Raw genomic sequence first — 71,808 nt, forward strand, 5'->3', positions numbered from 1 at the left:
AGTGGATATAACAAAATGCACAAAGTGAGCAATGTGTGTATCTGAACAGGACAATTGAAGCATTGAAGGAACATCACAGAAGAAATGATTAATTGTATTTGAACTGCAAAAATTCAAAGTAAAAATAATTATGGTCTGCACTATTGAACTTGCAAAGCCACAAGTATAGGCACCTATGACTAAGAGGGTGCAAAGCTTCTTTGACATGATCACAAAATACAACAATGGGTTGCAGATTGCTGTGAAGCGATCATATGCCATCACAGCCAGAAGGCAACCTTCAGTGGTCACAAAGATGGCAAAAAAGAAGAATTGTGTAGTGCATCCTGTGAAGGAAATGGTCAAATGTTTTACCACAAATGTTGTCAACAATCGTGGGGCAATAGTAGTAGAAAGACTAATATCTATAATGGAGAGATTTCTAAGAAAAAAGTACATGGGGGTGTGAAGCCTAGCATCAAATTTTGTTACAATGATTATCCCAATGTTTCCCACAAGTGTGATGAGATAGATGAGCAGAAACAAGATGAAGAGGGGAATCTGAAGCTCTGGGTGATCCATGAATCCAACAAGGATGAACTCAGTCACTTTGGTTTGATTTGTCTGCATTGTTTATTCCCCTCTGATAGAATAAAAAGAGAGGGAAAGCCTTATAGCAATACAACTGTTGGATTGTTTGAGAATGCCCAAGGGAGAGACTTTGAAAACCCCAGGCTAAATGGAACAGTGTGCTTGATAGTTATGCTCTTTTTAAAGTACAATGTTGAATTGGAGATTGTACACACCAATACATAGCACTGCTGTGACAATTAGCAAAGTATGGATTCATACCTACCATCATCTCCTTGCATATTGGCTACTCTGTACAGATATATATTGAACACACATCTGAAATTAATTCTAATTTATGAACTATAATATTTACATTTGCAGTTGGTTTTTAGAGCATTTCAAAGTAGCTGATCAGAAGAGTTCCATTTAGTATTTCTTTTTCCAAGTAGAAGTACTCTTAAGTGGAATGCCAAACATATAACTAAATCTTCATTTTAGATAAACTGGCTTTATAAATTGCAAGACACTGATTAAATCATGCAATATAATATTCCACTGGCAAGAAAATTCATAGGCGAGGTTGTGCTGACTGGAATTGACCAATTGTGTATTTGTTGTCCTTCTGAAAATAAATATATTTGCTATATCATAAATAATATAAATTGAGTGAGGAAAGTAACCATTTCCATCAATGCACAAATAAGGAGATGTCCCACTATAGTCTCTACTAATAAGCTGGAAGAAAGAAGGCACCAACTGTTGACTCATGAACTTCATTCTGCATTTCTGCATCTCATGTGTTATAAAAGATTTAATTTTCACAAAGCATCATGAAGTAGCTTTTAGAGTTTGGGTAAAAGAAAATTCTAAGTAAAACAAAGATCAATATTTTATATCAGAACTTTTGAGTATTCCTACATCTGTCTGCAAAAATATAATAATGATGAGGAGTAGAAGATGGTGGTGTAGGAGAAAGAGGAAGAAGAATATAAGAACTTTTAACAATACATTTGTATAATTAAAAGTGTTAATTAAAGAACTTACCAGATTAGAAGTCAAGATTCATTGCCAAAGTTGAAAGATGAAACATTGGGATACAATTGCTCATTTTATACTTGGTTTACCATCAGTTCAAAACCAAGCCCATGAAACTCTCTGTTGAAGTAATTAACATATCATTAAAATATTCAATGCAATTCTTGGCAAAATACACCTGAGGTCCTACTGGGAATTCATATTATCCACTGTATAGTTGCTGTACATAATTAGTTCACACTTCCATCGCAACGCACTTAGAAACATCATTTTGTAGATTAATCAAATGTATTTATAAGATTAACTTGCCAAAAGAGGAATGTTCAGATTAAATCAATCATACTCTGAAAGCCAGAGCAGTAAAGCCTAACCAACAACACCAAGTAGTGACGATACCTGTTTTAAAATCAAGTAGAACTGACAGTTCCACATTTCATTTCAGACAAAGCATATCCAAACATGAATTGGCAACATGGTTTTTTTTTGTCTTTCTTCCAAATATTCCTACTAAGTGTTTTTTTATTCCAGCATATTTCCTTTGGCCCTCCTAGCAAAAGCTATGGATTCATAGTTGTGAATGAACATTGTTGTATTAGTTGGGCACAAAGTCAGTGCTGGGGCCTTTAGGAGTTTACTTCCTGCTTCCTTTTGAAACTTTCTTCTTGGATTAATGTTCATTTCCAGACCAGAAGCGGGAGATCAGCTAGCAGGACAATTCATCAACATTAGAGATGTGTATTATATTTTGACAGGTACTAGTCAATAAGATACTGAATTGCTGTGAAATCCTGTAGCCTAGGTATTGTAAATGTTTGTGTTGTGAGGGAAAGAGACGCAGGAGCCATGGAATCAGAGAGTAAGATGTTTATTAGTAGGTGACAAGCGATTCGAACTTTCCCTGAACGGTCAGGGTATTTATACTAGCACTCAGACCAACTGTCAAAATGACCAGCCAATCAGGTCGCAGCTGGTATTTGCATATTCAATATGCAACACTCCTTCCCCCCAGTTCTAAAGACCAAATGACCAGCCAATCAGGCCGCAGCTGGTATTTGCATATTCAAACTCTCTCCTTCCCCCCAGTTCTGCGCATGCGTCGTTGTTGCTGGATTGCTGCTGAGTCCTACGAAGCGAAAATTGGGAACCAGGATAGAAATCAGGTCCTTTGAGGTCTTTGCGGCGGGGGAAGCTCTTGTTGGGTTTTAGGGAGGCTCTCGTTGGGTTTTAGAGTCTCGGACGGCTCTCGCTGGGTCGAGAGGCAAGCGGTGGCCGCGTAGAGAGAGCTTCAGTTGTCCTGGGCTCCTCGAGTGCTCTTTTTGAATAAGCGGCGCGGAACTAGGCTTTTGAACAGGCTAGCGGCGGAGCTGTAGACGGAGGCAAAACGGAGGCAAGTGGATTGCCCAGGTGTAGGGCGTGCTCATGGTGTAGAGGCGTGCGAGCGGCTTTAAAGTTAAGGCGGCCGAATCCAGAGAATAACTCAGGTCTGATAGTGTAACGAGGAGTGGCCAGAGGAGTAGGACAGTCTGGTGTATGTAGTGAGTGTGCTAGTGTTGGAGAGGCTGTGCGGTTGTGAGCGGGGATCGGTCGAGCGGCTGCTACCAGAGGCAGACTTCAGAGGCGCTAAAAGCGGTTACTGGTGGAAACTTCGGTTACTGATGAAAGCTTCGGGCTGCTCTTCAAATTTATGCAGGCTGAGCCCCTTCAAATTTAGGCAGGCTGAGAGAGCGTAGCCAGTACATGCTAGGTGGCAGCTTGGAGAACGAGGTGGTTTGTTGAATGCGGCGGTGTATGCTAGGTGGCAGCTTGGAGAACGAGGCAGTTTGTTGAACGTGTCGGTTGCCATGTAATGCTGAGAGTGCCATAGGAACATCTGGAGGCAGGCAGGCAGCGGCCCCATGCGCGGTTTAGCCGTTGTGGTCCATAGCTCGTCCCTGAGTAGCAGCGGCGGCTCCAGTCGAGGTTAAGCGTAGGAAGTCCGTCCCTCGGACGGATGGAGGCCGCGCCTGATTGCTTACTCAGGTTGGCTAAAACCGGAGGCCCACGGCGGTGGTTACTGCTGCTGACGCTTGCTGGCCAAGGCGGCAGCTCTGACAGGCCCTCAATGGAGGAAAGAACAAGAATTTTTTTTTCCTGCGTTCACATTGGCTGATGTTGTTCCCTCGCTTCTGTCTTAGGCTCTGCGGGAATCGCATATCCCATCCTCATCGCCAGTATTGTAAATGTTTGTGTTGTGAGGGAAAGAGACGCAGGAGCCATGGAATTAGAGAGTAAGATGTTTATTAGTAGGTGACAAGCGATTCGAACTTTCCCTGAACGGTCAGGGTATTTATACTAGCACTCAGACCAACTGTCAAAATGACCAGCCAATCAGGTCGCAGCTGGTATTTGCATATTCAATATGCAACACTAGGTATTTCCTAACTATATTTGCTTTTTCCAATTCTTGATCCAAATTGCAATTTTTATTGGAGAAAATGCTAAATATCTGAACAATTAACCAGCGGGACAGCTTTCCTTCAGAAGTTGCAGAGGCTTCATCACTGGAGGTTTTTAAGAAAAGGCTGGACAGCCACCTATCTGAAATGGTATAGGATCTCCTGCTTGAGCAGAGGGTTGGTCTAGAAAACCTCCAAGGTACTTTCCAGCTCTATCCTGATTGATTGATTGAAATAAGCATGAGATTCCCTTTATCTGTAGTCTTCTGGTCCTTTATCTGCTTATGATGAGAGCAGATCCTCACTGTTTTAGGAGGTTGTGAATTGGAGCCTTAAACATCTACAGTCTCTGCATGCTTTCATATAGGCTTTCCACTTTTAAAGTGATGTCCTTCAATCATAGCTGAATCATAGCTATAGTGGATAAATCATTGAATCATAGCTGTAGTGGATAAATGAGAACATTCAGCACTCTCTGTAGAGCCAAATGGGTCATCAGATTTTTAACAGCCCAACAGCATGAGGAAAAGGAGAGGAAGAAGAATCAGATTAATTTTAACCTCTTCAGACCTGTTTTGATGAAGATTCAATTGATTAAAATAAATAACATCTTTGTATTAAATGACTCCATCAGAGTTTTGCAGCACCCTCTTAATATTGCAAGCGTTGCTCTGACGATGTACACTTTTTGATGTAGACTACAAAAAAATAAATTGGGATCCCAGCCCACAGCCCATTTATCTTTTGTTTTTTTTCTTTTGTTGCTTTTAAAATAAAGAATAAATATAAATAAATATCTTCTAAGATAAAAATGCATATAGAAAGTACGTACAGGTACAAATTTAAAAGAAAATTTAAAAAGGAGGTGGAAAAAGTACAGGAAAGGAAAACATAAAATGTATCCATTCTTGTTCTCCTTGACCTCTCAGTCACCTTTGATAGCATTGACCATGATATCCTTTGGGGCTGGCTGAGGGCTTTGAAGCTGAGTGGCACAGACTTGTGCTGGCTTGGCTCTTTTTCCAAGAATGACCCCAGTTGGCGTTGATAGGGAATGAGAAGTCTTGTCCACAGCTACTACTATGTGGTGTGTTGAATGGACAGATACTCTCTATACTCTTTTAAAACATCTATATGAAGCCACTGGGTGAAACCATCCACCAATATGGGTGAGGTAAGCTGATGATACTCAGGTTTATATCTCCATCCTTGGTGACCCAAGTAATCATTTCACAGCCTTCTGGCAGTGCCCAGAAGTTGTAAAGGTTTTGGGGGTGGGGGTGGGGATAGGAGACTTCAGTGTAAGCCTGCTAAGACTGAGTGGCTTTGGGTATAAGTAACTTCAGGATCTGGAACTTCAATATCTTTAATTCAGGATAGGGTTGCACCGTCCCAGACAGATCCAGTTTGTACACTTGGTACACTCCTGGACTCTAAATTTCTGCTTGAAGAGAAGGGGGTAGTCATGGCTAAGAGAACCTTTGCAGTGTTATATACCAGTTGCTCTCCTTTCCAAATTGGAAGTCCCTGTTTTCAGTCACTCAAGCCACATTCATTTTATGCTTTTATGACTATTGCAACAGGATTCATATTCAACAATCCCTTGAAGATAGTTTGGAAGCCATAACTGTTGCAGAAGTTAGCCCTGTGGACAGTTCTTGGAGCCTCTAGAGTGGTCCATGTTATATTGCTGATTCACCAGCTGCACTGGTTGCCAGGTTATACCCGGTCTACCAGTTGCACAATTTAACAATTCAAATGGTTGATTATTAACTTTGAAGCCCTTCATGGCTTAGGTCCAGGTTATCCAGGAACTGCCTTACCCAATGGGAGTAACTCTGCCAACTGGCCTGGGGCTCCAATGGGAGTGTGTCATTCTGGATATGGTCAATGGACTAAGCCCAGGATGGTGAACCTATGGCAGGTGTGCCACAGGTGGCACATGGAGCCATTTGCCAGGGCACGCAAGGTGTTGCCCTGTCAGCTGGCAAGCACGCATGCGCATGCTGGCCAGCTGAATTCAGCCTTTTTAAAAGCCATTTTCACCCTCCTCAGGCTCCAAAGGCTTTATAGGAGCCTGGGGAGGTTGAAAAGAGCCCCCCCCTTGAGGCCTCAGGAGGCTTCAGGAGCTTCCCTGAAGCCTCTGGGGCACAAAAAAACAGCCCTATGGGTGAATCAGAAGTTCAGGAATGGACTTCCAGTTTCCTTGTAGGGTCAGTTTAAGCCCTCCGGAGGCTTCAGGGAGCTTCAGGACATAACTTCTGGTTTGCTTGTAGGGTTCTTTTTAGTCCTCCGGAGGCTTCAGGGAAGCCTCCTTAAAGTCCCTGAAGCCTCCGGAGGACCTCCGGGGAGGGGCTGTTTTTGCCCTCCCCAGGCTCCTATAAAGCCTCTGGAACCTGAGGAGGGTGAAAAAAGCATGCAAAGATGGGGGTGGGAGCGCCTCTCATGCATGCATGTGCACTTGGGGGGTTTCACACATTGCATTATGGGTGTGGCACACCCGTGTATGACCCCCTCTGTGTCCCCCTTATGGCATGTGAGCCAAAAGGGGTTCGCCATTGCTGAACTAAGCTAAGATCCTATCTCTTCCCCATGTGCATCTTGTTTCCTTTTCCCGTCTTGTCAATGTTCATTCTTTTAAGGTTTTACCTTGTTTTTAATGATTTTAAGTTGCGTAGAGTCACCTTTAAGTGACACACACTTAAGCACATTAAGCAAAGTGCAGCATATGAGTTTAAATAAATAAATAAGTAAATAAAAGTAGAGGGCTATTTTCAAGCATGATAATATAATAGTATTTTTTGGATTATAAGACGCACCGGAGTATAAGACTGAAGGGGTAAATTTAAAAAAAGTTTTTGCACTCTGCAGGTCTCCCAAGGACTTTGCACGCCTCGTTTTTTGCAAAAAAGAAAAAAAAAGGGGGGGGAATGCAGAGCTTTCGGAGGCTCTTAGAGTGCTCCTGGTGGCTGGGGGAGCCATAAACAGCCCACGTTTTGCTCTTTTTTGCCCTCCCCAGCCCCCAGGAGCACTTTGCAAGCCTCCAAAACTCTCTGCACATCCATTTTTTCAAAGGGGGGGGGTTCAGTAGACCAAAAATGTTATATTCAGTGTATCAGACACACACAGATTTTCTCCCTCTTTTTTGAGGGAAAAAGGTACATCTTATACTCTGAAAAATATGGTAACTCCAGATATGGAAGCCTGATCATTATTAGTTGGTAATTGCATTTTATTAAAGATATTCTTAGAATCAAAGAAGCACATCTGGCAATCTATTGTGTTTTCAATCAACAACAGTTTTGTTTTCTCCATACAATTTTTTATTCAAAGACTCTTAAAATATTTTTCTGCTTTTAATTAATATTGTTTGGGAGCATTTCCTATTTTCATTATAAGGTATTTTGAAGAAATGTTTTAAAATTGACTGAAAAAGTCAAGTGGGAGTAATTAAACAAAAATGAAATATATGTTACACTCTATCAATTAATGGACATAGACATCAGTTTCATCCAGTTCACGGCCAATAAAATAATAAGAAATTTTACATCTGAATTACATGGAGCTGCAGATTCCATCTAAGCTTTGTTTTATGATCAATCATCGACTTTGGCAAACTCTTCTGTAGTTTAATGTTTCTGCCTATAATGTACATCCATTTACAGAGGAAGAAACATTCCAATATAATTTTGTTTTGATTAATAAAAACAATTATTCTTCTTATAGGTCAATTTAAAAATGCATTGTCCTTTCATTTATTCCTTTAATTTATTTAACATTGGGATAACCTATATGAAGTTTCAAGTCTTTTCTCACCTGCTCAAAATATTATCAACAGTATTTTTCTCAGAGAAATCCATACTTGGATTTCTTTTTATGACATGAAGTCACGTTTATACCATTTTTATTTCAACAATATTATCTTGTCTAGCATTCTGCTAAAAGCATCCTTTACTTCCTTGTTCCGCAGACTGTAGATGAGTGGATTAAGTGAGGAGATGACAAGAGTATAAAAGATGGATATGATTTTGTCTTTATCCAATAAGAAATTGGAGCCAGGTCGTATATACATGAAGATGATGGTTCCAAAGAAAATGGTCACAGTGGTGAGATGGGAGGCACAGATGGAGAAGGCTTTGTATCTTCCCTGGGCAGAGCTGATCTTCAGGATGGCAATAACAATGGCAATGTAGGAGATCAAAACAGCCAAAAAGGTTGTCAGTGCAATTGCAGTGGATAAAATAAAATGCACAATGCGAGTAATGTGTGTATCTGAACAGGACAACTGAAGCATGGGAGGAACATCACAGAAAAAATGATTAATTTTATTTGAGCTGCAGAAATTCAAGTTAAAAATAACTATAGTGTGCACCATTGAACTTGAAAAGCCACAAGTATAGGCACCTATGACTAAGAGGATGCAAAGCTTCTTTGACATGACAACAAAATACAGCAATGGGTTGCAGATTGCTATGAAGCGATCATATGCCATCACAGCCAGAAGGCAACCTTCAGTGGTCACAAAAATGACAAAAAAGAAGAATTGTGTGGTGCATCCTGTGAAGGAAATAGTCGAATGTTCTATTATAAATGTTGCTAACAATTTAGGGGCAATGGTAGTAGAAAGGCCAAGATCTATAACAGAGAGATTTCTAAGAAAAAAGTACATGGGTGTGTGAAGCCTAGCATCAATTTTTGTTACAATGATTATCCCAATGTTTCCCACCAGAGTGATGAGATAGATGAGCAGAAAGAAAACGAAGAGGGGGATCTGAAGCTCTGGGTGGTCCATGAATCCAACAAGGATGAACTCAGTCACAGTGGTTTGATTTGTCTGCATTGTTTATTTCCCTCTGATTGAATAAAAAAAGGCAAAACTTATGGCAGTATGACTGTTGGATTGTTTAGAATGCCCAAGGGAAAGAAAACCCAAAATTATAAAGGAAGAGTTTGCTTGGGATGCATGAGTGCTCACAGTTGTATTATTATGGGCTCTTGATAAATATGCCATTTTTAAAATACAATGTTGTATTGGAGACTGAACGCCATTATGTAGGACTGCAGTGTCATTTACCAAAGAATAGGTTCATACCTACCATCATCTCCTTGCATATTCCAAGTAGCAGGTCTCTCTGCAAAAGAATATAGAGTTCCTGCTAAAATGTGCTCTACATTACAATCTAGAAAGAGTTGCATTACACTACAATCTGCAAAGAAGCTCAGAGTGATCAATCAGTTGAACTGTATGGATGTGTAATTCTCACCCACAGTCCTCAGCAAGAAATTAAATCCATCTTGGCAGGAAATATTCTGTGGAACAATCATTGGTGTCTATTGCCTACTATGCATCAATATTTATTGAACTTGCATCTGAAATAAATTCATAATCTTTACATTTACAGTAGGTTTTGGAGCACTTCAAAGTGATTACCATATCTACAGCCCTGTCCTGCAGGAGTGATCTATGTACTATTTCTTTTTCCAAGTAGAAATACACTTAAGCTAAACATAGAAGAAGAAAAAGACAAATTATTTTAACATCACATTACTTGAGTATTATGCAAAAATATGATAGTGATGAGGAAAATGTAAGCATTTAGCAGTATATTTGCTTAATTGAAGAACTTACCAGCTTAGAATCAAGATTTCATTTTCAAAGATGAAAGATGAAACCTTGGGATAGAACGGCTCATTTTATATTGTGTTTACCATCAGTTAAAAACCAAACCCACGAAGCTTTAAGTTGGAGTAATTAACATATCATTAAAATGTTCAATATGATTCTTGGCACTGTGTAGCTGAGGACATGTTGGGAATTCATATTTCCACTGTATAGCTGCTGTGCATAATTAATTCACATTGCAAATTACAAAGAAACTTCATCATGGGGTTTGATCACTTTTATTTGAAACATTAACTGGCAAATTGAGGGATATGAAGATTAAAGGACCTCAATCATACTATGAAAGCACAAATAATGAAGCGAAACCAACAAGTAGTGACAATACCTGTTTTTAAATCATGAAGAATTGACAATCCAACTTCATATGTTAGGCATTGTCTATCCAAATGTGGATTGGCAACATGAGGCTTTTGTCTTCCTTCCAAATATTCCTAATCATTATTTTTCTTCTGGGCATATAGTTACATTTCCACATACAGTATAGTCATGCAGTACAATTATTATTCCAGCACATATATACGGTATGTCTAATACATTGATATAAGTATCATGTTTTCTTTCTTTCTTTTTTAACCTGCTGTATTTTGAATAAATGGATACAATATTGCATTACGTTTCTCCATACAAAGTCTATATCATAGGCAAACTGCCAATAGTTGGCCAGTGCAATCAGGTCATCCTCATACAATTAGTAAGGGCACAGAGAATCCATTTACATTGTTCAATTGTCAAATTTTCATGCATCAGACATGTAACTCACAATGATATTTTCTGAAAATGTTAACTTTTGTCACAGAATCACATTTATATAATCCACTACTTTCTCCTCAAACTTTGTAAGTATGTGGTGTGGCCTGCCAGGAGCCAGGAGACAGGAGCCAGGAGCCAGGAGCCAGGAGCCAGCAGCCAGCAGCCAGCAGCCAGCAGCCAGCAGCCAGCAGCCGATTCGGACAGTGAGGAGGTTGGGGAGGAACATGGGCCAGTCCTGGAGTCTGGGGAAAGGCTCTGACGAGTGCTCTGCATTGGAGGTAGAGATTGGGTCACGGCTGTTGACATTATCAGCTGCCTTCGGAGTTAGACATCAGTGAGGCAGATGAACAGCTGGAGCCTGTTCCCAGTGTGTGCATCCACAGAGTTGCCAGACGAAGGGAACAGCTAAGGAACAAGGGTCAACTTGGGAGTAAAGTCACAGGTAGACAGTGAATTGCCCCTCCCATAGGGAATAAAAGAGGAGCAAAAGGGGAGGAGTGTTTGAAGGAGACAAGTAGTTCATTCCTGCATTCTTGCCAAGTATTGCGGTGTTTGGAAGATATCGGCTGGCCACTCTCCAAGCCTGATAAATGTCGGTAATTGTGAACTATCTTGAAATACTGTGGGCTGGGTCTTTGCTGGAGAGGAATTCACTGTAAATTAAATAAAATGGATTTATTGGGATGAGGACTCGGCTTCAGGGAAGCCTAGGTCAGAACAGTATGGGACATTGTAGGAACATATGTTTTTAAATAGTAGCATCCTTATCATTACATCTCCAACATAATACTGTTTTTGGCAGTCCTTTTCTACATAAACACAATGGAGTCCAATAAATTCTAAATATTATTTTCTGTTGTATAAATCATAATTTATGCTCTGTTGACACTCTTGCTATAGAAGTCAAGACACTCTTTCATTGTCTGGAATCTAGACATTGTAGGAACCTCTAATTTCTTATTCCACCCATTTCTTAGCATCAGCATATCAAACTGATTTATTGATAACAAATAGCTACAGAAAAATCAGTAGTACATTTTTAGTACATTAAAGAAATTAAGCAATTCTAATGTCTCAGATGTCTTTGAAGCTGAAAATGCTGCTTATCAATGTTGTTAAGAAAAGTTGTAATTTTAAATATTCTCTTTAGGTTATATCCGATAGATGAATTTTACCTCTTAACCTAGAATATGTTAGAAAATCATCATTTATCAGTTGATCCAAAGCTATTTTCCTCCAAATTTTCCAAATCACCATTTTCTTGCATCTTTTAATTTGGCTTTCTCCATAAAATCAATTTGATATGGGAAAAGTGGTTTAATTTTTGTGTTAGACATTCTATTCCATAACTTTCTAACTGACATAATTGTTTCCAGAGCTATTCAGAAATTTAGTATGTTTATTTGCTAATCAAGGTTGTCCAAGTCAGAAAATTAACAACAGATATTGGCTTCCAATATTTAATGCTTCACCATAAATGTAGTCCTCAACTTATGATTGATCATTGAACAACCATATTCTATCATGACAGTCTTGGAACAGATGTTCTATAATCCATAAAGCACTTCTAGCTGTTGTAAATGTTGTGATACCCCGCCCCCACAATCAAATGACCACATTTTGTGTGCTTGACAAACTGGTTTCCAAGTACCCTGCAGTCATGTGATCACCATTTGCAATCTTCTCTGCCAGCTTCCCCAGAAAGTCAATGGGGAAGCTGACAGAGAGGATTTCAAGTGGAGGGGACATTGTTCTCCCCTCCATGCAGGGAAGAAAAATTCTGCCACGTGCTGGAACAATGAACTTCAAATTATGTGAAAATGCTAGCAAATGCCAGCATTCTGAACCTTTCCCTCAGGAAGAGAAATGCCATGGCATGCTGCGGAAGTCAACCTGAAATCTGGTGAAAACCTAATGAACATCATTGTTCTTGAGATTGTTCTTCCTGGTGGGTGGAGAGAAGGCCTGGGACTCCTGTCTGTAATGGGAGGGCTGGGCCCTCTCCATGGTGCTCTGATTAAAAATTGCAACAGAAGAGCTGGGATTGTAATCATTGAGTGAAGTGGTCAGATGGTATCTTGTTTAATGACTGCTTTGTTCAACAACCAAGAATCTGGGCTGAATTGTGGTTATAAGTGCAGGACTACCTTAGATAATCATGATGATATAGCTCCATATATAGTTACATATTACTGAGTCATATCCATGGAAATATACACACTAAATGGATTTGGTACAAACATGGAATTAATATTTTTAAATATAATCAAATTTCATCTCCAGGCATCAATTCCAGTTTGGACTAATTAATAGACTATTTTACTTAAGGCATCTATTATTTGCAACAATATTGAAATAGTAGTGTTAGTTTCAGAAATAAATAGAAGAACGTTAGCTACAAATACGGGAAACTGATTTGTGTTCAACTGAATTACAAACTATTCTGTAGGCCTCCCTATGGTTTGTAATAAAACAAAACAGGGTTTCCACATAGATATTAAAAAGCAAGGGCAAAAGTGCACACCATTATCTAATTCTTCCAAATAGTGGGAATATAGGAGAAAACACACCATAAATATCTTAATTCATTCTATGAATTCCAAAGGAAATCCAAATATTTTTAGTGCAGCAAACATGTATTTTTGTGAATTTTGTCAAAGGTTTTTTCAGCATCTCATAAGATTACAAGATCCTTATTTTTATGTTTATTCAAATCTATTAGACCTTAAACTAATTTGACTGCTGGTTGTCTAGTTTAAAAACCCTATTTGATTGTTCTTAATAACAAATGAAATGACTTGCTGTCATACTAATGCTGTTGTTAAAATCTTTGTATCAACATTAATCAATGAAATTTAATGATAATCAGCACACTGGATATGCTTTTATTTGCTTTTCATATAAATCTATTATAAGTGTGATTAAATGACACTCATAAAGTTGCCTTTTCAAATAAATATTCATAGAATCTTGACATATTTGGGGCATCAAAAGATCTATATATGTTTTATACCACTCAATAAGGAATCTGTTTAATCTTGGTATTTTACTACTTGCCATTTAAAAAGTTATTTGGATAGTGGAACAAATAAAAATGGACTTGTATTTCATCTAAATGTGGTATATTAATTTTATTTTAAAAGCCTCTGTATCATTCATTCAGTAATTCTCTGGTTTACTATATAATTCTGAATAAAATTGAAAAAAATGAGAGTTTATATCCAGTGAAATTTTATAGATTTAATTTCTTTCACTTGTAATAATTGGAATTATTTTCTTTGTGATTTTTAATCAAAACGATGTCAGATGTGTTATTGTGATCCACGCCCTGCTGGTTTTATAGGTGTCAATTACATACAAACACTGGGGTTTTGGACTTAGACTTAGATGGTCAGTTTACCATGTTGTAAAATTGACTGAAACAGTTTTGTTAGGTAAGCTCCCCGTTGGGAGAGTGAGTACGTTCAGCGAAGCGTTGTGAGAGTTGTGTTGGAGAACACACAAACCAGCATACAGAGACACTGCAGTTTAAATAGGCTTTTACTTTTGTGGAAATAGAGGTATCAGAGTCCATCAAACAGTCCAAGTCATACACGGATAAGACAGTCATCAATGTCTTTCAGTTAAGGGATAATCCAAATAACATAGTCCAGTATCATATAATCAGTCCAGTACACAAAGTTTGCTAGCAGTTGCAAAACTTACAATAGTTCACGGCACTTCCAGCTTCCAAAAACACTCAGATCAGATCAGCCCAGCATCTAACGAAACAAAGAGCTAACAGTCGTTCTGACTCCCTCTTATGTCCGATTGGGGAAAACAGCAGCCAATCACATTTTACAGTATGATTTAAAGAAACAGGTACAACATTGTTACATGTTTATATATTGCCAACCCAACTGTTAGATTATTCCTAACAAGTTTAACTGAGAGTAATTAAACAAAACCGAAGTACATGCTGCACTTTATCAATTAATTAGACATAGACGTTATATCAGTTTCATCCACCTCAGTGCCAATTAAACAAGGAATTTTACATTTGACTTACATGGAAATGCAGATTCCATTGAAACTTTGTCTTACAATTGGTTGACTTTGACACATTCTTCTGTCTATTCAAACCTTATTGTCAGAGTACAACATGTGTACAATGAGATTGGCTGAGCCTCCCTGTCTGTAGTATATTATACATTTACATCAGGGAAACATTTTCAGACATAATTTTATTTTTTTGATTAATAAAAAACAATTATTCTTCTTTTGGATCTGTGAAAAAACACATTGTCCTTAAAAAAAAATTGTTTTGGGTGCCTTAGCAATTTCCGCTCTTTTCTCACCTGCTCAAAATACTATCAAGCAGTCAATATCATTTTCCACAGAGAAATGCGAATATGGCTCTCTTTTTTAAATATGAAGGAAGCACTGTCTATTCTATTTTTATTTTAGCAATGTTATCTTGTCTAGTATTCTGCTAAATGCATGTTTCACTTCCCTGTTCCGCAGACTGTAGATGAGTGGATTAAGTGAGGAGATGATGAGAGTATAAAAGACTGATACAATTTTGTCTTTATTCAATGAGAAATTGGAGCCAGGTCCTACATACATGAAGATAATGGTTCCAAAGAAAATAGTCACAGTGGTCAGATGGGAAGCACAGGTGGAGAAGGCTTTGTATCTTCCCTGGGCAGAGCTGATCTTCAGGATGGCAATAACAATGGCAATGTAAGAGATCAAAACAGTCAGAAAAGTTGTCAGTGCAATTGTAGTGGATATAACAAAATGCACAAAGTGAACAATGTGTGTATCTGAACAGGACAATGGAAGAAGTGGAGGAACGTCACAGAAAAAATGATTAATAGTATTTGAGTTGCAGAAATTCAAGCTAAAAATAACTATGGTGTGGGCTGTTGAACTTACAAAGCCACAAGCATAGGCAGCTGTGACTAAAAGGATGCAAAGCTTTTTTGACATAACAACAAAATAGTGCAATGGGTAGCAGATTGCTATAAAGCGATCATATGCCATCACAGCCAGAAGGCAAGCTTCAGTAGTCACAAAGATGGCAAAAAATAAGAATTGTGCAGTGCATCCTGTGAAGGAGATGGTTGAATGTTCCATCACCAAGGTTGTCAACAATTTAGGAGCAATGGTGGTAGAAAGGCTAATATCAACAATGGAGAGATTTCTAAGAAAAAAGTACATTGGGGTGTAAAACCTAGTATCAATTTTTGTTAGAATGATTATCCCAATGTTTCCCACTAGTGTGATGAGATAGATGAGTAGAAAGAAGATGAAGAGGGGGATCCGAAGCTCTGGATGGTCCATGAATCCAACAAGGATGAACTCAGTCACAGTAGTTTGATTTGTCTGCATTGTTTATTTCCCTCTGATTGAATAAAAAAGAGGGAAAACCTTAGAGCAGTATGATTATTGTTGGATTGTCTGACAATGCCCAAGGGCATTTTCTAAGAAAACTCTAAACTAAAAAGGAACAATTTCCTTGGGATACATGAGTGCTCATTGTGTATTATGGGGTCCTAATAAATAAGATTTTTTGAAAATACAATACTCTATTGGAGAGCATGCACACCGTTACATAGACCTGCAATGTTAATTGGCAAAAATGGATTCATACCTACCATCATCTTGCAAATTCCAGCATGGATTTATCTCTGTGAAAGAATGTAGGATGCTAAAATATATTTTCTATTGCATTCTGGTACTCTCCAACGAAGGTCAGAGTGATTCATCAGTTGAAATGTGTGGATTTATTTACAGAATGCAGAATAGAAGATTTGGAAGTGCCTTAGAAGTCTTCTAGTCCAATCCACTGCTTGAGGAGAAAATTCTGTACCATTACAGACAAATGGTTGTCCAAACTCTTCTTGAAAACCTCCAGTGATGGAGCACACACAACATCTTGAGGCAAGCCTCTGATTAATTCTTTTAATTGTCAAGAAATTTCTCCTTAGTTCTAGGTTAGATCCTTCTCTAATTATCTTCCACCCATTACTTCTTGCCCTGCTCTTAGATGTTCTGGACAATAAGTTGACCCCCTCTTCTCTGTGACAGCCCCTCAGATATTGGAATATTGCTGTCATGTCACACCCTATACTCCTTTCTTCATTAACCTACAGTCTAGACATACTCAGTTCCTGCAAACATTGTATGTTTTAGTCTCCAGTCCCCTAATCATCTTTGTTTATCTGCTTTGCATTCTTACTAGAGTCTCAACATCTTTTCTTAGATTATGGTGACCAAAACTGGACAAAATTGTTTCCTATAGTCCTCAGCAAGAAGTGTAATCAACTTTGGCAGGATGTATTCTGTGGAACAATAATCAGCATCTACTATGCAATCAATATTTATCAAACTGCAATCTGAAATTAATTCCTGTTCGTGACATATAATCATTACATTTACAATTCATTTTAGGGCATTTGAAGGTAGCTAAACAAATTACAGTAAAGCCCTTTCCTGCAGCAGAGATCCATCTAATAGTTTGTTTCCAAGTATAAATACTTCTAAGTGAATGCAATATAAAGTACTACTCATACTGTTGACTCATGAATTTCATTCTGCATTTCTGCATGTCATGGATACAAGCGATTTAATTTTCACAAAGCATCATGAAGAAGCTTTGGGTAACATAAATACATAACACACAGATCATTATTTTTACATCAGAACATTTGAATATTCCTACATTTGTCTGCATAAATATAACTATGCATCAATATTTATTGAACTTGCATCTGAAATAAATTCATAATCTTTACATTTACAGTAGGTTTTGGAGCACTTCAAAGTGATTACCATATCTACAGCCCTGTCCTGCAGGAGTGATCTATGTACTATTTCTTTTTCCAAGTAGAAATACACTTAAGCTAAACATATATCTAAATCTGCAGTTCAGATTAACTGGATTTTAAAACTGGCAAGACGCTGGCAATATTCTATAATATATTACTCCGCTGAATACAAGATATCTTCATATTCATACGTGAAGTTGCAGTCACTTTATTTGAGTAGGTGTGTGTTTATGTTGTCCCTTTGAACATTCACAACTTTGCTATATCATAAATAATATAAATTGACTGAGGAAACACCCTAAGTAACTCTTTGGCTCAATGTACAAATATTAAGATATCCCACTATGGTTTCTATTAATAAGCTGGAAGAAAGAAGGAAATACTCTTGATGCATGAACTTCATTCTGCATTTCTGCATCTCATATATAATAAGAGATGTAATTTTCACAAAGCATCACAAAGTAGCTTTTGGAGTGTGTGTAACAAAAGCATTCTAAGAAAAAGACAAATTATTTTAACATCACATTACTTGAGTATTATGCAAAAATATGATACTGATGAGGAAAATGTAAGCATTTAGCAGTATATTTGCTTAATTGAAGAACTTACCAGCTTAGAATCAAGATTTCATTTCCAAAGATGAAAGATGAAACCTTGGGATAGAACGGCTCATTTTATATTGTGTTTACCATCAGTTAAAAACCAAACCCACGAAGCTTTAAGTTGGAGTAATTAACATATCATTAAAATGTTCAATACGATTCTTGGCACTGTGTAGCTGAGGACATGCTGGGAATTCATATTTCCACTGTATAGCTGCTGTGCATAATTAATTCACACTGCAAATTACAAAGAAACTTCATCATGGGGTTTGATCACTTTTATTTGAAACATTAACTGGCAAATTGAGGGATATGAAGATTAAAGGACCTGAATCATACTATGAAAGCACAAATAATGAAGCGAAACCAACAAGTAGTGACAATACCTGTTTTTAAATCATGAAGAATTGACAATCCAACTTCATATGTTAGGCATTGTCTATCCAAATGTGGATTGGCAACATGGGGCTTTTGTCTTCCTTCCAAATATTCCTAATCATTATTTTTCTTCTGGGCATATAGTTACATTTCCACATACAGTATAGTCATGCAGTACAATTATTATTCCAGCACATATACGGTATTTCTAAAACATTGATATAAGTATCATGTTTTCTTTCTTTCTGTTTTAACCTGCTGTATTTTGAATAAATGGATACAATATTACATTACGTTTCTCCATACAAAGTCTATATCATAGGCAAGCTGGCAATAGTTGGCCAGTGCAATCAGGTCATCCTCATACAATTAGTAAGGGCACAGAGAATCCATTTACATTGTTCAATTGTCAAATTTTCATGCATCAGACATGTAATTCACAATGATATTTTCTAAAAATGTTAACTTTTGTCACAGAATCACATTTATATAATCCACTACTTTCTCCTCAAATTTTGTAAGTAAGTGGTGTGGCCTGCCAGGAGCCAGGAGCCAGGAGCCAGGAGCCAGGAGCCAGGAGCCAGGAGCCAGGAGCCAGCAGCCAGGAGCCAGGAGCCAGCAGCCAGGAGCCAGCAGCCAACAGCCAGCAGCCAGCGGCCAGCAGCCGATTCGGACAGTGAGGAGGTTGGGGGGGGAACATGGGCCAGTCCTGGAGTCTGGGGAAAGGCTCTGATGAGTCCTCTGCATTGGAGGCAGAGATTGCGCCACAGCTGTTGATATTATCAGCTGCCTTCGGAGTTAGACATCAGTGAAGCAGATGAACAGCTGGAGCCTGTTCCCAGTGTGTGCATCCACAGAGTTGCCAGACGAAGGGAACAGCTAAGGAACAAGGGTCAACTTGGGAGTAAAGTCACAGGTGGACAGTGAATTGCCCCTCCCATAGGGAATAAAAGAGGAGCAGGGGAGGAGTGTTTGGAGGAGACAATTAGTTCATTCCTGCATTCTTGCCAAGTATTGCGGTGTTTGGAAGATATCGGCTGGCCACTCTCCAAGCCTGATAAATGTCGGTAATTGTGAACTATCTTGAAATACTGTGGGATTTTGCTGGAGAGGAATTCACTGTAAATTAAATAAAATGGATTTATTGGGATGAGGACTCGGCTTCAGGGAAGCCTAGGTCAGAACAGTATGGGACATTGTAGGAACATATGTTTTTAAATAGTAGCATCCTTATCATTACATCTCCAACATAATACTGTTTTTGGCAGTCCTTTTCTACATAAACACAATGGAGTCCAATAAATTCTAAATATTATTTTCTGTTGTATAAATCATAATTTATGCTTTGTTGACACTCTTGCTATAGAAGTCAAGACACTCTTTCATTGTCTGGAATCTAGACATTATAGGAACCTCTAATTTCTTATTCCACCTATTTCTTAGCATCAGCATATCAAACTGATTTATTGATAACAAATAGCTACAGAAAAATCAGTAGTACATTTTTAGTACATTAAAGAAATTAAGCAATTCTAATGTCTCAGATGTCTTTGAAGCTGAAAATGCTGCTTATCAATGTTGTTAAGAAAAGTTGTAATTTTAAATATTCTCTTTGTGTTATATCCGATAGATGAATTTTACCTCTTAACCTAGAATATGTTAGAAAATCATCATTTATCAGTTGATCCAAAGCTATTTTCCTCCAAATTTTCCAAATCACCATTTTCTTGCATCTTTTAATTTGGCTTTCTCCGTAAAATCAATTTGATATGGGAAAAGTGGTTTAATTTTTGTGTTAGACATTCTATTCCATAACTTTCTAACTGACATAATTGTTTCCAGAGCTATTCAGAAATTTAGTATGTTTATCTGCTAATCAAGGTTGTCCAAGTCAGAAAATTAACAACAGATATCAAGCAGTCAATAGCATTTTCCACAGAGAAATGCGAATATGGCTCTCTTTTTTAAATATGATGGAAGCACTGTTGATTCTATTTTTATTTTAGCAATGTTATCTTGTCCAGCATTCTGCTAAATGCATGTTTCACTTCCCTGTTCCGCAGACTGTAGATGAGTGGATTAAGTGAGGAGATGATGAGAGTATAAAAGACTGATATAATTTTGTCTTTATCCAATGAGAACGTGGAGCCAGGTCCTACATACATGAAGATGATGGTTCCAAAGAAAATGGTCACAGTGGTGAGATGGGAGGCACAAGTGGAAAAGGCTTTATATCTTCCCTGGGCAGAGCTGATCTTCAGTATGGCAATAACAATGGCAATGTAGGAAATCAAAACAGTCAGAAAAGTTGTCCCTCCAAATGCAGTGGATAAAATGAAATTCACAAAGTGAGCAATCTGTGTATCTGAACAGGACAATGGAAGAAGTGGAGGAACGTCACAGAAAAAATGATTAATAGTATTTGAGTTGCAGAAATTCAAGTTAAAAATAACTATGGTATGGGCTGTTGAATTTACAAAGCCACAGGCATAGGCAGCTATGACCAAGAGGATGCAAAGCTTTTTTGACATAACAACAAAATAGTGCAATGGGTAGCAGATTGCTATGAAGCGATCATATGCCATTACAGCCAGAAGGCAAGCTTCAGTAGTCACAAAGATGGCAAAAAAGAAGAATTGTGCGGTGCATCCTGTGAAGGAGATGGTTGAATGTTCCATCACCAAGGTTGTCAACAATTTAGGAGCAATGGTGGTAGAAAGGCTAATATCAACAATGGAGAGATTTCTAAGAAAAAAGTACATTGGGGTGTAAAGCCTAGTATCAATTTTTGTTAGAATGATTATCCCAATGTTTCCCACAAGTGTGATGAGATAGATGAGTAGAAAGAAGATGAAGAGGGGTATCTGAAGCTCTGGATGGTCCATGAATCCAACAAGGATGAACTCAGTCACAGTAGTTTGATTTGTCTGCATTGTTTATTTCCCTCTGATTGAATAAAAAAGAGGGAAAACCTTAGAGCAGTATGATTATTGTTGGATTGTCTGACAATGCCCAAGGGCATTTTCTAAGAAAACTCCAAACTAAAAAGGAAAAGTTTGCTTGGAATACATGAGTGCTCATTTTGTATTATGGGATCCTTATAAATAAGATTTTTTGAAAATGCAGTGCTCTATTGGAGAGCCTGCACACCGTTACATAGACCTGCAATGTTAATTGGCAAAAATGGATCCATACCTACCATCATCTTGCAATTTCCAGAAAGGAATGTAGGATGCTAAAATGTATTTTCTATTGCATTCTGGTACTCTCCAACGAAGGTTGGAGTTATTTATCAGTTAAAATGTGTGGATTTATTTACAGAATGCAGAATAGAAGATTTGGAAGTGCCTTAGAAGTCTTCTAGTCCAATCCACTGCTTGAGGAGAAAACTCTGTACCATTATAGACAAATGCTTGTCCAAACTCTTCTTGAAAACATCCAGTGATGGAGCACACACAACGTCTTGAGGCAAGCCACCGATTAATTTTCATTGTCAAGAAATTTCTCATTAGTTCTAGGTTAGATCCTTCTCTAATTATCTTCCACCCATTACTTCTTGCCCTGCTCTTAGATATTCTGGACAATAAGTTGACCCCCTCTTCTCTGTGATAGCCCCTCAGATATTGGAATATTGCTGTCATATCACACCCTATACTCCTTTCTTCATTAACCTACAGTCTAGACATACTCAGTTCCTGCAAACATTGTGTATTTTAGTCTCCAGTCCCCTAATCATCTTTATTTATCTGCTTTGCATTCTTTCTAGAGTCTCAACATCTTTTCTTATGGTGACCAAAACTGGACACAATTGTTTCCTATAGTCCTCAGCAAGAAGTGTAATCAACTTTGGCAGGATGTGTTCTGTGGAACAATAATCAGCATCTACTATGCATCAATATTTATCAAACTGCAATCTGAAATTAATTCCTGTTCGTGACATATAATCATTACATTTACAATTCATTTTAGGGCATTTGAAAGTAGCTAAACAAATTACAGTAAAGCCCTTTCCTGCAGCAGAGATCCATCTAATAGTTTGTTTCCAAGTATAAATACTTCTAAGTGAATGCAATATAAAGTACTACTCATACTGTTGACTCATGAATTTCATTCTGTATTTCTGCATGTCATGTATACAAGCGATTTAATTTTCACAAAGCATCATGAAGAAGCTTTGGGTAACATAAATACATAACACACAGATCATTATTTTTACATCAGAACATTTGAATATTCCTACATTTGTCTGTATAAATATGATGGAAAATGAGGATGAGGGTAAAGATGAGGAAGATATAAATATTTAACAGTATATTTGGGTATTAAAAGTGCTTAATTAGCTTACCAGATTAGAAGTGAAGATTGCATTTCCAAAGATGAGAGATGAAACATTGGGATGGAATTGCTAATTTTATACTTTATTTATCATGGGTTAAAAACCAAGTTCATGAAAATCTCAGTTGACATAATTTACATATCATTAAAATGCTCAATACAACCCTTGGCAAAATACACCTGAGGTCCTACTGGGAATTCATATTTCCATTGTATAGGTATCGTACATAATTAGTTCATTATGTAGTCTGATCACTTTCATTTGAAACATTAACTTGCAGATGAGGGATGTATTGATTAAAGAACCTGAACCATACTCTGAAAGTTTGAGCAATGAAGTCAAACTAATAGTGGCAAAGTAACGAAGATATCTTTCAAATCATGCAGAATTGATAGCCCAATGTTGCATGTTAGACTTAATCTACCCAAACATGGACTGGTAACATGGGGTTTTTTATCTTTCTTCCAAATGTTCCTAGTCATTATTTATCTATCTGGGCATATCTCCTTTGGCTTCCATATTTATTGTCCTGGCCCTACTAGCTGCAGCAAATGAACAGGCTGAAACTAAGGGATGAGTCAAACACATCATCAGTCATGAGTCCCTTCATGGCAACAAGAGATCCAGTCCACCTTGAATTCAATTGACTCTTTTCTATCACCAATTTTCTTTGATTTGACCATTAGTAATTCACACTCTTGTAGAGAGCTTAAGTTTGCAATAAATACTCATTTGAACTGCCTGGATTTTCTGATTTCCCTGGTACTTGACATTAATCTGAATTATTCCTCTTCACCAACATTTTCATGGACGCCAGAATACCCAAGCTTCAAGACACACACCCCAGCTGCCACCAAGCCCAGTGCTAAGTATTTACTGGCATCTGACCAGGGGAGTTTCCAAAAAACAGATTGAGGATTTCCTTCATCCTCAGTCTTTTAATCGACTCCATTGCCAAATGGGCACTTCTATTCATTGAAACCAATGATCCCATACTGGGCAATTTTCCAAAGTTCCTTACTAGATTTAGATAATGTTTTGGAGACGTTATTCAAATGGAAACTGCCAAATAATGTATCCGCCAGCTGTGCCAGGGCAACAACTCCATGAGAGCATATGTTGAAGATTTCAAGCTCCTTGCAACAGATTTGGATTGGAGTGAATCAGCCATACGAGCACAATTCAAGAGCAGGCTCAACAAGGCCATAATCACACAACTGATACAACAAGGTATTCCCCCTTGGTCTACAAGACCTCCATTTTGCCACTATAACAGCCGAGTTGACTAAAGCATTTTTTGCAGCCCCAACAAGCCACTTTCAAAGCTGCCTCCACCTGTCATTACCCCAAGCCTTTCTGCCCACTTGGATTTGGATCAGTAGTGAAATCCAAAAATTTTCGCCTCTGTGGATGTGGCTTGGTGGGCATGGCTTGGTGGTCATGTGACCAGGTGGGCTTGGCCAACTTGTAAAATGTGGTGAAACTCACTTAACAATGTTCTTGCTTAGCAACCAAAATTTGGACTCCATTGTGGCCATAAGTTCTCTTTCTTTCTTTCTTTCTTTCTTTCTTTCTTTCTTTCTTTCTTTCTTTCTGTCTGTCTTTCTTTCTTTCTTTCTGTCTTTCTTTTCTTCCTTCCTTCCTTCCTTCTTTCTTTCCTTCTCTTTCTCTCTCTCTTTTTCTTTCTTTCTTCCCTTCCTTCTTTCTTTCTTTCTTTATTTCTCTCTCTCTCTCTTTCTTTCTCTTGTCTTCTTTCTTTGTTTTTCTTTCTTTTTTCTCTTTTCTCTATCTCTCTCCCTCCCTTCCCCCTCTTTCTTTCTTTCTTTTTCTCTCTTTCTCTTCCTTTCTCTCCCCTCTCTCTGATTTGTTTCCCTCTTTTCCCTCTCTCATTCTCTCCATCCAGCTCTTTCATTTCTCTCTCTCTCCCCTTCTCTCTCTTTGATTTGTTCCCCTCTCATTCTTTCCCTCCAGCTCTCTTTCATTTTTCTCTCTCCCCCTTCTCTCTCTCTGATTTTTCCCCTCTCTTTCATTCTCTCCCTCCAGTCTCTTTCATTTCTCTCCCCCTTCTTTCCCTCTCTGATTTGTTACCCTTTCTTTTCCCTCTCTCTCATTCTCTCTCTCCATCATTTTCTCATTTCTCTATCTTTCTCTCTTTTTCTCCCCCTTTCTTGCTCTCATCTCTTGTGCCTGTGTGTGCGCACACCAGGAAAATCCCCTACGGGGCCGGGATCACACTGCACAGTGCATAGATTGTGTGGCAATGGCTGACTTCATAAGCCTAGCCACAGTCCAGAAACTCAAGACCCCCACTGTTCCTCTGAAATCTCCATTGCCATTGATCTTTTACTGGTGCTGGGGACCACTTGGTTAGAACACCATGATCCCACTATTAAGTGGAGGAACTGGTCTATTGCTTTTAACAGCTCTCAATGCCTTTCTCATTGCAATTGACTCTTTGAATCCCACCCACCTACCCTACCTGAAACCTAACAGAAAGTTCTCCACTCTGCCAAGTAAATACAGAGATGTTACTGATGTTTTGGGGGAAGGAGTCTCAGTCATCCCCTGTCACAGAGCCTGTGATTATGCCATAAATGTGGTCCTTGTGCCAAGATAACAACTAATGGGATTTAAGGTGGGCTGGATTTAGATCTTAGGCATGAAGGGACTCATGACTGATCAATGTTTGACCCCTCCCTTCAGCTCAGCTGGGTCATCTCCTACAACATCCATCCTTCCATCTTGTCCTCCTCCTCTTCCATGGGTTCTTCTATGCTGCTTTCGCTCTCCTGCATTGCATCTTCGAAGTCTGAGTTCTCATAGAATTTGGCACTTAGAACTTGTCTGTGTCTTTGCTCTTTTGCTCTAGGGCTTCTCTGGCTGCAGCAATTTCATTGAATCTTCAGCATGGGGAGAGTTGTTATTAATATAGTATATAGGGGCAGACCAATGATTTGCAAATAGTTTACTATCTTAAAAATGGGGAGGGGCTTGTTTTGAAAGAAGTAGGAATTAATACTGTAGTAATGTATTAATCAGTATTCAATTAGGAGGATAATATGTGTATATGTGTTTGGTTTTTAAATGCACCTTTTAAATGGCTTAAATGTTTTGTGTTTTGATTTTTTGGGATTTTGGGGACTTCTGTATTTTAATTTACTTTTGAACAAAATTTTAAAAAAAATGCAAAACAACAACAACAACACCTATTGTTGGCTTCCAGTAGTTAATACTTCATAAAATAACACACAACTTATCGCTGATCATTGAACAACTGTATTCAGTCATGATGGTCTTGTAACAGATGTTTTATAACCCACAAAGCATATTTTCATTATAAGGTATTTTGAAGGAATGTTGCTAAAATTGACTGAAGTAGTTTAAATGAGAGCAATTAAGCAATACTGAACAGATATGATCCACTTTACTAATTAATTGACATAGACATTCTATCAGTTCCATACACTTTGGTGCCAACAGAATAATAAAGTTACGTCTGAATTACATCTACATACACATTACATCTAAATTTTGTTTTATGATCAAATGGTTGATTTTGACACATTCTTTTGCACTTCAATTTTTCTATCCATACTGTACATGCATTTACACAGGAAAAAGATTCAAAAATAATTTTATTTGCTTTGATTAATAAAAAATTATTCTTCTTTTGATCTGTTTAAAAATATTTTGTCCTTTAATTTTTTTAATTTTCATTTATTCTTTTGAATAACCTATATAAAATTATAGCTCTTTTCTCACCTGTTCAAAATATTATCAAGCATTCAGTAGCATTTTTCATAGAGAAATGCAACAATGGCTTTCTTTTTTGACATGTCACATTTATACCATTTTTATTTCAACAATATTATCTTGCTTAGCATTCTTCTAAAAGCATCCTTTACTTCCTTGTTCCGCAGACTGTAGATGAGTGGATTAAGTGAGGAGATGACAAGAGTATAAAAGATGGATATGATTTTGTCTTTATCCAATGAGAAATTGGAGCCAGGTCGTATATACATGAAGATGATGGTTCCAAAGAAAATGGTCACAGTGGTGAGATGGGAGGCACAGGTGGAGAAGGCTTTGTATCTTCCCTGGGCAGAGCTGATCTTCAGGATGGCAATAACAATGGCAATATAGGAGATCAAAACAGCCAGAAAAGTTGTCAGTGTAATTGTAGTGGATAAAATAAAATGCACAAAGTGAGCAATGTGTGTATCTGAACAGGACAATTGAAGAATTGGGGGAGCATCACAGAAGAAATGATTAATTTTATTTGAGCTGCAAAAATTCAAGTTAAAAATAAATATGGTCTGGACTGTTGAACTTACAAAGCCACAAACATATACAGTTATGACTAAGAGGATGCAACACTTCTTTGACATGATTACAAAATACAACAATGGGTTGCATATTGCTGTGAAGCGATCATATGCCATCACAGCCAGAAGGCAACCTTCAATGGTCACAAAGATGGCAATAAAGAAGAATTGTGTGGTGCATCCTGTGAAGGAGATGGTTGAATGTTCTACCACAAATGTTGTCAACAATTTGGGGGCAATCGCTGTAGAATAACCAATGTCTACAATGGAGAGATTTCTAAGAAAAAAGTACATGGGTGTGTGAAGCTTAGTATCAATTTTTGTCAGGATGATTATCCCAATGTTTCCCACCAGAGTGATGAGGTAGATGAGTAGAAACAAGATGAAGAGGGGGATCTGAAGCTCTGGGTGGTCCATGAATCCAACAAGGAAGAACTCAGTCACAGTGGTTTGATTTCTCTGCATTGTTTATTTCCCTGAATAAAAAAGAGGGAAAGCTTTACAGCAGTATGAGTACTATTGGATTGTTTGAGAATCCCCAAGGGAGAAGACTAAGAAAAACCCAACCTAAAAAGGAGCCATTTGTTTCGAAAGCAGTATTACTCCTTTTGGTATATATGAGTTTTTTTAATTATAAGTATAATCTTTATTGTCATTGTACTTAAATACAATGAAATTGGTTATTTATGAGTTAATTATGGGCTCTTGACAAATATTCTCTTTTCAAAGTACACTGTTGCACTGGAGTCTGTGCACATTATTAAATAGGAGTACAATGTCAATTAACAAACGATAGTTTCATACCTATCATGATCTCTCTGCATATTGAAGGAAGCATATCTCTGTGGGCAAGAATGTAGACTTCTTACTAAAATGTATTTTCCATTGCATTCTAGTACTCTCCAAAGAAGTCAGGGTGATCAGTCACTGTGTGGATTTATAATTCTCTCCTAAAAACCTCAGGCAGAAATATAATCCATGTCTGCAGGAAATGTTCTGTGTAAGAATCATTGTCATCTATTGGCTCCTATGCACCAATAATCATTCCACCTGCATCTGAAATTAATTCCAATTTGTAAACTATAAACTTGACATTTACAATTCATTTTAGAACATTTCCAAGTGGCTCATTAAGGTATATTATTTATAGCCTTGTCCTGCAGCACTGTTCTATCTAATATTTCTTTTTCTAAGATGAAATATTTTTTAGATGAATGCCATAGATTAATTGGATTTTAATATGGATATGTTTACTATATTATAAGTAATATAAATAGGGAGATAATAAGCAACCTTTTGCTTCAATGTACAATTAAGAGGATTAGCTGCTATAGACTCTCTCTATAGACTTCAGTAAGCTAGAAGAAAGAAGGAACCATCTATTGACTCATGAACTTCATTCTTCATGTATTACGAGATATTTAGTTCAAACAAAGTATCATGAAGAAGCTTTTGGAGTTTGGGTGACAAGAGAATTCTAAGTAAAACACAGAACAATATTTTTATATCAGACCAGTTGAATATTCCTATATCTATCTGAAAAAAAATATGCTGAAGAGGAGGAAGAAGAGAAAGATATAAGCATTAACATTTTATTCAGCTAAGTAGAAGTGCTCAATTAAAGAACTTACCAGATTTGAAATAAAGATTCCATTTCAAAAGATGAGAGATGGACCATCTGGATAGAATTTATCATTTTATACTTTGCTTACCATTAGTTAAGAATCAATTTATTAAAATCTCATTACAATATCTTGGCAAAATACACTTGAGGACCTACTGGGAATTCAAATTCCCACTGTATAGTTTCTATGCATAATTAGTTCAAACTTTTGATGGGATTCACTAAGAAAACTCATTATGCCATACGAACACTTTTATTTGAATCATTAACTTGCCAATTGAGTGACCTTAAGATTAAAGTACAGGGCATTGTAATAATAAAATAACAATGTTGTTTTTGACAGTCCTTTTCTATGCAAACATAATAGAATCCAATAACTGCTAACTATTACTTTTTGTTGTATAAGTGATCATTTGAAGTTGATTGGCATTCTTGCTCTAGAGGTTAACATACTCTTCCATTGTCTAGGTAATACAAGAAACTCTAGTTCTTTATTCTCCTCATTTTTTAACATCTGCATATCAAACTGATTTATTGGTAACCCATATTTGTAGACCTAATTGTATATATTTTAGTTTTAAAGGAATTAACCAGTTGTTTTGGTATGTCAGGTGTGTTAGAGTCTGGTAAAGTTGTTAACAAAAGTTGGAATTATAAATATTGCATTTATAATATTTATAATTATTTATATTATAAATATAATTATTTATATTTATAATAATTTATAATTATAAATATAAAAATTTATAAAATAAATTTGGCATGAAGATTCCCAGAAAATGGCCTTCTGAGGAGTGAGGCATTTTTTTCTCCCTGCCAACGAACAGCTAACTTGTTAGTCAAAGCCGGTTCTTTGGCAGCATGCTCCCCAGTTTTGAATGCAGGAGTAACTAGGAATGACCCATGATTATCCTTGGACTATCATGGGCAGAGAATCTATTCTAGAGCAGTGTTTCTCAACCTTGGCGACTTTAAGTCCTATGGACTTCAACTCCCAGAATTCCCCAGCCAGCTGTGGTAGCTGGGGGATTCTGGCAGTTGAAGTCCACAGGACTTAAAGTCACCAAGGTTGAGAAAAACTGTTCTAGAGGATTACAATTCTTGGTAACAGGGATGTGCAGTGAGGTGGGGTCTCACCAGTCTCCTCAGGAAAAGGAAATAATTTTAAAGATTTTTTTAAAAATAATTAAAGCCAAGGTAGTTGCTACCAGACTCCAAGTTACAGCGGCTTAGAGTCTGCTTAGTGTTAACTATAGGAGGAGGCAAGAGAACTAGGGGCCTCCTTTGCATAAGGAATTTTTCACCTTTTAAAAGTTAAGCAAGGGTTAAAAAGCGAAAAATTTCGTATGCAAAGGAGGCACTGATTCTCCCGCCTCCTGATCTGGGAACAGTGAATCATGCCTTGCACTTGAGTGACTGCGCAATCTAGCAGCAGGAGCCTTGCTTGTAAAACGTGCCTGTGTGAGCAAGTTCAACTCTCCTCTTTGCATCGCGGGAGCTGCCAAGAGCAGAACCATCAGAAGACTTAGCGGTCTCTTATTTCCCCATTAACCTGCAATATCTTTAACTAGCTAACATTTAATATACATTTAAATTTGTACTGAAATATTTGTTTTACGACTTCCTGGGAGGAGCTTACTGGTGGGGGCAGCAAAAAATCAGCTGCCTCCGAATTCCTGGCTACGTACCTGTTTAGAGGATCTTCCATCTGACGTCTTATCAGGTTTTCTTATCCTTCAGGCAAGAGGGAAAGAAGAAACTGTTTTGCTGGCAAATGCTCTTCGATTTTTGCAGCTTTTGTGCTTGCAAGGAAAGGGGGGCTAGCCCAAGGCAGAACGGCTGTCCGTGCTGGGAACTTCAAACTGCCTTGTGCAGGACAAAGTAGGTCTCTCCCACTCTGCTCTAAGTTTTGTTTGATTTAATCTTATCACGAGCTGAATCCGTTTACTGCGAGGACAATAATTGCTTATCAACATTTTAGCTTCTTCTCTTTTTCTCCTCCGAAAAATTATTTACTCAGAGGCTTTTAAAATGGCGCCGAGCAGGCTGGTTTCTCCGGTAATAACGAACACTTTTTGCTAATTCTCACAAGACTTCAAAAGAATTCAAAACAAAAGAGATAGCTTATCATATGTTTTGGTTTCACAATAGAAGAATTTTACTCCTTCATTAACTTTGCTTATTTGGAAGTTAAATGGTGATGAATCTGTTGAACGGTCTTGTTACAATGTTTACTCACTGAAACTTTTGCCAAGCCTTAAACTTCAAAATAAAAGCCTCTTTACTTAAAGCTGTATATTTAGGCAATAGAGTTTTATTAACTGCAGGCAGACAAATTTTGAAATGGCCTCAAAACCAAATATTAACTTGAAGTCGTCACCCTCTACTTCCAGGGGCACATCCTCAGTGCCTGGCACAAAGCTGCAGCCTCCGCTTCCTACGCCCCCTGCTGGGGATGTGTTAACGAAAGAATTTTTTCTGAGTAATCTAAGCGAGGCTCTTAATGCACAGACAATTAAAATGGAAGATAAATTTAGAGATAATAGAGAGGAGAGAAAAGAGGAAATAAAAGAAATGAAAGAAGAAATTAAAAGTGAAATTAAAAGTGAAATAAAAGGACTTAAACAGGAGTTGTATGAGAAATTTGAGGCTAAGGTTGATAAAATTAGAGACGACATGCTGAGTCTTGTAACTGTATTAACAGAACATATTTCTGGAGTGGAAGATACTCTAGAGGTTCTTAATGATGCCAATGCTAACTTGACATTGAAAACAGAGGTGGTGGAACAAAAAGTGGAAAATGCTGAAAAAGAAATTATTATGATACAGTACCGACAAATGGAGTTCGCATTAAGAGTAAGGGGGCTGCGTGAGGAGAAACAGGAGAACCTGAAACAGATCCTATCGGAAGCTTTTGACCGCCTGATGGGAAGACCAGGGACCAACCAAGGCTGGCAAATTGACAAAGCTTACCGCGTTAACTCCTGGCTGGCAAAGCAGAAGCAGCTTCCTCGAGACATCGTTATATATTTTACTACAAGAGAGTTCAGAAATATGGTACTGCAAGCGTCTTATAACACTAAGCTTCAAATTGGCAGTCAAGACCTGGCTGTTTTGAAAGAGATACCACCTCAAATGTTAAGAGCCAGAAGAGACTACGCTTTTTTGGTCAAAGAACTCAGAAATCGTCAGATACAGTATAGATGGGATGCACCATTCGGCATCATATTTACATTTGATAAGCAAAGGTACCGCCTCAACTCTGTATGGAAAGCCCGAGATTTTTATTATAATATATTGAAGGCCGGACACCCTGCACCATCTGGACCTAGAGAAAGACCACAAGAAGGACAGGATAGACAGCAAACTACACAACCACCAGACAAGATGGAGCATCTCTCTTCTCTAGAAGTGCAAGGTGCTATGGAACCAAGACCTAGCCGCATGACTACTAGACGTATGGAGAAACAAGCTAAGAAGCAACAGCATCAACAATCATCGGCCATCGATCAAGGAACTACAACAACAAATCTGGAAGCAGTGGGAGGAGCTAGACCTAAGGTTAAACAGGCCGTGCAGGAAGCTCTAAAAATGCTTCAACCAACCAAAGATGACAACTAAGATTTTAACATGGAATGTCAACGGACTGAACTCTCCACAGAAGAGGAAGAAAATATTTCATTATCTTAAACAGTTTAAGAACGATGTAATTTGTTTGCAAGAAACTCATATCAAGTCAACTGATCAAAAATATTTGATCAACTCAAAACTTGGTCAACATTTTGCAGCTTCTGCTATGGAAAAGAAGAATGGTATAGTTGTATACTTAAGAAAAGATATGAAAGCTGAATTAATAGAAGCAGATCCCTTCGGAAGATATATTGCTTTAGACTTAATCTTAGAAGGGAAAAAGACATTACTTTTGGGAATTTATGCTCCCAATCAACAGCAAGATAGATTCTATAGAAATCTTCATGCTAAATTAGTACAGTGGGACTATAGTTCCTGTATACTATTGGGTGACTGGAATGGAGTGATAGACACTAAGATTTCCCGCCTAAATACCAAGATGCGAGCAAAGTTACCCAAATCTTTCTTTGACATTATGGATGATTTTGAATTGAGAGATATCTGGCGAGAAAGAAATGCAGAGGAATATGACTTCACTTTCTTCTCGGACAGGCATCAATCCCTTTCAAGGATTGATTTTATTCTAACCACTAATGATTTGCTTTCTAGGGTCAAGAAAACAAAGATTGCAGCTAGAGTCCTTTCGGACCATAACCCAGTTTGGATGGAGTTGGGAAGGGTAGTGCAGGCAAGAAGGTTTTGGAGACTGAATGAAAATTTATTTAGATATGAAAACTATATTAATGATTGTAAAAAATTACTATCTGAATATTTTGTTTTGAATATGAATAAGGGTACATCTATGGAATTTGTATGGGATGCAAGCAAAGCGTATATGAGAGGAGTTTTGATGAATATAAATAAAACACATAGAAATAAGCAAGGGTTAAAACGAACAGAACTGGAAGAGGAAATTAAGAGAAAAGAGCTGGAGTTAACAAGGAAACCAGACGATACAAAGGTTAAGGAAGCTATTAACATATTAAAATCTCAATTTGACATGTTGATCTCTGACCAGGTAGCTACTAATTTATTATATGCAAAACACAATACTTTTTGTAATGCAAACAAACCTGGCAGATGGTTAGCTTATCAGATTAGGAAAAAAAGGAAAACTCGAAATATATCTAAACTGATTTACAGAGGGAAGGAGGTGTTCCAACAGGAAGAGATTCAAAAGGCTTTCTGGGAATTTTTTACAGAACTGTATAAAGGGGATAAAATTAATGGTTTAGACATAGACAAATATTTAGACAAGGAGAAAATACCTTCAGTTAGAAAAGAACACAGGCAAAAATTGAATCAACCAATAACCTCGGGGGAAATCCTGCAGGTAATTAAGCAATTAAAGCCAGGGAAAGCACCAGGTACAGATGGCTTGACAGCGGTTTACTACAAAAATTTACAGTTAGAAATGGTAGAACCTCTTAGAGAATTATTTAATATGATTCAAACGGAAGGTAAAGTCCCTCCATCTTGGAAGACAGCGTTTATATCTTTGATACCCAAAGAAGATCAAGATACTACTCAACCCAAAAATTATAGACCCATTTCATTACTGAATGTAGATTATAAAATTTTTACTAAAATATTAGCAAATAGGTTAATGTTGGTCATTCAACAATTGATACATACGGACCAAACAGGTTTTATACAAGGGAGACAGATGAAAAGTAATGTCAGATTAATTATTAATGCATTAGAATATTTGGGAAAGAACAACCAGATCCCTGCTGCGTTTATATTTTTGGATGCTGAGAAGGCCTTTGATCGAGTTAACTGGCAATTTCTGCTGAAGATATTGCAAAAAATGCAGATAGGAGATAATTTTTTACAGTCAATTAAAGCAATATACCAACAGCAAACAGCACAAATCATAGTCAATGGAAGTTTAACAGACTCTTTTCAAATTGGAAAAGGTACAAGACAGGGCTGCCCTTTGTCCCCATTATTGTTTATTATAACTTTGGAAGTATTGTTGAATAAAATACGGGGCTTGGATGGTTTAAAAGGGATCAAGATTAGGCAGCAAGAATATAGAGTCCGCGCTTTTGCGGATGATTTGGTCATAATATTGGAACAACCGCAGGAATCCAGTATGGTTTTAATGAATACGATTAATCAATATGGTCAAGTGTCTGGCTTTAAAATAAATTTAGGAAAAACCAAAATATTAGCTATAAATATGAATATTAAACAAAAGGAAGAATTAGGAGTGATGCTAGGATGTGAGGTAGTTAAAAAAGTCAAATATCTCGGAGTTAACATTTTAACTTCAAATGGGAAATTATATAAGCATAATTATGAACCACTTTGGCATAGCATACAGACAGAGATGAAAAAATGGGAGAAATTGCACTTATCTTTGCTGGGCAGGATAGCGGCAGTGAAAATGAACATTTTACCAAAATTTTTATTTCTTTTCCAAATGTTACCTATACTTAAAAAAGATGCGAACCTTTTAGAATGGCAGAAGGGTATCAACAAATTTGTGTGGGCAGGAAAGAAGCCGAGGGTAAAGATGAAAATAATGCAAGATGTACGCGAGAGAGGAGGATTGAAACTACCTAATTTAAAACTATATTATGATGCAGTGGCATTATCTGTAATTAGTGATTGGATTCATTTAACCAATGATAGAATATTGAACATTGAGGGACACGATCTGGTATTTGGTTGGCATGCCTACCTGTTATTCAACAAAAAATTGGATAAGAACTTTAAAAGTCATATTTTAAGAAATGCTTTATTGCGGGTTTGGAAGAAATACCAATATAAATTAAATGACAAGATACCCATGTGGGCAATTCCTAGACATGCAATTGAAAATATGAATACAGCACAAAAACAGGACAGATTTACTTACAGACAGCTTCTTACCTCGGAAAGCGGGGTATTACAATTAAAATCTTTAGAGGTATTAAAAGAGGAGAAGGTAGTTCAAACATGGTTCCAGTATGGGCAGTTACAGGCTAGGTGGAAAATAGATCAAAAAATTGGCTTTATTCAAGTTGAGGATAATCTGTTTAAACAAATAAGAGATCAAAGCTTAATGCATATAAAGAGGATATATAATGTATTAATACAGATGGATTCGGAAACAGAATTAGTTAAAGATTGTATGATAAAATGGGCTCAAAATATTGAGGAACCAATAATGTTGGATACATGGGAAAGAATTTGGGTAAGAAATGTGAAATTTACACGCTCAAAATCTGAGAGAAAATTTTTACAAGATGTTCTATAGATGGCATTTAGATCCTAAAAAGTTGGCTTCTATGTATCCGAATGTACAGCCTAAATGTTGGAGGTGTGGTTCTCTCGATGCTACATATTATCATATATGGTGGACCTGCCAAAAGGTTAAGGCATTTTGGATAAAAATATGGTGGGTTATGCAAAATGTTTTTAAAAGAAGGATAAAGTTTATTCCTCAGTTATTTTTACTAGGTATATGTACTGATTTTACAGTGGTAGAGACCAATTTGATTCTGCACCTGATAACTGCAGCAAGACTGTTGGTGGCGCAATATTGGAAGAAGGAAGACTTGCCTACAATCCAAGAATGGACATTGAAAGTAACAAACTTAGCTGAAATGGCTAAAATATCGGCATATCTCAAAGATCATTCAAATGAGAGATATAAACGAGACTGGAAAAAATGGATTGACTATATACAAAATAAATACGGGACTAAGAAATTCCAGTTAGCCTATGCTTAAGATCAGAAATGATTTAAACTGTTAAAAGTTAGTTCAGTAAGAAGAAGCTAAGTTCAATCTAGAATGTCATTAATTTCTTTATTTCTTTTTTCTCAATAGATTTTAGACTGTGTTAGTTAAAAATCCATACCGTGTACGGGTTCTGGGAAGTCGGGGGGGGAAGGAGGAGGGGGGATGGGGGGGTGGAGGGAGGGAGGGGTACACACAACAAAAAAAATTGTACTTCAATGTCTTAATGATTGACAAATGATGACATATTTGTGTTTGTTTTTTTTAAAGAAAAATAAAAAAGTTTGAAATAGAAAAAAAAAATCAAACAAAACATACAAACAAAATAATAAAAATATTTGTTTTACAAGTTTTTTTTTTATATATCAATATCTATTTTAGTTTAAATTAATATTTGCAGAGAATGACTCAAAGTATTCATACAGCTATGGCTATGGAAAATAATAAGATGATAGAATGTATTCCAAATGATTGTCCGGTGGGGCACTTTGCATTGTGGGAGCCGCCACACGCCTTTGCTGCAGACCCGGGTCTTGGCGCTTGGCGGCTCCCGCGACGCAAAGTGCCCAGCGGCACACTTTGCATCGTGGGAGCTGCCAAGAACCGGGTCTGCAGCAAAGGCGCTTGATGGCTCCCGCGATGCAAAGTGTCCGGTGAGGCACTTTGCATCACGGGAGCCGCCAAGACCCGGGTCTGCAGCAAAGGTGCTTGACGGCTCCCGCGATGCAAAGTGCCCGGCGGGGCACTTTGCATCGCAGGAGCGCCATTACCCGGGTCTGCAGCAAAGGCGCTTGGCGGCTCCCGCGATGCTAAGTGCCCCGCCGCTGCCGCTGCCGACATTCATGCCACCGCCGATGCTGCCACCCGCCTGCGGCCTAAGTGGCAGTGTGAATGTCAGTTTCAGTGGCGGCAGGGCACTTTGCATCATGGGAACTTCATCGGCCACCGCTGCCACTTCCTCTGCTGCCGCTGCTTTCCCCTCTGCCCTGGCTGTGGCTTATGCCGCCTTCGGAGTGCTGCCCTTTCGGAAAACCCCACCGAAGCCCCAGAACTGTGTCCACTATAGAGCGGGACGCATCCTGCCTGTATGGCGGACACAGTGGCGGGGCTTCAGTGGGGCTTTTGGAAAGCCGCGCAAGGGCTTTGCCTCACCAGCCATAAAGCTCACCGCAAGTCACTGCTTGGTAAGAATGGCTGGAGTGGTTGGGTCTCTATTTTTTTTCCAGTTGCTGTTTGTATTTATAGGTTTGCCTCTGTTTTTATCTTTACTTTTTGATGTTTGTTAATAGCCTAGCTGAATGCTGATTTGCTTTACACTCTTTTGCTTGATTACAAATATAAATTTTCATCAATTTATTCCAGAGTTTTACAATACTTTTTCTTTCGGTGCAAGAAGGTTGGTGGGATGTTTTTTCCTTTGCAGTGAAAGTGACTTGATCTGATTTAAATGGGATTTTTACTCTAGCAATTTTGTATTTTACCAGTTTTTCTAAAAGTACTTCATTGCTTCATTTGATTTTTGCATGCAATATTTTGCAATATTTTGCAGTTGTGCAAAAATGCTGTAAATTAAAAATGTTTTCAGAAATAAAATGTTAATAGTTAATTTTTATCAATTAACAAAATAGAAATGAACAGAGGAGAAATGCAAATCAGATCAATATTTGGTGTGATGACCCTTTGCCTTCAAAACAGCATTCATTCTTACACTTGCACACTTGAACAATGTCAGGGATTTTATAGGATTAGAGTCAGATGTATGATTAGTCAATTATTGTTCGCATTTTGCCGCCCTTATTACATCCGCTGAATCGCGCCCAGCCGCCTTGTTTAGAATAACCCGCTCCCTCCTGAAAGGGAGGGATGCGGGTGACCCTCTACAGGGTAGAGCTGAGGAATTTGTTCAGTATTTGACAGATAAAGTCGCTCGGATTCGGACAGAGCTGGACTCCAATTGCACAATACCAGCCGAGGTACCAGGGGAGGGTCTTGAGCATGCTTTATGGATTGAGTTTCAACAGGCTTCTCCTGATGAAGTGGACAAGGCCATGGGAGCGGTGAGTGCCTCCACTTGTATACTGGACCCATGTTCCTCCTGGCTGGTCTCGACCAGCAGGGTGGTGACACGCAGCTGGATCCAGACGATTGTGAACACCTCTCTCCAGGAGGGAATCTTCCCACCCCTCCTAAAGGATGTGGTGGTGAGACCCCTCCTGAAGAAATCGTCTTCGGACCCAGCCATTTTGAGCAACTTTGTAGGGAAGGTTGTTGAGAAAGTGGTGGCCTCGCAACTCTGACGGTCCTTGGATGAAGCCGATTATCTAGACTCTTTTCAGTCGGGTTTCAGGCCTGGTTACAGCAAGGAAACTGCTTTGGTTGCGCTGATCGATGATCTCTGGCGGGCCAGGGATAGGGGTCACTCCTCTATCCTTGTGCTTCTTGACCTCTCAGTGGCCTTCGATACCATCGACCATGGTATCCTTCTGCGACGGTTGCGAGAGGTGGGGGTGGGAGGCACAGTTTTGTGGTGGTTCTCCTCCTACCTCTCGGACAGGTCGCAGTCGGTGTTGGTCGTAGGGCAGAGATCGACCCCAAGGCCCCTCAAGTATGGGGTGCCTCAGGGTTCGGTCCTGTCCCCCCTCCTATTTAACATCCACATGAAGCCGCTGGGTGAGATCATACGCCGGCACGGGATTAAGTATCACCAATATGCAGATGATACGCAGCTGTATCTGTCTGCCCCGTGCCAACTCAGCGAAGCAGTAGAAGTGATGTGCCAGTGCCTGGAGGCTGTTAGAGTCTGGATGGGAGCAAACAAGTTGGCACTCAATCCAGACAAGACCGAATGGCTTCTGATGTTCCCTCCCAAAGATTGTCCAACTGTTCCATCTCTCAGGCTGGGGGGTGAAATTATATGCCCCTCAGAGAGGGTTCGCAATTTGGGAGTCCTCCTGGACCCACAGCTGACTCTAGAACACCATCTGTCGGCTGTGACCAGGGGGACCTTTGCCCAGGTTCGCCTGCTGCACCAATTGCGACCCTACCTGGATTGGGAGGCCCTTCAGACAGTCACTCACGCCCTTGTGACCTCAAGACTGGATTATTGTAATGCGCTCTACATGGGGCTGCCCTTGAAGAGTGTTCGAAGACTCCAATTAGTCCAGAATGCAGCCGCGCGAGCGATTGTGGGTGCACCAAGGTACACCCACTTTACACCTATCCTCCGCGAGCTGCACTGGCTACCTATTAGTCTCCAAATCCGCTTCAAGGTGCTGGTCGCTACCTATAAAGCCCTACATGGCATCGGACCTGGGTACCTGAGAGACCGCCTCCTGCCGATTACCTCTCTCAGACCTATTAGATCGCACAGGTTGGGTCTCTTCCAGATTCCATCTGCCAGCCAACGTCGGCTGGCGACTCCCCGGAGGAGAGCCTTCTCTGTTGCAGCTCTGGAACGAGCTCCCTGTTGAGATCCGGATCCTTACTACCCTCCCGGCCTTCCACAAAGCCACCAAGTCCTGGCTGTTCCAGCAGGCTGGGGGGAGCTGAGAAGCATCTACCTCCACAGAAATTATGAATGTTGGTTTTGTTTTTAATATGTTGTCTTTGTCTCGTTCCCCCCTTTCCCTTGTCTTTTGTGAGCCGCCCGGAGTCCTCCGGGAGTGGGCGGCATACAAGACAAATATATAAATAAATAAATAAATATCAAGCAGGTGCTAATGATAATCAGTTTCATATATAAATTGTAACACAGTCATTAGCTGAAACAGAAGCAGTTGTTGAAGCAGAGGCTTAAAACTGGGTGAGAAACAGATATGTCTCATACATCATGACAAAACTGAGCACAGGAGCAAGACAAAAGGTAGTTATACTACAGCAGGAAAACTTCTCCCAGGCAAAGATTGTAAAACAGATTGGGATTTCAAAAAGTGGTGTTCAAACTCTTTTGAAGAGGCACAAACAAATGGGCAATGTTGAGAACAGTAGACACAGTGGTCAGCCAAGGAAACAATGCAGCAGATAAAAGGCACATCATGTTTACTTCCCTTCAACATTGGAAGATGTCCAGCAGTGCCATCAACACAGAACTAGTGGCAACCAGTGGGACCCAATTACACCAATTTACTGTCTGGAGACGTCTTGCCAGAAGTGGTACTCATGGAAGAATTATGGCCAAAAGTCAAAGATGGGTTTCAGTCTGGTTTGGCCAAACCGGTAGTGGTATTTTGGCCTGGGTTGCAGAACCGGCAGTGACACGGGCTGGCCGTGTCCCCGAACTGGTGCCCCGGTCACTGCTGCAGTTGCTGGCATGTTGTTTAATAGTGCACGTGCATGTGCAGCTCACTGTAAATTGTTCTGCACATGTGTGAAGAACAATTTACATTGAACTGCAAATGCTGTGCAGTGCATGTCTGGCACGCCCGTGAAGCGAACCAGTAGTAAAACTGGGAGAAAACTGCCAAAAGCCATACCTCCAACATGGAAACAAGGCTAAGCAACTCAACTATGCACAAAAACGTAAGAACTGGAATGCAGAAAATGGCAGCAGGTGCTCTGTACTGATGAGCTAAAATTTGAAATATTTTGCTTTAGCAGGCGGCAGTTTGTTTGCCAAAGAACTGGAGAGTGGTACAATAATGGGTATCTGTAGGAAACAGTGGAGGTTCATTACATGGTGGAAGTTCCTTACATGTTTGGGGGCTGCATTTCTGCAAATGGAGTTAGAGCTTTTGTCAGGATCAATGGTGTCCTCAATGCTGAGAAATATATCATACCATACCATCAGAAAGGCGTGGGATTGGCCCCAAATTTATTCTGCAGCAGGACAACAGCATCAAATATACAGTCAACATCATTAAGAACGATCTTCAGTGTAAGGAAGAATAAGGAGTCCTGTAAGTTATGATTTGGCCCCCACAAAGCCCTAATTTCAACATCTTTGAGTCTATTTGGAATTACATGAAGAGACAGAAGGATTTGAGTCAGCATATGTCCATAGATATTAGTTCTCTAAGATGTTTGGAACAACTTTGAAAGATCCTTCCTTCAAAAACCCTGCAAATGTACCTAGAAGAATTGAAGGCAAAGGGTGATCACGCCAAACATTTGGATTTCTCTTCTGTTCATTTAGTTTCCATTTTGTTAATTGATAAAAATAAACCATTTTGATTTCTATTTCTGAAAACATTCTTAATTTACAGCATTCCTCCACAACTGCCTAACTCTTTTGAACAGTACTGTATGTTCTTGCTTTCTTATTTTAAAAAAGATGGGAACTCCCCCCCCCCACTTTTCTCTCTCTGTCTGCCGTGATAATTATTATCTCAGCTTCTTCTGTGGATACGCTGTTATGGAACATCTATTCTCTTTGTCCTTGAAAAAGAACTGTTTACATTCTCCTGTGAAAGCTTGGCTGTATAAGAGATTTCTATGTATAAAAAATTCAAAGCAACAATAAATTAATAACTTTGAATATTATACATTATTACATTCTCTGTAAACCCCCCAAAAAGATACAAGAAAAGAGAGATAGGACTCAGATGCTTTTAACATTAAAGCCTTCTTGGAAACATTTCACCAAAAAATGTTTGCCAACTTACGAGTTTTAAGTGAAAAATTAGATAAAATTTGTATGAATTTGTATTATATGAATTTCAAATATCCTAAAGAAGACATTCAGATAGTTAAATCAGACGTGGATGACTTGGAAATTAATTTGTTGTTAACAGACTTGAAAGAGAAGGAGTTTTGCTTGAAAACTAGAGATTTTCTAGGGAACGCTGAGGGGGCATTAACAAACTGGACCTTCTCAAGGAAGCTGATGGAGTTTGCAGAATAGAGCTATTTCTTACATGCAATTAGAAAAGAGTTCCCCAACCTTTTCAGCTTTGCAGATCAGTGGGAGGGATAGATGGGATGGTTTTGTACAAGTGGCAGACAAGCTTATGTGTGCAGCTCCTTTTGCGTGAGTGATGGGCATATGGGCCTATTGCTCATGCAAATGGTTCATGTGTGCAAATGTTTGCATGCTACTCATATGAGTGGGGATGTGTGCACACTTGCCCAGCACTTCCGTGGGCCGGTTCCAAAAGGCTCAAGGCCTGGTAGTAGGCCACGGCCTGGGGATTGCAGACCCTTAACCTAGGGTGACCAGACGTCCCGCATTTGGTGGGACAGGCACGCCTTTTCATAAATTTTCCCGCGTCCCGCGCCGTTCTTAAAAAACACGCTTTTTTTGGCGCTTGCAGCTCCCTCGCACCTCTGCCCATCAGCTGCTAGCTTGCTGGGCTGGCTCATCATTCCGTTCTATCCTACAAATTTAAGCCAGCCCAGCCTGCTGCTCACTGATTGGATTGGCCTGGACTCCAGCCAATCAGTGAGCTGGCTGGGATGAAAAATTTTCAGCATGCCGCGTGCTGAAAATTTTCCATCCCAACCAGCTCACTGATTGGCTGGACTCCACTTAGCTTAGCACGCCTGCGCGAGTCTCCATTCCATTTCGTCTTTTGGTTTGGTTGCAGCTGCGCTTACTCACTGGTGAGTAATCATGGAAGGATTGGTACTGGTGGGATTTGGGAGGCGCTGGGGGGGAGGAGACAGCCCTCCTCTCCTCCTTCTCCCCCTTTGCGGAGTTCATTTCACCTCCTCGCGTCACAGCCAGCCCCTGTGCTGCGCTGCCACAGCCGGCAGAAGCTCCGGAACCAAGTGGAAGTTCTCTGCGCGAGTGAAACAGCTGCCGCCGCTTGTGCAGATAACTTCCACTCAGTCACGGACTCACGGAGCTTCTGCCGGCATGGCGGCGCCTGTGCTGCGTGGTTCCCAGCAACCATGCCGCGAGTCCGCGAGGTGTGGTTGCGTCCCGCTGCCCTCCCCTGCGGCTCTCCTGCAGTGGGCGGCCGTTTCACTCATGCAGAGAACTTCCACTCGGTTCCGGAGCTCCTGCCGCCCGGCAGAAGCTCCGTAACCGAGTGGAAGTTCTCTGCGCGAGGTGAAGTGGGCGCCCGCCGCCTCGCTCTCCTGCTGCCCAGCAGAAGCTCTGGAACCGCTCTCCTGCTGCCCAGCAGAAGCTCTGGAACCGAGTGGAAGTTCTCTGCGCGAGGTGAAGCGGCTGCCCGTCGCTTCACCTAGCGCAGAGAACTTCCACTCGGTTCCGGAGCTTCTGCCGCGCGTGGCGGCGCCTGTGCAGCGTTGGGAAGCGACCACGCCGCGAGTCCTCTTCTTCCTCCTCCTCTTCCTCCCCGTCCAAGCTCCAACACCACAGCCGTTTGCCTTTGCCATCATGACAGACCAGTCCACCTTCAACAAGTCACAGCTCCTATTTTTAGGTATCCTGGCAGCCCTGGCAGAAAGGGGTTCTACAGAAGTAGATAAAATGGCAAACTTCACCAGCTGACTTTCTATTCCACGATTTATTTATTTTTGCAATATCTTGTAAGAGATGTACCTTCAATATTCCCCCAAGGGCAAAATTTAAATGAATACAGTATTTTTTAAAGAGGATTTTGTACTGGTTTTCCTTGTATGGGATTGATAGTGTCATTCTTAAATTTATTCCCCAAAATTTTTCCCATTTGTCTAGTTCAATGTTATAGCCAAAGTTCTGTGCCCATTTTATCATTGGTTCTTTTACAATTTCCTCTTCCATTTGATACTTCAAGAGGAATTTGTATATTTTCCCTATCATCTTTCTGTCTAGACTTTGAATAATTTTATCCAATTCGTGTGGTTCTGTTTCAATACCATATATTTTAGTGTCTTTATTGTATTTAGTTTTAATTTGGAGGTAGGTTAGCCAATCACCTTTCATATTCTGATCTGCCAATTCTTCAATTGTTTTTAAATTTCCCTGTCTGTCAGTTAGATCTCTGTATCTTAGAATTTTGTTCCAATCTGTAAAATTTGGGTGTGTCGTTCTTTCTGTTGGTGATAGCCAATTTGGGGTTTTCACATAGTGGATTTTTTTGATTTTGAGCCATTGTTACAGTAAAGTTCTCCTAATTAAATGATTTTGAAAGTATTTGTGTGTTTTATGTTTGTCATTCCATAAGAAATTATGCCAGCCTGCCTGCAGGTCATGGCCTTCTAAGATCAGAATTCTTTTATTCTTTAACTCAATCCAATCCTTCATCATTGTCATTGTTACTGCAGTTGCGTATATAGGCTCCCCGTGTGCTTCCATCCATCGCTGCGAAGATCTGCTGACTCTGCCTAAGTGAGCCAGGTTTTTTTCTTTTATTTTTTTAATGTATTTTAAAATAATATTTTATTTATTGTGCATATGATTTTTTAAAACAGTGTTATTCTGTGTTGATTCTTTTTTTAAATTGTCTTAGACTATTTAAAAAAAGATTCTATCCAAAATAAATTGAAAGAAGCCATTTTTAAAATTTCTATGCACAATACTTTGAAATGGACTCAGGAGTCATGATTGACACTGAGTGAATTTGCACTTTTAATAATCAGGAAGGTACAATGGCATTGAAAAAAGTGACTGATGACCATTTTTAACACTTAGCGACCATTTTCACACTTAGCAACTGTTGTGGCATCCTCATGGTCACGTGATCAAAATTTTGATGTTTGGCAACAGTTACAATTTATATTTGTAAATTGTAGTTATGTTGAAATAAAAAAATTACAATACTATTTTTGCATTACATGAAAATTTTTGTTGCTCCATATAACATTTTTAATCAAGCCCCCCCCCCCCCCGGTCAAAGGTGTCCCTCTTTACCAATCTGAAAATCTGGTCACCTTACAACCAGAAGATAGCTGTCAAGAGACATTATGTCCCAATTTGTAGGAACATTTCCTGAGCAACAAGTGCTATGGAGATATCCTCAATAGAGACCTATGTTTTTGAGGAGTGAGAAGCAGTTGTTTGGAACAGTGCCACTTACAATTAGAAAGGAAAGAAGATAAACTGTAAAGAGTTGTTTTTAACATTTAGAATCAGTCAATGGTATTTGATCCTGGATGGATCAGAAACAATAGTGGTAGTGAGTTTATGAGAGATTAAACCTTTTTTTAATTGAAATATATTTATCAGTATTCAACCTGGAGGAACATTTTTGTCTATGGTTAATGTTTTATTTTTATACTCCCCCCTTTTGTGTCAGTTTTTGTTTGTATTCTTTTGTCTATATTTTAACTTTGGAAATAAAAAATTACAAGAAAAAATAAATTTGGCATGAGAAAAAAGATCAAATCTTTTGTGTGTGTGTTAGACATTCCATTCTATAACTTTTTAACTGACATCATTGTTTCCAGAGATTTAGTATTTTTAAATTCTAACACTGTCCATTTTGCCAAAGGTGCGATGTATGTTTATTCCAAGGTTGTCCTAGTCAGAAAATTAACAACAGTTGTTGGCTTCCAGTATTTAATACTTCACCATAAATATAATCCTTGATTTATGACTAGTCATTCAACAACTGTTTCATGAGGCTTTGAAACAGATGTTCAATAACCCATAAAGTATTTCCAGCTGTTGTAAAGTTTTGTGTGCCCCCCCCCCAGTCAAATGGCCACATTTTATGTGCTTGGCAATTTGTTTACATTTATTATTGGTTTCCAAGTGGCCTGCAATCATGTGATCACCATTTGCAATCTTCTATTCTGGCCTCTCCAGGAAGTCAATGGAGAAACTGGTAGGGAGACATTCAAGTGGAGCGACATTTGATTTGAAGTCCATCTTCCCAGCGTGCTGAGGGATCTTTGCCCACTTATAGCAGGGGAGATAAATTCTGCCACATGCTGAGACAATGGACTTCAAATCTGCTGAAAGCACTAGCAAATGCCATCATTCTGAGGCTTCCAGAATAGTGCCGTTCATAATCAAAAGCATAAAAGGGGCCATCAAGGCAGAATTCAATCCAGGCAATCTAAAATCCACTACTCTATCCATGATACTGTATGATTTTACTGACATTTCAGTAAAAATATTAAAACAAATATTTTCTTCACATCTCCATTATTTTTAGCAATGGGCCTTTACTACAACCTGGATGGCTATGTCCAAGGAATTATAATTGAGATGGACCAGAATTTTTATTTGAGGTTTCCAATATCCATTATAGTGCAATTTCCAGGATTACAAAGAAAGAAGGAATTACTACAAAAAACAGTTTAAATAGATTATTTCCAACTGTATTATCTTACATTATAACCTACATCTCCCTTTCTTGGAGATAAAAGGCATTTTTCAGAAGGATAATTTTGAGGTGAAGAAAATGGGGACAAGAGAGGAGAATACACAGATAGAAGCCTTCCTGTCCTGAGATGGGTCTCAATTTGAGTTTCTAAGAGAGGTTTTTAAGATTAATATGTATTGCTAGTGGCAATCTATTGTGTACAGCAACATTTTGCTTTCTCCATCCTCCAAAAATATATATTCCTGCTTTGTGATTAATGTTATTTTGTGACCATTTCCCATTTTTTAATAAGATATATTAAGCAATGTTGCTAAAATTAACTGAAACAGTATAAATAAGAATGATCAAACATAACTAAGCTTATATGTTGTACTTTACCAATAAATTATATAAACATTCTGTCGGTTCCATCCATTTCAATTCCTAAAAAATAATAAGAAATTCTAAATGTGAATTAAATGAAAATGCAATTCCCTCTAAACCTTGTCTTATGATCAAATTGTTGACTTTGACACATTTTTCTGCACACCAATGCTTCTGTGTATAATATAGATAAAAAGCAATTATATTTCTTTTAGATCTATTTAAAAATGAATTGTCCTTTTATTTTTATCTTTATTTCTATTTACCTGTTGGGTAACTTATATGGAATTTCAGCTTTCAATAGAATTTAATAGTATTTTCAATACTATTCATTCAATAGTATTTTTCTCAGAGGAAATGCAACTATGATTTCCATAATTATCATAAAGGAAGTCATATTTACACTATTCTTATTTCAGGAATAACTTGCCTAACATTCTTCTAATTGCATCCTTCACTTCTTTGTTCCGCAGACTGTAGATGAATGGATTAAGCGAGGAGATGACAAGAGTATAAAAGATGGATATGATTTTGTCTTTATCCAATGAGAAACTGGAGCCAGGTCCTACATACATGAAGATGGCAGCTCCAAAGAAAATGGTCACAGTGATTAAATGGGAGGTACAGGTGGAGAAGGCTTTGTATCTTCCCTGGGCAGAGTTGATCTTCAGGATGGCAATAACAATGGCAATGTAGGAGATCAAAACAGCCAGAAACGCTGTTACTCCAACAGCAGTGGATGCTTTGAAAATCACTAAGCGAGCAAAGTGGGTATCTGAACAGGATAATTGAAGCATTGGAGGAGCATCACAGAAGAAATGATTAATTCTGTTTGAGTTGCAGAATTTTAAACTAAAAATAACTATGGTGTGTACTGTTGAATTTACAAAGCCACAGGCATAGGCAGCTATGACCAAGAGGGTGCAAAGCTTCTTCGACATGACAACAAAATACAGCAATGGGTAGCAGATTGCTATGAAGCGATCATATGCCATCACAGCCAGAAGCCAAGCTTCGGTGGTCACAAGGACGAAAAAAAAGAAGAATTGGGTGGTACATCCTGTGAAGGAGATGGTGGAATTTTCAATAACCAAGGTTGTCAACAATTTAGGGGCAATCGCTGTAGAGTAACCAATGTCTACAATGGAGAGATTTCTAAGAAAAAAGTACATAGGGGTGTGAAGCCTAGCATCAATTTTTGTTAAAATTATTATCCCAATGTTTCCCACCAGTATGATGAGGTAGATGAGCAGAAAGATGATGAAGAGCGGGATCTGAAGCTCTGGGTGGTCCATGAATCCAACAAGGATGAACTCAGTCACAGTGGTTTGATTTGTCTGCATTGTTTATTCCCCTCTGATAGAATAAAAAAGAGAGGGAGAAACCTTATAGCAATAAGACTTTTGTTGAATTGTCTGAAAATGTCCTGTGGAAACTATGAAATCCCCAAACTAAAAAGAGACAGTTTGCTTGGTAAGCATGAGTACTCAGTGTTGTGTTATGGGCTATTGATATATATTATCTTTTCAAAACACAACATTGTATTGGACAGTATGCCCAGAATTGCTGTATGTAAGTATTTAGTGTCAATTAACAAACATTGGATCCATAATCTACAATCACCTTCTGCATATTCCAGGAAACATTTCTCTCTGTGAAAGAATATAGATTTTTTTTACTAAAATGTATTTTCTGTTAATTCCTAGGACTCTCCAAAGAAGTCAGTGTGATCAATCATTCTGTATCAATTTATAATTCTGCCCTACAGACTTCCGAGTTTGAAAAATATCTCTTCTGCAGGAAATGTTCTATGGAACAATCATTGGCATCTGTTGGCTACAATGCCTCAACATTCATCACACCTCATCTGAAATCAATTCCCATTTGTGAACTATAATCTCTACATTTACAATTAGTTTTAGAACATTTCCAAAATATCTGATCAGTGTACACTACAGTTCTGGTCAGCAAGATATGTAGTGTTTTTTTTCCCCAAGAAGAAATACTTCTTTGAAGAATGCCATACTAATATTTAAATCTGTTTTTAGATTAATTTGATTTTAAAACTTGCAATATTCAGTCTATTTCCAGAAATATATCATTCCATTTCCAACACGATACCTTCACATACATATTTGAAGGTGATTTAAAAAACTTTAAAACTGGCCACCAGAGTTGAGCTGAGGTGTGTATTTCTTGTATACTGCAAATATGTTTACTATATCATAAGTAGCATACATTGATTAAGGGGAGACTGTAAATAACCCTTTTCTTCAATGCACAACTACTAGGGTAAACAAATAAAGCCTTTAGTAGTCACTTAGAAAAAAGAAGAAAACAACTATTGATTCATGAACTTCATTCTTCAAGGAATGCAAGAGATTTAACTCTCACAAAGCATCATGAAGGAGCTTTTGGAGTTTGAGTAATGTGAAAATTCTAAGTAAAATACAGAACAATATTTTTACATCCAAACAGTTGACTATTTCTGTATCTGCAAAAATATGATGATGATGAAGTTATAAGCATTTAAAAGTATATTACTACAAGTAGAAAATCTAAGTAGAAAGTATTTTTATATGAGACCAGTTGAGTATTCCTACATCTGTCAGAAAAATATAAGAGCGTAGGAGGAGGAGGAGGAGAAAGCTGTAAGCATTTAACAATTTATTTAGCTGATTCGAAGTGCTTAATTAAAGAACTCACCAGATTAGAAAGAAAGATTCCATTTCCAAAGATGAAAGATGGAATACTTGGAAAGAATTGTTCATTTTATACTTTGTTTACCATTGGTTAAAAACCAAGCTATTAAAATACTCACTGCAACCTCTTAGAAAAATGCACTTGAGGACCTACTGGGAATTCATAGTTCCACTGTATAGCATAATTACTTGTGTAATTAGTTCAAATTCTCACTGCAATTAGTTAGTAATTGGGTAGTTATTCATTGCAATTAGTTAGTAATTTGTTCCACTGCATACTTAGTTCAAACTTCCATTCACTAAGAAACCTCATTATGTAGTTTGATCATCTTTATCTGAAGCATTAACTTGCTGATTGAGGGATCTAAAGATTATAGGATCTCAACCATACACTGAAAGCACAAGCTGTGAAGCCAGACCAACAATGTCAAAGTAGTGAAAATACTTATTTTAAATCATGCAAAACTGTCAGTCAAATGTTTCATGCTAGACATAGTCTATGCAAACATGCATTAGCACCATGGAGAGGGGTTGTCTTCCTTTCCTTGTCCCCTTTCTAGGGGTCCTAGCCCTGAAAGGGCCGCTAGAATCTGGATTTCTCTATCCCTTTCTCCAGACAATTAGCTTTTTCCCTGCCTGGCATCTCAATATCTCTCATTCTGTCCCTTCCTGTGGCTGTCTGGCTGCTCTGGTTGCTTGTCCGTGCACCTCTTCTCACCTGGGTCATCTCACCTCCACTGTCCTTTGGTATGTCTAGCACCACCTCTGGTCACTCGCTTGGTCACTCACTTAGATCAACTCAACTCATCTGTCCTCTGCTACATCCGGTGCCCCCTCTGGTCACTGGATATCTCACTTGCCTGACTCATTTGGCTCTTTCTTTTGTCCCCTGGTGAATCTTGTGCCCCCTATAATGGTCTCAAGCTGGGTAGGGTCAATTGATTCTTTGGATACAATATGCCCAAGATAGTTGACATAAGGTTAACAAAACTGACACTTCTCTGGGCACAGCTTCAACCCCTCCTTGTGGATTTATATCACAACTTTCTCCAGTCACTCTTCATGTTGTTCTAAAATCTCTGTGAAGACAATGATGTTATCTAAATACCCTAACACCTCAGTAAAGTTCATGCCTCTGACTTTCTACTCCATAAATTGCTGGAATATTGCTTGTGGCCCCAATAAACCCCGGGGCATCTGATTGTACTTGTAGAACTGCAGTGGGCAAATGAATGCCATCTTCTCTCAATCGTCTCGGTACATACATAGGAAACTGGGCATCTGTAACATTTTGGGCCCTATCTAGATTCTCCCTTGGGTTTGCCACAATGCCCTTGTGTTGAGCTCTTTAAGGATCACTTCCACCCAATGTCTCTTCTCTTGGAGTCATTCTTGAGACAACATAGGGCCCAGACTGTTTCCAATTTAGCTTGATGGATGCTGCAAGCACACAACCTCCCTTGAGATGGGAAGTACAGGTCGAGAACATTTTTTTTCTTCCCAAACTGGAGGAGATCCTTAGGATAGCAGAAATAATATAGGTGTATGAAACAGAGGTCAATAGGACTGTGCCCAGCAAAACAACAGCACATAAAAGGACCACCACCAGATGAGTCAGGTAAGTATCAGTACAAGTCAGGCTCAGCACAGGTGAAATGTCACAGAAAAAATGTTGGATTTCTTTTGGCCCACAAAAAGGCAACCTGAATATAAGGATGCAAATAATTAGAGATATATAGCATTCTGCGAGACATGATGCAGCTACTAGTTTGACGCAAACCCTTTTCTCCATCAACACCCGGTACTGAAGTGGGTAGCAAATTGCTGCATACCTATCATAAGACATAGCGACTAACAGGAAACAGTTGTTGGCTCTCAAACTAAAAAAGCAAAACATCTGCATGGCACATCCAACAAAGGAAATGGACTGTTTGCCAGTCAACAGAATGAAAAGAAGTTTGGGGACAGTGACAAAGGTAGTACAAGTTTCTGAGACAGATAACCCAAAATGTAAAAAGAAATACACTGGACAATGTAGATTCCAATCAAGCAATATGACTGACATGACAGTGATGTTAAAGGTCAGGATGGTGCCATAAGTGAGGGAGAAATTCACAAAAAGTAAAGTTGGTTTCTTTCCAAGATTCACAGAGGTACTGATTTACTGTTTGGAAATATGTTCCCCTGATAACATAAGTGAGTTCTCATTAGGAAAAAGTAAGTTGTCTTTAGAAGCATAAAAACTTTTTCTTTATTGGGCAAAATACTATGGTGTATTCCCTTGGTTTCTCCTTGTTAAAGAGTAGAGCCTCCTCCCAATATAGCAAATAAGCCTTTTTAGGAAGCAGAATTATAGATGCTATAAACTAAAGTAGCCATCACCAATTATTTCTTTATTGGAAAGATGGATTCAATACCAAGGTTTTAACAACAAACATATGACAAGCAAATAACAAACCAAATAAAACATCAATGATACATTAAAATAACAATCTACAGTATATCAAGCCAAGATAGCTCTTTCTCAAAAATAGGCTCCAGTTTAGCTTTATTGTGACTGGAAACAGAGTGCTTTGGAGCATTGCAGAACATGAACGCACCACTTTTCTGCAATCCTCAAAGTGGTCTCTTTTCCTGAGACCACAGGGCAGGTGCAGAGAGCAGCCACATAACCTAGGCTAACTCTCTAGGAACAACTTCTAAGAGATTGCAGAAAAATGCTGCATTTGATGCCTGTGCGTTCTCTAAGCCATTTTTGCAGAATGTCTCCGAGGTACTGCACAGCCCTGTCTGGATGTGAGGATCAAAGCAAGCACTGAAGATTCTGAACAGCTAGGCCTTTGGCAAGGGAGGGTGAGAGTCCTTGCTTCATTGCATTTGCCATCTTTTATGTTTAAAGTTAAAACTTTAATGTTTTATCCTTATTTCTTTTTTGTGAGATATCTAGAATTTTTTTGAAAGTCTGATGGTGTACAAATTTAATAAATAATAATAATTCTGCGATGATATGTTCAACACCATCGAAGAGCAACATCGGCCTATTCCAGGTGGTTGGGAAAGACTTGATGATGGATAAAATGCCAAATCCAGGCTAAACATCTGGTTGAGTGTGTGATAAAAAAATCAACTGCAGATCCTTGTGGGTGACATGAAGCACATACAGCATATCAAGTATACAGTATTGTAATTATTTTTATTTGCATTTGGATGATGACGGATGATGATCAGGGTGACCAGACGTACCGATTTCAGCGTGACAAGCACGCTTTATAACAATTTTTCCCATGTCCCTCCGCCTTTTAAAAAAGTCCCGATTTTCTGGCTTCATGTTGAAAGCCCAGTGGATTTGCTTAAGAAATCCTAACCAGGGCAAGACAAAAGACACCCTGTCTAATCCCCCTCTCTCTCTATCTCAGTACTTTAATTGAAGATATTAAAACGTTAAAGCAATAAAACGGACCTGCCCCCCCCCCCGCGCCGGTCGCGTTTACCTCATTTTATAAGAAAAAAAATGATCTAGTACCATAGAGCTGCAGGAAATGGCTAGAGAGGTCGCCAGTGTTACTTCCTGGATTTTCTGGAGGGGAGGGGCATGGAGGTTGGAGGACTCCAAAATGGTGGGAAAGTTTCTTTGAAAAATATTGACTTGGAGTTTCTGCCTGCTGGTAAGTGTGCTGGGTTTTTTATTTATGTTTTTATGTAATGTAGGTTTTTAAAAATGTGCAGCTGATGTTTTTTTTATTCAAAACAATGTGATGTGCCATGGAAAAATCATTTAAAAAAAAACCCTGAAAGAACAAAAGGTTTTTTTTAGGCTATTTTCCTGATCAAAACTATAATTGTTTCTGCATGACACCCTTAATCACAAATAGCCAACTACACTTCATTCTAAATAGCTTTATTTCCTTTATTGTATGTGATTACTCAAGTCCAAAAACTGAGTTAATTGGATAAACTCAGCTCCACAATTTACTAAATATACAGTTACAGGAATTTCATGTATAGTATGCTGTCTCTTAGGGTTCATTGAACATAGGAGAATAATATGAGAGGGATTTGATGTAAAATAAGCTCTTTTAATGAATTCAAAATCAACGCAGCAGACAAGACATGGGAGTGAACATAATACACACTTTAACAATATTTTTTTTTCTTTTAGCCATCAAATACTGCAGCAAGTATGTCAGTAATAATAGCAAGACAGGCATAGGATTTTCCAGCCAGGTTAATTTTACTTTTTTATGGTTTTGATGTTGTATTTAATTTTATCTGTATTAGAAACTTATGGAGGCTGTGCAACATTTTGAGGTGATATAGAGTATGTAAAGGCATGAATACAGTAGAACCTCTGCTCACCACCATAATTCGTTCCATAACATTGGTCGCAAACTGATTTGGTCATGAATCAAACCTAATTTTGGAAATTTGGCGCTTACAAAAAAAATGGTGCAGAAGGGGAAATCAGCAGCGGGGAGAATGTGAATATTTTGGTCAGAAGCGTTCATGACCAGAGGTTCTACTGTATAACATCTTCACTTAAGATTTAAGATTCACTTAAGATATAACATCTTCACTTAAGATTCACTTAAGAACTGTGGCAAGAAAGGTGGTATAGTGACCAAAGTTACAATGGCATTGAAAAAAGTGACTGATGACCATTTTTCACACTTAGCGACCATTTTCACACTTAGCGACCATTGCAGCATCCTCATGGTCACGCGATCAAAATTTTTGATGTTTGCCAACAGATTCGTATTTATGATGGTTTCAGTGTCCTGGGGTAATATAATCACCTTTTGACAAAGTCAAATGGGGAAACCAGATTCACTTATGTTACTAACTTATCAGCTGCATTTATTCACTTAAGAACTGTGGCAAGAAAGGTGATATAGTGACCAAAGTTACAATGGCATTGAAAAAAGTGACTGATGACCATTTTTCACACTTAGCGACCATTTTCACACTTAGCGACCGTTGCAGCATCCTCATGGTCACGTGATCAAAATTCGGATGTTTGGCAACAGTTACAATTTATATTTGTAAATTGTAGTTATGTTGAAATAAAAAAAAAACATTACAATACTGTTTTTGCGTTGTATGAAATTTTTTGTTGCTCCGAATAAAATTTTTAATCAACCCCCCCTCCCCCCCCCGGTCAAAGGTGTCCCTCTTTACCAATCTGAAAATCTGGTCACCTTAATGATGATGCAAGGTATGCTGTTTTGTGTAGCAATGAAGGTGCTGGACTAGAAATTAGGAGACAGAGTTCTAATTCAGCCTTAGCCGTGAAAAACAGCTGAATTTGTATTGTATGAATTTCAAATAATCCTAAAGAAGACATTCAGATAGTTAAATCAGACGTGCAATTGGATGGATTGGAAATTAATTTGTTGTTAACAGACTTGAAAAAGGAGGAGTTTTGCTTGAAAACTAGAGATTTTCTAGGGAACGCTGAGGGGGCATTAACAAACTGGACCTTCTCAGGGAAGCTGATGGAGTTTGCAGAATAGAGCTATTTCTTACATGCAATTAGAACAGACTTCCCCAACCTTTTCAGCTTTGCAGATCAGTGGGAGGGGTAGATGGGATGGTTTTGTACAAGTGGCAGACAAGCTTATGTGTGCAGCTCCTTTTGCGTGAGTGACGGGCACATGGGCCTACTGCTCATGCAAATGGTGCATGTGTGCAAATGTTTGCATGCTACTTGCATGAGTGGGGATGCATGCACACTCATGCAACACTTCCATGGGCCGGTTCCAAAAGGCTCAGGATCTGGTAGTAGGCCACGGCCTGGGGGTTGCAGACCCCTTAATCAGAAGACAGCTGTCAAGAAACATTGTGTCCCAATTTGTAGGAACATTCACTAAGCAACAAGTGCTATGGAGATATCCTCAATAGAGACCTATGTTTTTGAGGGGTGAAATGCATTTGTTCGGAACGGTGCCACTTACAATTGTAAATGAAAGTAAAAATGATGAACAGGAAGGAGTTGTTTTTAATATTTAGAATCAGTCAATGGTATTTGAACCTGGATGGATCAGAAACAACAGTGGTAGTGGGTTGATGAGAGATTAAAAGCTGCTTGTGATTTTCTCCATTTATGACACATTTTAATGTTATATTGTATCATTTCGCAAATATAGAAGTAGAAATTCAAAATCTGAGAATCTATTTCACCAGGGGGGGTAATAATTATTTTTACTGAAATATATTAATTTGTATTCAACCTGGAGGGACATTTTTGTGCATAGTTAATATTTTATTCTATATACTTTTCCCCCTTTGTGACAGTTTTTATCTGTACTTTAATTTCGGAAATAAAAAAATAACAAGGAGAAATAAATTTGGCATAGGAAAAAGGGGCAAATCTTGTCTATGTGTGTGTGTTTGTGTGTGTGTGTGTCTGTGTGTCTGTGTGTGTTTGTGTGTGTTAGACATTCCATTCTGTAATTTTCTAATTGACATCATTGTTTCCAGAGATTTAGTATTTTTAAATCCTAACATTGTCCATTTAACAGTCTAAAGAACAGTTGCAGGAACTGGGTATTTCTAGGGCCATTGGATATGAGGTCCACCCTCCCAACATGCTGAGGGATTTTATTCTGCCCATACCAGGGAAAAGAAATCCTGCCACATGCTGGGACAATGGACTTCAAATCGTGTGAAAATTTTAGCAAATGTCATCATTCTGAGCCTTCCAGAATGGTGCTGTTCACAAGCTGTTCATAAGATTTAAGGTTCATTCCTTCAGCATACCAAGGGATTTTCCATCAAGGAGGAGATATCTCTTGACTTACTTGAGTAATCAACATCAAATCTTGTGAAAATGCTGGTGGACACCATTATTCTTGAGATTGTACTTCCTGGTTATGTGACAAGAAGGTAGGAACAATGCAGTTGTTTCAGTGTTCCATAATATTAGGCATTTAGCATTGTCTAGTAGTAGTTAATGCATTCTGTTGTCAATCTTCACATGAAAATGATTGAAGCTGAAGCCCTTAGCATTACAACCCTGTTCTAGTTTTTGAACTTCTGGGTTTGTTGGTTGTCCAGTTTTTTGGCAGCATTCATTTTGATCAAGAGTTCTGGAGATGTCAAAAGCTTAAAAGCAACACACGGCAGAATTCAGTCTAGGCAATCTAAAATCTACCATTCTAACGATGCTGTGATTTTACTAACATTTCTATATAAAACCAAAAATATTTTCCTCATGTCTCTACCACATTTTGACCTTACCTTACAAAGCCTGGATGACTCTCCAAGAAAGAAGGAATAACTACAAAAACAATTTAAATAGATTATTTCCAACTGTATTGTCTTTGTAGTCTACATGTCTCCTTCTTGGAGATAAAAGGCATTTTCAGAAGGATAATTTTGAGGTGAAGAAAATGGGGACAAGGGAGGAGAACACACAGAGAGAAACATTCTCTTTCTTCCTGCCCTTAGATGAGTCTTAGTTTGAAAACAGTTTCTAAAACAGTTTTTTAAAATTAATATGTATTGCTAGTGGCAATCTATTGTGTTCTTAACCAGCAACAGATTTTGCTTTATCCATCAAATTTTTAATTCAAAGAATCTTAAAAATATATTCCCGTTTTGTAATTAATGTTATTAATTGCATTATTTCCCATTTTTTAAATAAGGTATTTTAAGGAATGGTGCTAAAATTGAGTGAAACAGTGTAAATAAGAGTGATAAACCAAAACTAAGCTTACATGTTGCACTTTACCAATAAATTATATAAACTTTCTATCAGTTCCATCCATTTCAATTCCTATAAAATAATAAGGAATTCTAAATATGAATTATATGAAAAGGCAGATTCCTTTTAAACTTTGTCTGATGATCAAATGGTTGACTTTCACACATTCTTCTACACTATCTACACACATACATTTACACAGAAAAAACTTTCAGACTGTTTAATAAAATACAATTGTACTTCTTTTAGATCAATTTAAAAATGAATTGTCTTTTATTTTTTAATTGGGTAACCTATATGCAATTTCAATTCTTTTCTCACTTATTCAAAATATTATCAAACATTCAATAGTATCTTTCACAGAGAAAAGGCAACTATGGTTTACATCATTGACACACAGCAACTTAAATTTATACTATTTTTACTTCAGGAATGTTACCTTATCTAGCATTCTGCTAAATGCATCCTTCACTTCCCTGTTCCGCAAACTGTAGATGAATGGATTAAGTGAGGAGATGATAAGAGTATAAAAGACGGATACAATTTTATCTTTATCCAATGAGAAATTGGAGCCAGGTCCTAAGTACATGAACATGATGGTTCCAAAGTAAATGGTCACAGTGATCAGATGAGAGGTACAGGTGGAGAAGGCTTTGTATCTTCCCTGGGCAGACCTGATCTTCAGGATGGCAATAACAATGGCAATGTAGGAGATCAAAACAGTCAGAACTGTTGTCAGTCCAACTATAGTGGACAAAATTAAAAGCACAATGCGAGCAATGTGGGTATCTGAACAGGACAATTGAAGCATTGGCGGAATATCACAGAAAAAATGATTAATAGTATTTGAGTTGCAGAAATTTAAGCTAAAAATAACGATGGTGTGGGATATTGAATTTATAAAGCCAAACACGTAAGTAGCTATGACCAAGAGGGTGCAAAGCTTCTTTGACATGACAACAAAATACAGCAATGGAAAGCAGATTGCCATGAAGCGATCATAAGCCATCACAGCCAGAAGAAAAGTTTCGGTGGTCACAAAAATGACAAAAAAGAAGAATTGTGTGGCACATCCTGTGAAGGAAATTGTTGAATGTTCTATCACAAATGTTGTCAATAATTTTGGGGCAATAGTGGTAGAATAACCAACGTCTACAATGGAGAGATTTCTAAGAAAAAAGTACATGGGGCTGTGAAGCCTAGCATCAATTTTTGTTAGAATGATTATCCCAATGTTTCCCACCAGAGTGATGAGATAGATGAGCAGAAAGATGATGAAGAGGGGAATCTGAAGCTCTGGGTAGTCCAGGAATCCAACAAGGATGAACTCAGTCACAGTGGTTTGATTTGTCTGCATTGTTTATTCCCCTCTGATAGAATTTTAAAAAGGGAAAAAGTGGAAAGCTTTATAGCAATATGAGTACTGTTGGGTTGTCTCAGAATGTCCAAAGGGGCAGACTAAGAAAAGACCAAACTAAAAACTAAATTAAAAAGGGACAGTTTGCTTGGTAAGCATGAGTCAACACTGTTATATTATGGACTCTTGATAAAAAAGTTCTTTACACAATGCAACGTTTTACTAGAGAGCATGTACAGTATTACATAGGGATGTAGTGTCAATTAACAAAGACTGGATTCATATCCACCGTTGTCTTCTTCCATATTCCTGGAAACATTTCTCAGTCTGCAAGAATGTAAACTTCTTGCTAAAATGTATTTTCTCTAAATTCTAGTACTCTTCAAAGAAATCAGAGTGTTCAATTACTTTGTATGAATTTATAATTGTCTCCTACAGACTTCAGCCAGAAATCCATTTCTGTAAATAGTGTTCTGTGGAACAAATATTGTCATCTATTAGCTCCTATGCACCAACATCCATTCTACCTGCATCTGAAATTAATTCCAACAGAGTAGGATGAAGAAGTTATAAGCATTTAAAAGTATATTAGTCCAAGTAGAAAATCTAAGTAGAAAGTATTTTTATAAGAGACCAGTTGAGTATTCCTACATCTGTCTGAAAAAAATATGATAAAGCATAGGAGGAGAAGGAGAAAGCTGTAAGCATTTAACAATTTATATGGCTGATTTGAAGTGCTTAATTAAAGAACTTACCAGATTAGAAAGAAAGATTCCATTTCCAAAGATGAAAGATGGAATACTTGGAAAGAATTGTTCATTTTATACTTTGTTACCATTATTTAAAAACCAAGCTATTAAAATACTCACTACAACCTCTTAGAAAAGGACCTACTGGGAATTCATATTTCCACTGTATAGCATAATTAGTTGTGTAATTAGTTCAAATTCTCACTACAATTGGTTAATAATTGGGTATTTATTCATTATTAGGTAGTTCCACTGCATACTTAGTTCAAACTTCCATTCACTAAGAAATGTCATTATGTAATTTGATCATCTTTATCTGAAGAATTAATTTGCAGATTGAGGGATCGAAACATTATAGGATTTCAACCATACTCTGAAAGCACAAGCTGTGAAGCCAGACCAACAATGCAAAGTAGTAAAAATACCTATTTTAAACCATGTAAAACTGACAGTCCAATGTTTCATTTTAGACATAGTCTATGCAAACATGAATTAGCAACATGGGGAGGGGTTGTCTTCCTTCCAAATGTAGCATGATTCTTGAAAGGCTGCTAGAGTATGGATCTCTCTATTCCTTTCTCCGGACAACTAGCTTCTTCCCTCCCTGGCATCTCAATATCTCTTGTTCTTCCCATTGCTCTGTCAGCCCACTCTGGTTGCTATATAGGGGGTTTAATGGTCCCAACCTTCATAGGGTCAATCGATATCTCTTCTTTGGAGACAATACGCCCAAAATAGTTGACAAAGGGTTGACAAAACTTACACTTATCCAATGACAGCTTCAACCCCTTCTTGTGGATTTATATCAGGACTTTCTCCAGTCACTCTTCATGTTGTTCTAAAATCTCCATGAAGACAATGATGTTATCTAAATACCCTAACATCTCAATGAAGTTCATGTCTCTGACTGACTGCTTCATAAATCGCTGGAACATTGCTTGGGCCCCCAATAAAGCCTGGGGCATCTGATTGTACTTGTAGAACCCCAGTGGGTAAATGAATGCTGTCTTCTCTCAATCGTCTGGGTACATACATAGGAAACTGATGGTCCTCAGTTCCAGCACACTTTTACCACTTAGATCCCAGTAGGCAATGCAATGATCTGTGGAGTAGTATGCTGGTTTGGGATGGTCCTCCAGTTCAGCATGTGGTAATCTATGCACATCCTCAGGGATCCATTTTTCTTCTGGACACAACCAAGGGAGAGGCATACAGGCTCTGAGACATTCAGATAACCCCCCCTTTTCATTCTGCCAGATTTTTTCTGAGATTCTCCAAGTCACCTAAAGGGATCTGCCAATATCTCTCTCTGAACAGCCTATCGTCTTGTAATCAAATTCAATGTTGGGCACTCCTAGCACATCACACATCCAACTCATGTTATAGAATAAATTCTGCCACCTCAAAAGTTAATCATTGACCCTTTCCTTCCATTTTGGGGTGAGTGGGACCTTGCCCTTGACACCCTCCCCTGAACCTGCCATTGCAATGAGGTGACCAGACTTAGTTGTCCTAACAACATCCAGTCCTTTAATCTCAGTGGGGCATCTGTAACATTTCTGAACCCTATCTAGATTCTCCCTTGGGTTTGCCACAATGCCCTTGTGTTGAGCTCTTCAAGGATCACTTCCATCCCAATGTCTCTTCTCTTGGAGTCAGTTTTGAGACAAAATAGGGTTCAGGCTGTTTCCAGTTTAGCTCTTGCTGGATGCCTGCAAGCACAGTACCTCCCTTGGTTGTAACACCCTCTTCATTCAGTCCAGCTTCCCCACCCCCTCTGCAGGCATCTGGTCATCTCTCATCCAGTGCTGGTATGCTTCTCACAGCACTGGATGAATGCCCTCTGACTCTGGGCCATTCACAGGGACTAGCGAGGTGAGCAGTTACCTGACCAGATCATTGTTTGTCCACACAATCAGAGAACTCTGGGGGGGTTGGTCACATACAATGGCCAAGGTATCAACAATTTTGGGATGTCCTACAACCAGTGAGCCAAATGTCAGCTGAAGGGGCAGTAATCATCTTAGAGAAAACTATTAGTTCAAATACATCAGATCTCTGCATTGTCCAGCTTTTGTAGGGGAGCCGCTTCAATTGCCTCATAAAAATCCCTGTACAATAGAATCACTTGGGCACCTGTTCTGATGCCCCCTCTGGCCTGTGAATAACACAGACACAGGCTTGGCTATTTGCCACTCTTTTATCACAGGGATTACAACTCCATTGGCTGAAAGCCCAGACAACACTCTCATACAAGAAGGATTGCCAGCAACTCAAACCAAACAGAACGGAAATGCAAAACAGACCAGACAAGAGTGACTCAAGACTGTTACAAACAGTTGTGTCCTGCAAAAGGACCTCTCCCAATTTCTCACTTATATACTTCCTTGGGAGGGGCCAAGCCACAACCACCTGGGCTTGATTATCTCTTATGAGTCTGGCTCCACAGCTGCTGCTTCCATTTCTCCGCCCTCCTTTGCCTGGCATCAGGAACAAACTGCCTTGAGTCCTCCTCACTGCTCCATGCCTTAGGCGCCTCCTGGTGACCAACCACCCTCTCTGGTCCCTGCTCTGAGTCTGAACCCTGCCCAGGGTCTTCCACATCTTCCATAGCAGACTCATAGGGTTCCTCGCTATCCAAGTCCATCAGCAGCTCAAACAGATCCTGCTGGGCCACAACAGGCACCTATGTCCAGTAAGGCCCTTATGTAAATACCTTCTACCTGCACCAGCATTTCTGGGGAGGGACCCTACTAGTTGATCTGTCAGTGAGAGACAAGATGTCTGGCCTAGCAGTTTACCTTTGGACATCCTCTTGGTTGTTGTTATGGTGTTATAATGCCTCTCGACCTTGCTCCCTGTTGTGTATTCTGATACATGAAAAAAGGGCCAGCAACCGCTCTGCTGAGCCCTGATTGGCCGGGAGGCATTGGAGGCTGTTGCTAGCCTTCCTGAAACACCTAATCTTCCCTGATTGGCCGAGGTACTGCATCAGCAGTTGCTGTGCAGTACCCGGCCCCTGATTGGTTATTGTGTTGTTACATTTTCTATAAATACTGGGCGCGATCTGTTCGTATTTGAATCGCTGTCACCTTACTTTCTGTGTAATAAAGACCATCTTTCTGGCTATCCATGGCTCCTGCGTTCCCTTCACTCCAATACATAAAACTGGTGACGAGGATGGGATCCGCGATTCCCGCAGGGCCTGGAACAAGAAAAAATAGCCAGTCGCAGCCACCTCTACTTCGCACAACTCCAGAGGCTACCCGAGCGACCTTCGCGCAACTCCAGAGGCTACCTTCCAGCAGCAGCAGCCATAGCCACTGCCGTTGGAGCCTGCCAGCGTCTCCGCCAACTTGGCATCGATCAGACGCGGCCTCCATCCGCCCGAGGGGGTGTCCCGCGCTCACCCCGGACGGAGTGCTGCCGATGCGCAAGGACGAGCAATGGACCGCGAGGCTCAACCGCGGAGAAGAGCCCGTGAAGGACCTGCCGGAACCCAAGGCCAGCATGCGCCCAGCTACAGCAGTGTCCAGCCAACCTCAGCCAGAACTGTCTGGGCCCGAAGTTGTTGGGTTTTCTGTGCACCTCACGGATCCAGCCAGCTCCGCCTCTGCGAGCCGGCTGCTCTCCACGCTCCTCAACTCAGCCGCCCAGGGAGAGCCTCTGCCTGCTTCCCAAGAGCCGCCGTCGCGATGCCTCCCAGTCTCCCCGATGCCTCCAGGGCTCACTAATTCCTCCCTGAGAAGCCTGCCGCGTGAGCTCAATGCCGGGCCACCGCCTGCCTGCCTCCTGCCTCCCTGCGATGCCTGCCTCCCAACGAGAAGCCGAGGAGGCAGGAAGGCCAGCGCCTCCCCGCTCAGCCGCTGCGCCCCCGGTTCCGCTCGCACCAGCCTTCCGCGGCCACCGCGTGCCTCACGACCCAGCCTGCCTTGCCTCCGCTGCTGGTTTTTGCCTCCGCTGCCTGCCGGTCCTCCCAAACCGCCGAGGCCCTGCGCCCTCACCGCCTGCGCAGCCGGCCCTGCCGTCTCTACCGCCTCCAGGGTGCTGCAAAAGCCCGCTCCGTTCCGAGCCGTGCCGCCTGCGCGCCTCTACTCCTCCCAAAGCCACTCGTTTGCATGCCTTTGGCGCCTCCAGGCCTCCGCCGCCGCCTTCCTGCGAAAGCTGCAAGCCTCCCAAGGCCACCTGTCTTCACTTCGCTGCCTCCAGGGCCTGCCATTCCCTCCTGTCCTGCCTGCCACCCCAGGCGCAGAGCTGTTTCCAGCTGCGCAACGCCACCAACACCGGCTTCCCCGCTCACAGACCTCCGCGCTGCCCTGCCAGTACCCCACCTCCGTGCAAGGCCCTGCCTCTGCTCCCCAAAGCCATCCACGAGCCGCCTCCAGGGCTATTCTTCACTTCAGAGTTGCCTCCGAGCCAGGATCGGAAGAATTCAAAGGGGTTTGTTTTGGGCATGCGCAGAACAGGAGGGGAAAAATAAAAGAAAGAAATGTGAATAAATGAACTGGGGGGAAGGAGAAGTGAAATTGAGAAACTTGTAAAAATGAGCTAATGAAAAAATGTGTACTAGTTGGGGGAAAGGTAAATGAGAAGTTGCTAAAATGGGGTGTGCAAAAATGTGTACTAGTTGGGGAAAAGGTAAATGAGAAGTTGCTAAAATGGGGTATGCAAATGAAATGTGAATAAATGAACTGGGGGGAAGGAGAAATGTGAATGAATTGCTGGGGGGAAATGCAAATATAAATCAACTGGGGGGAAGGAGAAGTGAAAAAATGGAGACAAACTGCTTGAAATGAATTAATGAAAAAATGTACTTAACTGGGGGGAAATGAAAATGTAAATCTTACAATGTTCTTGAACTTTCAAAGTTGCTTGTTATGTTTCTTGCGTCACTACCTCTCCAAGTCCATCCACAACGAAGAGGCCTGGTCCGAGGTCGTCTGCGCATGCTCCTTAACCAAGCATGCGCAGATCTGGGGGGAAGGGGTGTTGTGTATTCTGATACATGAAAAAAGGGCCAGCAACCGCTCTGCTGAGCCCTGATTGGCCGGGAGGCATTGGAGGCTGTTGCTAGCCTTCCTGAAACACCTAATCTTCCCTGATTGGCCGAGGTACTGCATCAGCAGTTGCTGTGCAGTACCCGGCCCCTGATTGGTTATTGTGTTGTTACATTTTCTATAAATACTGGGCGCGATCTGTTCGTATTTGAATCGCTGTCACCTTACTTTCTGTGTAATAAAGACCATCTTTCTGGCTATCCATGGCTCCTGCGTTCCCTTCACTCCAATACATAAAACTCCCATTTGGCTTTCATGAGTAAAGATCTGCCACAGAAGAAATTGTTCCCACTGAGTCTGTAACCAGCCAGGGCATTGTTGAGGCTTCACTTGTGGGTTGCGATGCCTGCTTCTGCAGTCCCTTAATTCTTAATTCTGGAGTTGTTTAGGATAGGTTGGCTCAGTTGGCTCCTTCACTGCTGCCCTCAGTAGTTTTCCAACTGAACATGATTTCTGGGCCTAGGTGGTCTCGGGCAGGTACATCTATAATGTCCACCCCTGAAATTGTAATCAATCACTGGTCTCACTGATCTCTTGGCTGGAGCAGGGAGATCTGCCCCTCCTCTGGCAGGTCTTGTTGCATTTGACATTTGACCATGCAGTGTGGGGTGAAGCAGAATGGACTGGTAAGACCTCTTCTCTCTCCCTCTCTCCTCTCAAATACTTCCTGGCCCTGTGGTTTATTCTCCCATTTCTCTATCTCCTTTTCTCTTCCTCTATTTTGCCTTCTTCTCTGCTTGCCTCCGCTGTTTCCTTTTCCTTTCCATTGTTCCTCTAAATGTTTCTCTCTCTCTCCCCCCCCCCTCCCAATCTCCTGCTCCATCTCTCCTTTGTCCACCTTTTGGTAATTGTTGGTGGCCTTGCAACAGGCTTTACGGTTTGTATGGCATTTCCAATTTTTGTAAAATGTCATTTGGCCCCTGTCATAGGACCATATTTATCTCTCTTGCCAAGTGCTCTATGATTATGGGATTGCTGTTTGCAATCTTATTTGGCAACTTTCCAAGAAAGTCAATGAGGAAGCCGGCAGCGAATATTGCAAGTAGAGTGGGGGGACATGGATTTGAGGTCCATTCCACTACTGCACTGAGGGATTTACTGTCTCCAGTGTAAGGGAAATACTTCTATATGTTGAAGGAATGGATCTTAATCTGGTCAAATACAAGCAAATGTCAACTCAAAGTGTCATCAAGCTTTCAATTGCATTTTTCCTCAGAGAAAATGCAATTATGGGCTATTTCTTTAATATGAAGGAAGTTATATTTAATTTTTACTTCAGTAACATTATCTTGTCTAACATTCTGCTAACTGCATCCTTCACCTCCTGGTTCCGTAGACTATAGATGAGTGGATTAAGTGAGGATATGACAAGACTGTAAAAGATAGATATGATTTTGTCTTTATCCAATAAAAAATTGGAGCCAGGTCGCCACAAAGCACATCTTCATTATAAGGTATTTTGAAGGAATGTTGCTAAAATTGACTGAAGTAGTTTAAATGAGAGCAATTAAGCAATGCTGAACAGATATGATCCACTTTACTAATTAATTGACACAGATATTCTATCAGTTCCATACACTTCGGTGCCAATAGAATAATAAAGTTATGTCTGAATTACATCTACATACACATTACATCTACATTTTGTTTTATGATCAAATGGTTGTCTTTGACACATTCTTTTGCACTTCAATCTTTCTATCCATACTGTACATGCATTTACACAGGAAAAAGATTCAAAAATAATTTTATTTGCTTTGATTAATAAAAAAATATTCTTCTTTTGATCTGTTTAAAAATATTTCCTTGCTTCCTTGCTTCAAATGCCAGAATTTCTGAGCCAACATTTTGGTTGCTAAGCAAGAGCGTTATTAAGTGAGTTTCACCGCATTTTACAAGTTGGCAACTCCCACCCAGTCACATGGCTGGCAAGCCACTCCCACCCAGTCAGATGGCTGGCAAGCCACTCCCACAAAGCAGGCCACACCTACAGAAGAGGTTCTAAAAAATTTTTAAACCCACCACTGTAGCCACATTGTAATGATTGTGGTTATTACAGTTGTACAGGTATATGTATTTGTTGCCCATTTGAACATTAATATGTTTACTACATCATAAGTAATATAAATTGATTGAGGAGATACTGTATGTAACACTTTTCCTCAATCTACAAATAATAGAATTAACCACTGCAGCTTGTACTAGTATGTGGAAGAAAGAAGAACCATTTGCTGACTCATTAATTTCATTTGCCATCGAGGAGCAAAAATCAAAGATGTGATTGAATCACCAAGCCCACATATTAGTATTTTTTCTTCTCTTTCATATGGGGATGAGTGACATGACAATGAACCTGAAAACAATATCAAGAGATTATAAGCAGTTCAGCAAGGAAGTCAAAGAGTTAGAAACACAGTTAATGTTTTCAACTGTACTTCCAGCAAAAGGTCAACATCCAATGAGAGAACAACAGATTTTAGAATTAAACTACTGGTTTAAGGGATGGTGGCATTAAGAGAACTTCAGATTCTTAGACCACAGTCTATGTTATCTATTTGAAGGCTTCTGACATGGGATGGACTGCACCTGAGAAGAACCGGAAAGGCTGTACGTGGAAAATGACCAGCTTAGCTTATCCGAAGCTTAAACTAAAATTGAGGGGGAAGGGTGACCAATCTTTAGAATCTTTAGGACCTAATCCCAAGCATAAATCCCAAGGCAACCAATTGAACTAGGAGATAGGGAATGGTGGAAAAGAAGGAAAACTCAGATATAGAAAAGGAGTTATAGGAAACAAACCTGGGGTTGGCCATAAAGGACTCATATGCCTAATGCTCAAAATTTAAGAAACAAACAGGGTGAACTTGAAATATTAGTTCATGAGAGCAGGTATTATATAGTTGCCATTACTGAAACTTCGTGAGATTAAACACGTCACCCGAATGTCATAACGGGGGACTTTAATTACGCTGACATCAAATGGGAGCTCAAACAAGTTCCTACTGAGACTGGCTCCCAACTTTGTCATCCAAAAGGTAGAGGAGGGGAAAAAGAGGATCAGCTATCCTGGACTTAATTTTTACTAACAGAGATGAAATGATAAAGGTGGTTGAAGTAGCAGGACCTTTGCGTAAGGGAAACCATGTCATATTGGAATTCAATATAATGCAGACACAAGCAATAGAACAAAATCAAACTAGTGTCTTAGGCTTTAAAAAGAAATGATTTCAACAAACTTAGAGAGAGCTGGGGTAATGTTCGTGAATAAAAAACTCAACGATCTTAGGAAATTCTAAAAGAATGTAATTATAAAAGTCCAGCACAATATCACTGAAAAGAAAAATAAGAGACCCAAGAAGAAACCAGCGTGATTGCATAAAGAACTATCTAATAAACTGAAAGACAAAAAGGCCAAGTATAAAAAATGGAAAGAGGGACAAATAACTATGACAGAATGCCAGTATACATGCACACCAATTTTGCAAAGATGGTCAGGTAAAGTAAGGCTCAGAATGAGTTAAGACTTGCAACAAATATCAAAAAATATCTTAAAAATATTAAAAACATGGAAAAAAACAAGAAGGAAAAAAATGGTCCATTAATGGGAGAAGATGGCAAGGAAATGACAGGTAGGAGGGAGAAAACAGACTGGTTAATTCATTCTTTGCATTTATCTTCACACAAAACAAAACAAAAACAGCACAAACTTTTAAAAACAGAAAAAGACAGACTAGGAATACAAATTAAAGTAGGCAAGAAAATAGTAGGAGAACAGTTGTCCACCATAGATGAGTTCAAATCACCAGGACCAGATGGAATCTATCCCAGAGCTTCAAAGGACCTGGAAGACATGATTTTGGAATCACTGAAATATACATTTCAAAGATCCTGGAGCCCCGTGGATTTACCAGAGGACTGGAAAAGAGCTTTTCCCACCTTACCAGAGGAATGAAAAGAGCAGGCATGGCTTCCATTTAAAAAAAGGGGGCAAAAAAATGAATCCAGGAAACTATAGACCAAGCAGCCTGACATCAATATCTGAGAAAAACCTTGAAAAGATAATAAAACAACAGATCTCTGAACATCTAGAAGCAAGCAAAGTTATAACCAGAAACCAACATGGGTTTGTCAAAGACAGATCATGCCCAACAAATCTTATTGCATTCACTGACAAAATGACTAAAATGGTGGAATGAAATGCTGTGGACATAGTATAATTGGACTTAGTAAGGCATTTGACAAAGCAGACCATAACCTACTTCTTGCTAAAATAGAAAATAGGATTTATAATTGGTTGACCAACCACTGTTAAAGTGTAATCCTCAATTGAACTGCATCTACATGGAGGAACTAAGCAGTGGGGTACTTACCAAGGCTCTGTCTTAGGCCCAGTACTTTTCAACCTGTTCATAAATGATTTAGATGAGGGGATAAAAGTTGGCAGGAATAGCCAACACCCCAGAAGGCAGTGACGTGCAGTCTGGGGAGGCAGGGCCTCACCACTGTTAACATGAAAAAAAAAACTGTAAAAGGAAAAAGGCTGAGGTAGTTGCTGCCAGAGTCACAGTGGTTGGCTCTGCTTAGTGCTTAACTGTTTAAAACAGCCTCTAAAAAGTGCCCTCTACAGGAGGAGGCGGGAGAACCACGTGCCTCATTTAGTCTATCTTTATGATCATTTGAGCAGAGTTAAGTAAGGATTTAAACCCAAAAAATTCCTTATGTAGATGAGGCACTTGGTTCCCTTGCCTCCTCCTGTAGAGGGTGTTTTTTTAAAGGCTTTTTTAAACAGTTAATCAGAGTCATCCATTGGGGACTCTGGCAGCAGCTAGCCCAGCCTGACCTCAGCAGCTCTTGCCTTTTTCCTTTTACATTTTTACATTTTCATCATGGCAGACAAGAGCAGAGTTGAAATCCTCTGTGAAACAGCTGGAAAAGGTATGTGGGTCGGAGGGAGGGGGAGAAATTCAAAATTAATGTAATTTGTAAGTAATTGTATTATTGTAAGTAATTTGTGTCTCTCTGTGTGTGTGTTTTACCTGCCTCTGCTGGCGCGCGGGCTGGCACTTTTTTTATGTTGGACATAGCAGCAGGGCTTTTGGACATAGCGGCATGGCTTTTGGACATAGCGGGACGCTTCTATGTCGGACATAGTGGCAGGGCTTTCGGACGCCCCGACGCTGTGTCCGCCATAGAGGCAGGACGCCTCTATGTCGGACATAGTGGCAGGGCGGCTTTTGCCTCTAGTGCCAGGGCAGCAGGGCCGCAAGCGGGCAAAAGCCACCCTGCCGCCCCGGCACTAGAGGCAAAAGCCACCCTGCCACTGCGTCGGACATAGAGGCGTCCCGCCTCTATGGCGGACACAGCTCCAGGGCATCCGAAAGCCCTGCCGCTGTGTCCGACATAGGGTGGCTTTTGCCCGCTTGCCTCACCAGCCATACACCTCACTGCACATCACTGCCAGAAGATAATCTTAAAATCCAGAAGGATTTTGACAGATTAGAACACTGGGCCCTATCTAACAAGATGAAATTCAATGGTGAAAAAAGTAAAATTTTACACTTAGGCAAGAAAACCAAATGTATAGGTATAGAATGGGTGATACCTGGCTCAATAGCAGTAACTGTGAGAGAGTTCTAGGACTCCTAGTGGACAGCCACTTAAATATGAGCCAGCAGTTTGCTGCAGCTGCTAAAAAAAAACCAATACACTCCTAGGCTGGATTAACAAAGGGATTTAATCAAGTTCACATGAAGTGTTGGTACCGTTTTATAATGCCTTGGTAAGACCACACCTAAAATATTGCATCCAGTTTTGCTCACCATGATATAAAAATGATGTTTAGACTCTAGAAATATGGCAGAGAAGAGAAACAAAGATTAGGGTGTGGAGGCTAAAACATGAAGAACGGCTGCAGGAATTTGGTTGTATAGTCTACAGAAAACAAGAACTAGAGGTGACATGGTAGCACTGTTCTAATATTTGTGGGAACCCCAAGGAAAAGGGGATCAACCTATTCTCCAAAGCAGGACAAGTAGCAATGGATGGAACTTATCAAGGAGGGAACCAATCTAGAAATTTCCCGACAGTGGATGACTTTCCTCCAAATTGTGGGTACTCCATCACTGGAAATTTTTAAGAAGAGATTGGACAGCCATTTGTCTGAAATGGCATAGGGTCTCCTGCTTGAGCAGAGGGTTGGACTAGAAGACCACCAAGATCCCTTCCAACTCTGTTATCTTATTATTCTTTTTTGCATCTCATGTTCTACAGGAGATTTAATTCTCACAAAGCATCATAAAGAAGCTTTTGGAGTTTGGGTGACAAGAGAATTCTAAGTAAAACATAGCAATATTTTTACATCAGAAGAGCTGAGTATAGCTGTGTTTGAAAAAAGATGATGATGATGACAATGAGGAGGAGGACAAAGATAGGCATTTACTGAAGATATAAGCATTTAAAAGTATATTAGTCTAAGTAGAAAAGCTTAATTAAACTTACCAGATCAGAAATCAAAATTCCAAAGATGAAAAATGAAATATTTTGGATAGAATTGCTCATTTTATATTTTGTTTACCATTAATTAAAAACCCAGTCCATGAAACTCTCAGTTGAAATAATCAACATATTATTAATATGTTCAGTATGACCTCTAGGCAAAATAAACTTGAGGATGTACTGGGAATTCATATTTCACATTCATAATTAGTTCAAACCTCCATTGCAGTTCACCAAGAAGCCTTATTATGTAGCTTGATCTCTTTCATCTTGAAATACTAATTTGCAGATTGAAGGATTATAGATTAAAGAACCCCAATCAGACTATGATTGGGGTCCTTTAATCTATACATCACTCAATCTCTTTTATCTTAAAATATTAACTTGTAGATTGAAGGCAGAAACAACAAAGCTAAAACAATAATGGCAAGTAGTAAAAGTACCTGCTTTTAAATCATGCAGAATTGACAATCCAATGTTGCATGTGAGATGCACAGATAGTCCTTATTTTACAACCATTCATTTAGTGGTTAAAAGTTACAGAGGCACTAAAAAAGTGACTTATGATTATTTTTCATACTTACAACCTTTGCAGCATCCCCATGATCACATGATCAAAATTTGGACACTTGGCAACTGGCACACATTTATGACAGTTTTAATGTCCCAGGGTCATGTGATCACCTTTTGCAAACTTGTGATAACGAAGCCAATGGGGAAGCGAGATTCATTTAACGACCATGTTACTATCTTAACAATCCTCACTCTTTTCAGAGGTTCTGAAATTAATCTTGAAATATCCCTGGCTTCCATAGTCCTTGCATACTTTCTGAAATGCTTTCTACTTTTAAAATAATGTCCTACATTATATTTACTAACTCATGGGGGTGACAGATAAATGAAATCATGTAGCCATTTCTTTTGAGCCAGGTGGGCCATTCCTTTGCCCATGGGGGCAGTTTGCAGTAGCCCAGCAGCATGAAGTAGAAGAAGATGACTCAGACAAATTTTAATCTTGAAAAAAAAAGTAGCTTTTAATTTATTTATTAATAAGATTTATATGGCCATCCATCTCAGAAGATGTGACTCTGGGTGGTATACAATAATCAACAATTCAAAATACACACACACACCACACACACACCACACACACACACACACACACACACACACACACACACACACACACACACACACACACACACACATATATATATATATATATATATATATATATATATATATATATATATATATATATATATATATATATATAAAACACCAATCCTATATAACTGGGTAAGAATCAGCTCCTCTGCACCTGCAATGAGGCTGG

At 39.3% G+C, this 71,808-nt stretch overlaps 8 protein-coding genes across 8 annotated transcripts in view; all 8 read right to left on the reverse strand.

Moving 5' to 3' along the window:
* Positions 1 to 621, reverse strand: part of LOC106543804 (olfactory receptor 5AR1-like) — a 948-nt gene extending 327 nt beyond the window's left edge. The window contains exon 1 of the mRNA XM_014059882.2: positions 1 to 621. This exon is cut by the window's left edge and continues 327 nt beyond it. Within this exon, the coding sequence (XP_013915357.2) occupies positions 1 to 609 (609 nt within the window). The 5' untranslated portion in view covers positions 610 to 621.
* A 7,305-nt stretch (positions 622 to 7,926) lies between these two features.
* LOC148049456 (olfactory receptor 5AR1-like) lies at positions 7,927 to 8,862 on the reverse strand. Its single transcript, XM_087714779.1, has one exon. It carries the CDS (start codon positions 8,860 to 8,862, stop codon positions 7,927 to 7,929), a length of 936 nt encoding a protein of 311 aa, XP_087570905.1.
* Positions 8,863 to 14,892: 6,030 nt separating this feature from the next.
* Positions 14,893 to 15,828, reverse strand: LOC106543794 (olfactory receptor 5AR1-like). Its single transcript, XM_014059873.2, has one exon. It carries the CDS (start codon positions 15,826 to 15,828, stop codon positions 14,893 to 14,895), a length of 936 nt encoding a protein of 311 aa, XP_013915348.2.
* Positions 15,829 to 20,244: 4,416 nt separating this feature from the next.
* Positions 20,245 to 21,180, reverse strand: LOC148049457 (olfactory receptor 5AR1-like). Its single transcript, XM_087714957.1, has one exon. The coding sequence runs from the start codon at positions 21,178 to 21,180 to the stop codon at positions 20,245 to 20,247; it is 936 nt and encodes a 311-aa protein (XP_087571083.1).
* A 5,257-nt stretch (positions 21,181 to 26,437) lies between these two features.
* Positions 26,438 to 27,373, reverse strand: LOC148049458 (olfactory receptor 5AP2-like). The gene has a single exon (XM_087715042.1). It carries the CDS (start codon positions 27,371 to 27,373, stop codon positions 26,438 to 26,440), a length of 936 nt encoding a protein of 311 aa, XP_087571168.1.
* Positions 27,374 to 46,820: 19,447 nt separating this feature from the next.
* On the reverse strand, positions 46,821 to 47,765 carry LOC148049459 (olfactory receptor 5AP2-like). The gene has a single exon (XM_087715080.1). The coding sequence runs from the start codon at positions 47,751 to 47,753 to the stop codon at positions 46,821 to 46,823; it is 933 nt and encodes a 310-aa protein (XP_087571206.1). The 5' UTR covers positions 47,754 to 47,765.
* Positions 47,766 to 50,460: 2,695 nt separating this feature from the next.
* Positions 50,461 to 55,955, reverse strand: LOC148049460 (olfactory receptor 10K2-like). The gene is made up of 2 exons (XM_087703664.1): positions 55,869 to 55,955; positions 50,461 to 51,246 (listed from the first exon to the last, which is right to left on the reverse strand). The coding sequence occupies exons 1-2, from the start codon at positions 55,953 to 55,955 to the stop codon at positions 50,461 to 50,463; spliced, it is 873 nt and encodes a 290-aa protein (XP_087559790.1).
* Positions 55,956 to 57,235: 1,280 nt separating this feature from the next.
* Positions 57,236 to 58,183, reverse strand: LOC106543803 (olfactory receptor 5AR1-like). Its single transcript, XM_087715138.1, has one exon. The coding sequence runs from the start codon at positions 58,169 to 58,171 to the stop codon at positions 57,236 to 57,238; it is 936 nt and encodes a 311-aa protein (XP_087571264.1). The 5' UTR covers positions 58,172 to 58,183.
* Between the last annotated feature and the right edge of the window lie 13,625 nt (positions 58,184 to 71,808).

This window comes from Thamnophis sirtalis, unplaced genomic scaffold, assembly GCF_051295495.1.
Source record: "Thamnophis sirtalis isolate CommonGarterSnake01/CBP01778 unplaced genomic scaffold, rThaSir2_p1.2 scaffold_1, whole genome shotgun sequence".
NCBI classification, from domain to species: domain Eukaryota; kingdom Metazoa; phylum Chordata; class Lepidosauria; order Squamata; family Natricidae; genus Thamnophis; species Thamnophis sirtalis.

Excerpts from the sequence above, each read along its gene's own strand:
- LOC148049456 (XM_087714779.1), bottom strand. The coding sequence starts at position 8,862 with ATGCAGACAAATCAAACCACTGTGACTGAGTTCATCCTTGTTGGATTC.
- LOC106543794 (XM_014059873.2), bottom strand. The coding sequence starts at position 15,828 with ATGCAGACAAATCAAACTACTGTGACTGAGTTCATCCTTGTTGGATTC.
- LOC148049457 (XM_087714957.1), bottom strand. The coding sequence starts at position 21,180 with ATGCAGACAAATCAAACTACTGTGACTGAGTTCATCCTTGTTGGATTC.
- LOC148049458 (XM_087715042.1), bottom strand. The coding sequence starts at position 27,373 with ATGCAGAGAAATCAAACCACTGTGACTGAGTTCTTCCTTGTTGGATTC.
- LOC148049459 (XM_087715080.1), bottom strand. The coding sequence starts at position 47,753 with ATGCAGACAAATCAAACCACTGTGACTGAGTTCATCCTTGTTGGATTC.
- LOC148049460 (XM_087703664.1), bottom strand. The coding sequence starts at position 55,955 with ATGGTGTCCACCAGCATTTTCACAAGATTTGATGTTGATTACTCAAGT. Across the intron at positions 51,247-55,868 it reads CCTTGATGGAAAATCCCTTG|AAACCAACTTTACTTTTTGT; the intron begins GTATGCTGAAGG and ends AATCTTGGAAAG.
- LOC106543803 (XM_087715138.1), bottom strand. The coding sequence starts at position 58,171 with ATGCAGACAAATCAAACCACTGTGACTGAGTTCATCCTTGTTGGATTC.